The sequence below is a fragment of the Phocoena phocoena genome, chromosome 8, assembly GCF_963924675.1.
Source record: "Phocoena phocoena chromosome 8, mPhoPho1.1, whole genome shotgun sequence".
NCBI classification, from domain to species: Eukaryota; Metazoa; Chordata; class Mammalia; order Artiodactyla; family Phocoenidae; genus Phocoena; species Phocoena phocoena.
In genome coordinates, this window is record NC_089226.1 from 14,287,866 (window position 1) to 14,357,947 (window position 70,082).

Genomic DNA, 70,082 nt, shown 5'->3' on the forward strand with positions numbered 1-70,082 from the left:
GGTGAGGCACCATTCTTTCATCATAGCACAGAGGGCTGCTACCAGGGTGAACGTGTATTGTGAAATGGTTAATAGCCCAGCTGCTGGAGTGTCTGAGTTCAAATCCTGACTCTTCTAATTTTGGACTGTGTGCCTCAGGCAAATTACTCAACTTCCCTGGGCCTCGGTTTTCTTATCTGTAAAGTGGGGATAACAAGAGAACTTTCTTGTAGAGTACTAAATTAGAGGATTAAATTAAATAATGCATGTGAAGCCTTCAGGACAGCTTGATGTTACAGAGTAAATGCTCAATAAATATTAGAGAGCCTCCTCGTTATTATTAGTCACAGCTCTTCATAGGAACTCATGGTCCTCCCGGGGGCTTTAGCAGGGGAAGAATTGATGGGGGTGGGGAGAGTGTGGACGGTGGGGAAGAGACAGCCTTTCCAACACTTCAGACTCCTAGATTCTAATACCCATCCAGACTCACCTTCTTGCTGCCTCAGTTTCCCCACTGAGGGGAAACTAACATCTTGGTTGCAAGTTTGCTGAATAGCCATGCGCCTGGAGAGGGGTCTGAGGTCTTAGGGCCTGTCTCCCTCCACATCTCCCAGCACTTCTCAGGGCTGAGCCCTCCCTCCCCCATGCTATTAGCTCAGATCAGCTGCAACACCCCTCCCACCATCCCATCCCCTGATGCTCTGTTCCTTCACCAGGCTGACAGCCATTAAGACACTCTGTTCTTAAATGGCTTAGATGGCTGCCTCCTCTCTTTCCTGGCCTAAGGGGTCAGGGACCTTCTTTGGGGAGAAAAGTAGCAGCGTGGGGCTGTTACATGGATGGCAGCTGTTAGGCCTGCCTTGGGGCCCAGGGTCCACTGGATTCCCTGTACCCTGTCTGGGCATCTTCTCTGAGCGTGGCATGGCAGTGCCCAGGCCTGTGATACGTATAGAAGCCCAGATGGGCATGCCTGGCACCTGCTGCACACAGATGGGCAGAAGCCCATCCTGAAGCCCAGAGGAGGGGTGGGGTCATATCAGCATCCAGAGGACACCCCCAGAATCCTTTCCTCTGCGGCGTGGGTGAGTGTGGGCAGGGCTGGGTAAAGCTCTGTTTCAACCCTGTGTGCCCTGGGGCAGGCCAGGGGAGAATGCTGAGTGACTCTGGGTGAGCAAGGCTCCGAAAGGCCCCGGGATGAGAGTCGGATGATGGAGGGGCTAAGGCTTGGGAACTTCTGGGTGAGGAGCCCAGCACTGGGCAGCAGGGATGGTGTGCCCACAAAGAGGGAAGCTCTGCAGATAAGTGGTTTGGTCTTCTGGGAAGTGCGTGTCCAAATCTCTGGAGAAAGTGGATTCAGATGTGGCAGAGTGCCTGGGATACCAGGGCTCTTGGGTACCTTCTCTGGCCTGGTACCAAGGTGGGTGGGCTGGAGCCCCTGGGTCTACTGACCATCTCCTTCTGGGAACAGAGGGAACACCTCCCTTCCATGGGCCTGGGAATGAGGGCTCAGTGTTGGCCTGGGCCATGCCTCACTGCTGGGCTGGCCATGCCGCTTTTGCCCAGCCCCTGGGGCCTGTTCCTTGGGCAGGCTGGGGCTATTTTTGGGATCGGGCTGGGGCTCTGGGGCTGGTTTCAGATGTTCCAATGTGAACAGGAGAAAATGGGAACAGATGGCTGGAGGGTTCCAATCAGCAGGTCCTGCTGGGAGCAGGTTATTTTTAGGGCCTTGTTAACCCTTTGGGGGCTGTGGAGCCACCCTGAGAGGGACAGCCCTCTCTAGTTGAGAAGAGCACAGGTCTTCTCTCTGGACCTCTACTTTCAGAACTGCTTGTCCCAGTTGCTCTTCTTTTCCTCTCAGACCCTCCACTCTTTAAAGAGGCCCATGGCAAGAAAGTAGGCTCCAGCTTCTGCCCAGCCCAGACCCTGCATGGAGACTGCCAAGGAGTAGGTCGGGGAGAGGGGTGGCTGGTGGAGGGGATGGGACTTGGGCCACTGTTGAAAGGAAACTCCCCTTTGCTTTTCTCCTGGGCTTTTGAGACAGCCCTGAGGCTAAGAGAGTGGATAACTGCTCTCTGGGTTCATGCTCTGGGTTTGAGTGTATGTCGATAAACCCAGTGATGCCCAGGGGAGTGCTAGCTGAGGGAGCTGGCCTCTGTGACGACAGAGAAAAAGCCAAGTTTTTGTACTTGATACCACTGGGATGATGCCCATGGGCCCCGATCCCTTGGATACTCAAGAGCAAATATCTCGAGAGTGCCATCTTTAAAATGCCAAAAATCTCGAGATTTGGCATCTTTACCAAATGCCCACGGATTTGGGTGCCATGTAGGGTGTAAAGAAGGGGACATCATGGCCAGAGGTGGTTTGTTGAGGGCCAAGTATGTCACAGGCATTCTGTTGGATGGTTTCACTACTAGTATCTCACTCGATGTATTGATCCTCATTTTGCAGATGAGGAAACTGAGGCTCAGAGGGCTGAAGGGATGGACAAGGTCCCGTCGCTCAGAAGGGGTGGGATGTGATTGGCATCCTTGTTGGCCTGAGTGCAAACCCGGTTCTCATTCCACTGCATCACTCACACTGCCAGTGTCCCAGCCCCAGAGGGCGAGGCTGACAGGACTGGGCCTCCTCAGGGAGCAGGTCTATGGAATGAGTGTAGGAACGGAGGCCTGGGGTCCGGGGACCCTGCCTGGCACTGCTCTCACAATCCCTTAAGCCCTTCTTGCCTGAGGGTGCCAGGACTGACACCAGAAACCCCATTTGGCCTTCCTGTCTTCCCTGCGGGAGGATCACAGGCATACATCCTGTCTCATCAGCCCCCACCCCCACCCGTCCTGGCCCACATGCCCCTGCTTCCTGTAGGGTCACAGCAGTCTGGATGTCAATGTGGGCAGAGCCCGAGGGCCCTCCAGCTGCTGCTGGTGCCAAGAGTTTGGGCCAGGCCTGCGAAGTGAGGGCTGGGAGGATGCCTCTGACGCTGGCAGTACCTGGGGGAGAGAGCAGAGCGGGCAGGCGGGCTCTGGGTGAGGTCCCGCGCCCCATGGTGCACTGCCTGTGCCAGCAGTCTGCCCGCACTCGCAACTCCCACAATGGCCCCATTGTTCCCAGCCGCCAGGCAGTCAGGCAGTTTGGAGGAGGTTCCTGGGCCACCCCTAATCCCCCCCCCACAAAAAAAGGGCCAGATTAACCCCTTGGAGGATAGAGGCCAGGTGAGGGCCCACAGGGAGCTACCCTGCCCATTCCTCCCTTCTGGGAATCCAGGCTTGAGACGCCACCTGCCAACACGTGTACCCAGCGACAGGGCATCTGGGGAGATCGGGGTTTCCCACAGGGTGGGGAGTAGCACCTAGACCCTCTCCCACCCCCAGGGTGGTGTAGGTGCCAGGGGGCAGGAAGTGCCAGTGGGGTGGCAGGCGGAGACCAGATATATTTGGGCCGGTGGGGCTAATTCCAGCCACCGCTGCCTGCCCTACTGGCTCCTGAGCTCCTTTCCTTCCTGTGAAACCAGAGCTGGGTTGGGCCTAGCTCAGGATTTCGGTGGATTTAAAGAGGCAGCACCACCCCTGCCAGCCTGGCTTCCTCTCCCCTTCCCGAGGTAGGGTCTGGGGCAGAGAGAGGACTGGAGAGCTGCTTGCTCCTCCCTTGCCCCAGGCTAACCCCTAGCCCTTGCCCCTGCAGGGGTACCAGGCTTTGGGCACTCCCTTCTCCCAGAGCTTTGGGTGGGTGGGGTGGGCGGGAGTGGGCTGTGGTTTCCTGTGTTGGCTGTTTGTGCCTGGCCCAGAGTGCCCGCTGCCTGCCTGGGCTTCCTGCCCTGTCTTGTTTCCTTGTGCCCCCCCTCCCCCTCCCCCCGGGGAAGGCAGCAGCCAGAGATTGGGCAGTAGCATTTGGGGGCACCCTACTGCCAGGCCGTGACTGCTTCCCAAGGCCTGGCCACTTGGGCACTGGCTACGGGAGCCAAGTGAGGTGACCTCTGGCTTGTCTAGGCAATGCCACTTGGTCTGGTGGTTTCCAGAAGGGTAGAATCCCCACCAGAAGCACCCTGTTCCAGGACCCCAGACTGCAAGGTCTGGGGCCAGGAGTTCCCATGTCCCAGCAGGGTTAGGGTTGCCTTGACATCACCCTGGGGCTGCAGGTGGGGTAGGGCTGGAAACTCCCAGACAAAATGGTTGATTTGCATGGTCTCCTTTGGCAGGAGGTGGGCGGAAGTGGGGAGAGCTGCTAGGAACCAGGGTGAGGGGAAGGCCCCCCAAGCCTGGAAGTCCCCACACAGAGGGTCCCAGAGCAACACCTTGGTTCTTGAGCAGATTTCCTGCTGGGCTCTGAATCCTTGACCTCCCCACCCGGCTGAGTCACCACCTCAGGAAGAGGAAGTGACCTGGGTGGTAGAGGAGAGCTTCTAGGGACCAAGGAGTCCCGACACCCAAGAGAAAGGGGACTTGGGACCTTGTTGTCTTGAGTGCTGCCTCTCCCCGAGTCAGAGGCTGAGGATCCCACCACTAATACTCCCAGCAGGTTCCTGTTCTTTCAGCTACCACAGGGTCCTAGCAGCCCACTTCCTCTCCAGAGGTGTCTGCCCACTGCGTGTGGAAGCATGGACCCTCCAAGCGTGTTCTCACTGCCTCTTTGTGATGGTTCTGAGCTGGGCAATAAGACTGGTGGGCTGGCTGGTGAACCAAGGAGAGGCTCCCAAGGTGGGGGCAGCTGGAAGTAGGCAGGTTGCCCGTCGAAGCCTTCCTGGTCTCCCTCCCCCAGCTGAGGTCAGGCGCACTTTAACCCTTAGGTCACTGCCCTCCACCCCCAACCCCGCACCCCACGTTGCACCAGGAGGGCAATATCTCAGGCAGGCTTTGTCTCAGCAGCCTCCTGGGCTCCATTCTCATAGGTCTGCCCCTGGCCTCTTCACTCAGGTGACTGGCACCTGCTCCCTGTTTGTGAGCACATGTCACTGCTCTTCCGTACCCCCTAAGAGGCAACCACAGCGCTGTGTTCCCAGAGCTCCATCCCTGTCCTTTCACCCACCTCGGGGGCTCCTGGCCTGGTGCCAGGAAGCCCCTTTACTGTTTGTTTAAAAACTGCACCCACCAGGAATCAGTTTTCCTGCTTCCCATCCCCAAGGTTTTCCAGGTCTCTTCCGGGGACTGTGAGTGCTAGAGGAGGATGGGGATCTCTGGGATCTGGGGCAGACCCCTGAGGGGCAAAGGGGGGAGGTGTGAGATGGGAAAGTCCTGACTCATCTGTACTTGACTCAGCTCGTCCCGCCGCTGGGTGGGAGCGAGGGGGTGGAGTCCTAGAGGGGAGGGCAACTCCAAGATTCTTCTGGAGAAGAGGCTCACCTGACGGGGTACCCTGGAGAGGACTAATTTTCTAACAGCCCCTTCCCGAATTATTAGATGTCCCGATATTTGAAGCTGTAAACAGAGGAAAGTGGGTGGCCTTTGCCCTGCCCCAACCCCCCGGAGGCTGGGTCCGGTGACCTGCGGCGTGTGGGAAGCCCATCTGTCTGGTGCAGGCTCAGATGAGCTGTCATGACTTGAGGGGATGACACTGCAGTGTAGAGGAAACACCACGGGAATGAGGTCTTGGTGCTGCCATGTAACGGTCATGTGACCCAGAGGCCTGTCACTTCCTTTTCCCAGATCTCAGTTTCCTCACAGTGAAATGGGGATAATAATGCTGTCGTGGCAGATGACTGGTAGTTTTGAGGATCAGCAAGGTGGTGAAGGTGGAAGCCTGGGACCCATGTCAGCCCCATAGGCCTGCCCCTAAGCCCAGGTGCCCTCCAGCTCTCCCCACCTCAGTCCCCCCAACCGCCCCCCACCACCGCACCCGACCCCGCGTGATGCAGGAGATGGGGGCTGGCAGCAGGCTGCTTCCCAGCCAGGCCCTGGACTTTGGAATCTTCCCCTGAGGAGCCTCCCTCCCTAGAGACAGAGCTGGGGTGGGGGAAGGCCAATGTGCCCTGGGGTTAAATTAGGGTTAGACTCCCACAGGGTCACTGGTGTGCCCCCCACCCCCAGGTCCCAGCCCAGCCTCCGGCAGCTCGGCAGGGAATGTGGGCAGGGAATGTGGGCCGGTGTCTGGCTGGGCCTGTCACCGGGACAAAGCTTCTGGCCCAAGACTCCTCCTCTCCCCCCACCCCTTTCTGGGATCTGCGCGGGGAGGGGGGGAACAGGGCTGGGGGCGGTCGGGTGAGGCTTCTGTGTTTGTGTAAGTATGTTTGTTGGTGTATCTATGGCCCCGTGTGTGTGTTTCTTTGTGACTACCGGGCTCAACTTTCTATGGCTCCCTTGTGGCCGGGCCTCAGTCTTTTCATCTGTTCAGTGAGTCGATGCGCTCCCTCTCTGCCCTCTGGCCGCCTCTGGAAACATGCCCTAGGCTGCTTCTGTGCTCCTGCTTCGGCCAGCGCCTCCCTCGCCCTCCCGCACACCTCCGCGGGCCGGCGTGAGCGCGCCTCTAGTTTCCTGGGCTCCGTGCGTGTCTTTGTCTCCCCGTCCACGTGTGAGCTGCGAGGGTGTGTGAGTCAGAGTTTGGGTGCTGGTGGGTCCCAGCGCCCCTGCCTGGCGGCGCCTAGCCCTGGACCGAACCTCGGCCCCGCCGTGGCGCGCGCCAGGCCCCTCGCCGCACTTGGCCGTGGGTCTGTCCGGGCGGCGCGTGCGGGGCCGGGAGAGGCACGCTGCAGTCCTGCCCGTCGCCCGCTCCCCGGCTCGCTGGCTCGCTGGCTCTCTCGCTCGCTCGCTCGCTCGCTCGGCCTCTCCGCTCTGGCTCTGCCGAAGGGGGCGGGGTGGGGTGCTGGGGCGGGGGGAGGGGAGGCTCCTGCATTCTTGCGGTCGGGGAGGAATCTGAGCCAGCGTTACTGGTCTCCAGAAGAGCCCAGCTGCAGCCCCGGGGCCCCGCCAGCCCTCTCGCTGCCCGCCCGGGCCTGCTGGGATGGGCACGGGCTAGGCCTCGAGCTGGGGGCGGGGCATCGCCCCTACCCGCGGCCCCCTTTCCGCCTGGGCGCCCAGGGGCAGGGCTCAGAGCTGGGGGCGGGGCGCCAGGGGGTCCCCCGCCCCCGGGTGAGGGGCGTGCCTGGGGGGCGGGAGTCCCCCCCACCCCCTGGGGCCTGACAGACCTCGCGGCCGCCCCAAGTGGGCACTTTTGCAACCCATCCTTTTAGTGAATTCTGCCCCTGTGGCCCGGGGGGGGGGGGGGGGGGGGGCCTTGCTAGAGACTGCAAGCTCCCTGAGGGTAAGGTGCGGGAGGAATGGGGATAGGAGCGGCCACTAGGATCCAGACCCCGACTAGTAATCCTTCCTTGCCATTCACACCCTACCCTACCCAGTTCCCTAGTCCCAGGGCTGTTGGGTCCTCCCGTCTCCCCTCCCCTTCTCACACCCCCTCCCCAAGTCACAAGTTTTCTCTTTGGGGCTTGTTGCTGCAGTCCCTGCTCCAGTACCGAGTACCTGGCTGGGCCCTGGGCACGCACAGGGGCCGTAGCCCCACTGTGTGTGGGAACCATGAGGATCCTGGCTAACAAGACAAGGTGTGTGGGTGTCGCGGAGGGCGGGATATGTGTGTGGAGTGAGGGGAAGGGAAGGGCCCAGTGGTGATGGGACTGAACTGTGCAGGCTTGGAGAGCGAGACCCCCTGAGTACCTGGCTTCCAGGCCACCGGCGGGCTAAAGGGGGGTCAGAATGGGAAGGCCTGCCCCGAGGCAGGAGCCCACAGCTTTAGTGCCTGGGCCCAGGGGACAGAGGGGAATGGCAACCAGCTAAGCCTGCTGTTCTAGTCCCTTCCAGCCCTTTCCTCTTAAAAACGGTTTGAGCAGACCCCTGCCCACCCCACTGTCGGGTCCGATGGCGCCCTCTGGCCTCAGTCTAGCTGGGGGTAGGAGCTGGAGGGAGGGGCGGTGCCTGCCTCCCTCCCCTTCTCCAGGAGAAGCCGGCAGACAGGGCCAGGCGGCAGCAGCAGGACAGCAGAGCTGAAATAAATCTGAGCTGGTGTGGAATGAGGGGGGATAAATATCCTCTCCCGTGATGTGATCTTTCCAGCGGCTATTAATAGGTCTCCGGGGAGGGGGAGGCGGTGGGGGGAGCGGGCTGGAGCTTAAAGGGCCCGCAGCCTAGGCTGCAGGAATCCTTGGCTTCAGTCTGCTTTGCACACCAGTCCCCTCCCCATTTTTTTTCCTGCTCCTGCCTGCTGGCCAGGCATACTAGTAGACCCCCTTGAGGCATTCCCCTCCTGCTCTGGGGAGCTGTCTGGACCAGTGGGTACCACTCTCTGGTGTGCTTTTCCCCGCTTCCCCAGGGGAATGGGGCTGGGGCAGGAGCAGTGACCCTCAGGTCCTGTGCCCCTTCCATGCTGGTGTTGGGACACATGGCAGTTGAGGTTGGGGACCTTGGAAAGAGTCTGAAGACGGCAAACCCTTGACAAGAGGATGCTTAAGTGTTGGCCAGGTGCTAGTGGAGGGGGGTTGCCATGGAGGCTTGCAGTCTGTTGGATGCCGGGGGCTGGGGGTGGGTTGGATTCTGCCAATGTGAGGCCCTGGTTTTTGTTTGAATTGTGGGGATTGGAGGGTGGAGGAGGTTGTCCCATCTTCACTGCCCAAGGTGGAGAGGGGAATCAGCCCTTCTCTGAGGAGCCGTGGAGGGGGGTAGGGGATAGCTGGTGGTCTTAAGATGCCACTCAGCCCCCACCTCCCCTACCACTAGGTGAGGCAGGATGGGGCGATTAAAATCCAGGCATGCTACACCCCTAGCAGGATTAACTTTTCATGTCTCTTCCACCTTCTCCAGGTTACCCCACCCTAGGAGGAGAGAAGCTCCAGGGAGCCCGCCACTGTCCCCCCGCGGCCACTGCCCCCCTGCCCCAGCCAAGCCAATGCACCCAGAAAATAAGTTGACCAATCATGGCAAGACAGGGAATGGCGGGGCCCAATCCCAGCACCAGAATGTGAACCAAGGACCCACCTGCAACCTGGGCTCGAAGGGCGTGGGGGCGGGGAACCATGGGGCCAAGGCCAACCAGATCTCACCTAGCAACTCAAGTCTGAAGAACCCCCAGGCAGGGGTGCCCCCTTTCAGCTCGCTCAAGGGCAAAGTGAAGAGGGAGCGGAGCGTGTCTGTGGACTCCGGAGAGCAGCGAGAGGCTGGGACACCGTCCCTGGATTCGGAGGCCAAAGGTATCCCATTTCCTGATCCCCAAGACCCCAGCATCTTCCACAGCCCTAGACTCACACTGGGAGACCATCTTTCTAGCCCCCTTGCCTAATCCTCAACCCCCACTCCTCTCCAGCATTTATGCCTGGGACACGTTTCTCTTACCCCCATTATACCCACCCATCTGGTCATTCTCTCAGGATTGGATGGAGATGTCTCATCCTTAGGTGCCACCCATGGAGGGGCCACATAGAGTGATGGGGCCTCTGGTCGGTCAGTCTCATGCCTCTCCTGCTTTCCCACCAGAGACCCCAGAGCGGGAGAGGGAGGTGCTCTGGGGTGAGGAGCAGACCCTCACACTTCCCAGGAACCTCCTGGTATCCTGGCTGGTGGGAGCTATGGTGTAGGCACTGGGGCCTGGAAGAGGAGCAGCAGTTTCCCCCTCCCCCCCCAGCCCTAATTAGAACCAGTTGTGGTTGGGGATTATGCTGGGCTTGGTGCTGGGTGGGGGAGGGGAGGCAGGCAGCAGGGCTGTAGAGAGAAATCAGAAACAAATGGTGTCGTGGTGGGGGCCAAGGGCTGGCAAAGGGCCCACCATGGCCGGGGCAGTGCCCCCTGGGGTGGGGCATCTGGGAGACGGGGCTTGGGAAGGATCCCGGGGTCTCTGGGTGCTCAGGCTGACCCCTGCCTGCCTGGGCAGAAGTGGCACCCCGCAGCAAGCGTCGCTGTGTGCTGGAGCGGAAGCAGCCATACAGCGGGGACGAATGGTGCTCAGGACCGGACAGCGAGGAGGATGACAAGCCCGTTGGGGCCACCCACAGTGAGTGCCCATCACTGCCACGGTGCTGTGGCCTATGGTGCCCCCAGAGGATAGCTGCCCTGAGGGAACTTCCCTCTCCTCATCTAGGGCTTTAGAAGGCCCAGCCTGGGAAGAGGGAGCAAAGGGTCAGGAGCCCAGGCTCCTCCTCTCCCATCTCACATCTCTGACTCAGTCCCTCCCTGCACTGTGACAGCTCCGTTGCTGCCTTCCAGGTGCTCAGTGGCCCCCTCTCCCTGGGGACCAGGGTGGGGTAGGTTGAACCTCAGGTGGCCTCTCCTGGCCACATCTACACCTCCTCCCGTGAATTCCTGGCCTATGCTGCCACCTACTGGTTATTAGAGGGAGGGCGGTGAGGGTCCAGCATCACTGGGAGCTGGACAGCTGGCTCGGCTGCGCAAAGCTGTGCTAAGCCTGGGTGTGAGCTGACATTGCCTGTGTCTCTGGTGCCATTCCCTACCCTCTAATTGACTCCTGGCAAGTGCCCGGAGCGCATCACCAGGACAAGGAGTGGGTGTGGGTGGATGCCCACCCCTCTCATTCTTGCATTGATCAGCATTTATTTGGGCCTGGCACTAGTGATGGGGGAGAAACGGACATACTCCTGCCCTTGGGAAGCCCATACACATTGATTTGATGCTTTCCCTCCAAGCTTATGTCTGTGTGTGGGGGGAAACAACTTAATGCGTAAGAAACTAACCAGAGAATGTTAAATTGTGAACTTGTCGAAAACCAGACTGTAGAAAGAAGGAAGAAAAAATATGCAGGATACTTTTTGCTACTTTGTTTTATTTAATCCTTATAACAGCCTTGTGAGGTAGGTGTTACTATGAGGCAGAGGAGGAAACAGACTCAGCAGATGTTTGTGGAAAGAGCAGATCATGTCCGTGGAGGTGGTGTATGGGATCAAATACTGAAGCCTCTGTAGCTGGCTGGCACTTTCAAGGTCATCTGGTCCCAGCCACCCCCCACCCCCACCCCAGGGGACTCACTGGTGGTCCACAAGCCCCTGGCCAAACCCTTCAGTGATAGATGGGGGTGGTCACTGCTTCCCAGGACAGACCCTCCTCAATTCACTTTTATAACGCTAGACTGTACCATTGTAGAAACATGAAAACACAGGGAAATCAAAGAAGTTGTTAACGTCCCATACCTGATACCAAGGCAAGCACTTACTGTTTTAGTTATATTGCCATTAGATTCTCGAAGGGTTCTTAATGGTAGGGCAGTATAATATAGAAGTTAAGAGCACAGACTCTGCAATCAAACTGCCTTGGTTTATATCCTGGGTCTTCCACTTACTATCTGTGTAAATTTGGGAAAGGGCCTCAGTTTCCTCATCTGTAAAAATAACCTTTTCCTCTTAGCATTGTTGTGAGGAGTCAATGAGTTGAGACATGTAGCACACTTAGAACAGTGTTAGCTTTTTTTTTTTTTCTGGCTGCAGTGGGTCTTTGTTGCTGCACGTGAGCTTTCTCTAGTTGAGGTGAGCAGGGGCTACTGTTCGCTGCGGTGCGCGGGCTTCTCATTGTGGTGGCTTCTCTTGTTGCGGAGCATGGGCTCTAGGCTCATGGGCTTCAGTAGTTGTGGCACGTGGGCTCAGTAGTTGTGGCTTGCGGGCTCTAGAGCACAGGCTCGGTAGTTGTGGTGCACGGGCTCAGTTGCTCCGCGGCATGTGGGATCTTCCCGACGAGGGCTCGAACCCGTGTCCCCTGCATTGGCAGGCAGATTCTTAACCACTGCGCCACCAGGGAAGTCCCCAGTGTTTAGCTTTTATTGTTATCATTGTACTAGAAGTTATTTTATTGAAATAAAGCCTGCCTCTCTCCCCATAACTCATCCCCAGGAGTCCTAGTTCTGTGTATTGAATGTGTACCTTCCTCTTCCCCAGGGCAGCCCTCACACACTGAGGTCAGCTCTCAAGTTCCCCTCCCCCGCCAAACTTCTGGCTTTGTTATTCTATGTAAAACTGGAGAGACTGGGTCCAGAGCAGGGCCGTTAAGGAGGTAGGAGTGTCAGAGAAGATTTCTTCAAGAAGAGGAGCCTGCCAGTGGGCCTGCGGGAAGGTGGCTGCTGCCCCAGCTCAAGGAAGACAACTTGGGGCAGTAGGTGCTCGCACTTACTGTCTGCAGGCCAGGCACTTGATGGTGGCAAAGTTCCACCCACTCACTAGACCTACGAATGACCAAGCGTAGATCTTCTGTAGGCGAGGACTTACAGTCAGGGCTGTGTGACCATGGAACAAAACCTCGCTCAGTGCCGAGGATGGCCAGTCTACCCTGGCAGTGAACCCAGTATGTCAGGCTTTTGTAACTCTCTCTTTTCTAAACAGTTTTTTAGTTTGTGACATGGTTGTGAACTTGCTGTAAAAATAGATTTCTTTGACCAGCCCCTCCCTCTCCTGCAGGGCTGGAGTTAGTGTTTCCATTTTACAGATGAAGGAACTGAGGCTTAGAGAGAGGAAGCATCTTGTTCATAAGGTTGCAGAACAGTTAGTGGTAGGGCTAGAATGAAAACGATTCAGCGTTTGAATCATCAGCTGTACAAGCTCTTTGCCTTCTCCCCTCACCTGGCCAACGTGCATACACATGCCCAGACCATGGCGAGGGGTCGGAGCAGGGCCACGCTCGGGGCTCTGCAGCCCCTGCCTGGTGCAGACCCTGGCTCTGCACTGCCTGGCTGTGTCACCTTGGGTGAGTAACGCCATCCCTCTGAGGCTGTCAGGTGGAGTATACGACAAGTGGAGTGTACGACAGCTTCCTCCCAGGGATGTGACGATTAGATGGACTCACATCCGTAAGCATCCGTCAGGGTGCCAGGCATGCGGGAGCCTATTCATAAGGGTCCTGTTTTCCCTCTCCCTCCTCTCCACGTGGTCTGCACAATTTCCATCCTTTTCAAAGGTCTAGGGCAAGTATAGAAACTAGACTAGTGAAAACGCCCGATTGGGGCCCCAGATGACCCTGTGGGCACGAGCTATGAAGCAGTGAGCCTCTCTGTCCCTGGGCATCTCTGGGATCGTACGGTAGCGGCAGGGCGGTGGGCGGCTGTCCCCCCACTGGATCTCCTCTCTAAATCTGGGCCTCTTTCCCTCTCCTCTCCTGTGCAGATTGTAATGTAGCAGACCCAGCCATGGCGGCCCCACAGCTGGGTCCTGGCCAAGCCGCCCAACTGCCCCTCAGTGAGAGCAGCGCACCCGGCCCCCCGCATGGGCCTCCGCCAGGCCTCCGGCCCGACGCCCCCGGGGGTGGAGGCGGGGGTGTCCCGGGAAAGCCTCCCTCACAGTTTGTGTATGTCTTCACCACCCACCTGGCCAACACGTAAGTGCCTCAGCCCTTGTTTGCCTAGCACCCCTCAGCCTGGGGTCCTGAGTGAGTGCCTGCAGGGGGCCAGGGTTGGCTTGGGTTGGGCTGGGTGAGGTTGAGGGCTCCCTCCTGCCCGCCTCTCTGAGCTGTCTGTGCCCGACCCTCCTGTGTAGGGCTGCGGAGGCAGTGCTGCAGGGCCGGGCCGACTCCATCCTCGCCTACCACCAGCAGAACGTGCCCCGTGCCAAGCTGGACCAGGTGAGTGTGTCACCTGGCCTGGGCATGGTGCTCTGTGAGCAGCGGATTGGCCAGTGCATCCCCTTACCTGTCACGTGCTCTGCCTTTGTCCTCTTGCAGGCCCCCAAAGTGCCACCCACCCCAGAACCGCTACCCCTGAGCACGCCATCAACAGGCACCCCTCAGTCCCAGCCTCCTCCACTGCCGCCACCGCCACCCCCAGCCCCAGGCAGCGCCCCCCCTGCTCTGCCTTCCGAGGGGCCTCCTGAGGACACCAGTCAGGACCTGACACCCAACTCGGTGGGAGCTGCCAGCACGGGTGGTGGCACTGGGGGTACCCACCCTAATACCCCTACAGCTTCCACCGCCAACAACCCGCTGCCTCCTGGAGGAGAGCCCAGCAGCGCTCCCGGCCCTGCCCTGCTTGGGGAGGCCCCCACTGGCAATGGGCAGCGGAGCCTGGTGGGCTCAGAGGGCCTGTCCAAGGAGCAGCTGGAGCATCGGGAGCGTTCCCTCCAGACGCTTCGAGACATTGAACGGCTGCTGCTCCGCAGCGGGGAGACTGAGCCCTTCCTCAAGGGGCCCCCTGGAGGAGCAGGCGAGGGGGGACCACCAGCACAAGCCCCTCCTGCCCCCCAGCAGCCACCCACGGCCCCGGCCAGCGGGCTGAAGAAGTACGAGGAGCCCCTGCAGTCCATGATTTCGCAGACACAGAGCCTCGGGGGCCCCCCGCTGGAGCATGACGTGCCTGGGCACCCCCCGGGTGGGGACATGGGGCAGCAGATGAGCATGGTGATGCAGAGGCTGGGCCAGGACAGCTTGACACCTGAGCAGGTGGCGTGGCGCAAGCTGCAGGAAGAGTACTACGAGGAGAAACGGCGGAAGGAGGAGCAGATCGGGCTGCATGGGGGCCGCCCACTGCAGGACATGATGGGCATGGGGGGCATGATGGTGAGGGGACCACCGCCTCCCTACCACAGCAAGCCTGGCGATCAGTGGCCCCCCGGGATGGGAGCCCAGCTGCGGGGGCCCATGGATGTCCAAGATCCCATGCAGCTCCGGGGTGGACCACCCTTCCCCGGTCCCCGTTTCCCAGGCAACCAGATGCAACGGGTGTCTGGGTTTGGGGGCATACAGGGTATGCCCATGGAGGTGCCCATGAATGCCATGCAGAGGCCTGTGAGGCCGGGTATGGGCTGGACTGAAGACTTGCCCCCTATGGGGGGGCCTGGCAATTTTGCCCAGAACGCGGTGCCCTACCCAGGCGGGCAGGGTGAAGCCGAGCGATTTATGACCCCTCGGGTGCGTGAGGAGCTGCTGCGGCACCAGCTGCTGGAGAAGCGGTCGATGGGCATGCAGCGCCCCCTGGGCATGGCCGGCAGCGGCATGGGGCAGGGCATGGAGGTGGAACGGATGATGCAGGCGCACCGGCAGATGGATCCGGCCATGTTTCCCGGGCAGATAGCTGGCGGCGAGGGCCTGGCGGGCACTGCCATGGGCATGGAGTTTGGTGGAGGTCGGGGCCTCCTGAGTCCCCCCGTGGGGCAGTCTGGGCTGCGGGAGGTGGACCCGCCCGTGGGGCCAGGCAACCTCAACATGAACATGAACGTGAACATGAACATGAACATGAACCTGAACGTGCAGATGACCCCACAGCAGCAGATGTTGATGTCGCAGAAGATGCGGGGCCCCGGGGACGCGATGGGGCCGCAGGGCCTGAGTCCCGAGGAGGTGGCCCGGGTGCGGGCCCAGGGCGGCGGCGGCATGATGGGCGGCCCGCAGATGCCCTCGCAGTTTCCCAGCCAGGGCCAGCAGGGCTTCTCGGGGGGCCAGGGACCCTACCAAGCCATGCCCCAGGAAATGGGCAATGCTCAAGACATGTTCAGCCCCGACCAGAGCTCAATGCCCATGGCAAACGTGGGTACCACCCGGCTCAGCCACATGCCCCTGCCTCCTGCGTCCAATCCTCCCGGCGCTGTGCACTCAGCCCCAAACCGGGGGCTGGGCAGACGGCCTTCAGACCTCACCATCAGTATTAATCAGATGGGCTCGCCGGGCATGGGGCATCTGAAGTCGCCCACCCTTAGCCAGGTACACTCACCCCTGGTCACCTCGCCCTCCGCCAACCTCAAGTCACCCCAGACTCCCTCACAGATGGTGCCCTTGCCTTCGGCCAACCCACCAGGACCTCTCAAGTCACCCCAGGTCCTCAGCTCCTCTCTCAGCGTCCGTTCGCCTACCGGCTCGCCCAGCAGGCTTAAGTCTCCCTCCATGGCGGTGCCTTCTCCAGGCTGGGTCGCCTCGCCCAAGACAGCCATGCCCAGCCCCGGCGTCCCCCAGAACAAGCAGCCGCCCCTGAACATGAACTCCTCCGGCACCCTGGGCAACGTGGAACAGAGTGAGTCAACGGGGCCGGGCAAGTGGGCCCTGGCCTCTGGCGCAGGGAGCCTCCCCGGTGGGGGTGTTCTTGCTGGGCCAGGGGAGTGAGTTAAGGCACCTGTGCCAGGGCCCAGAGGTAGACGGCTCTGCCCGAGGGGCAGACGCTGGCAGCTGTGTGTGCGCTTTCACAGGGAGCACCGCGTTCATCTCCCAGGCATTTCAAGGGGGTCATATTTGGGATCTCCCCACTGCCTGGGGCCATGAGGCTGCAGGAACTTCTTGGAGACCGGTGGGCTGTAGTGACAGTGGGGGGCCTGTGTTGAGTGGGACATCTGTGCCTGGAGGGGTCAGGTGGAGATTTGGCAGCTGACCTCTTCCTAAGTCCCCAGTGTGAGCAGCCAAATTGATCTTCCCCTCCCGTCACCCCCTGCTCTTTCTGTCTCCCCACTTCTGTAGGTGCCCTCCCACCTAGCGGCCCCCGGAGCAGCTCCTCAGCGCCTCCCGCCAACCCTCCCAGCGGCCTCATGAACCCCAGCCTGCCATTCACTTCCTCCCCAGACCCCACGCCTTCCCAGAACCCCCTGTCACTGATGATGTCCCAGATGTCCAAGTACGCCATGCCCAGCTCCACCCCGCTCTACCACAATGCCATCAAGACCATCGCCACCTCAGACGACGAGCTGCTGCCCGACCGGCCCCTGCTCCCCCCGCCACCACCACCGCAGGGCTCTGGGCCAGGTGCGGGTACAGGGAGGGGCCGCGGGGAGAAGAGCTGATGCAGGCACTGGGAGTGGGAAGAGTTGCCACGGCCAGCGGCTGCCCCTGTGGTCCTGCTGGCTTTTTTGTGCTTCCAAAGAGCTCTGGGCGGCGGGGTGGGGGGGGGTGTCCCAGGACACAGTTCGCATTCGTTGTCGCTCAGTGAAGCCAAGCCCGGAAAGCTGGAGTGGTCTTTCCACCTACTGATGTGTCCCTGGCCGGATAGGCCAGAGCTTGGGCCTCTTGGCTTCTCACCTAAGTGCCTGGAGTCCCTTCCCTCGCAGCTAGGGCAGGCCAACGGTGAAAGCCCTCAGCCCTGGTACCAGCCTGGCTGGGGAGTGGGGAAGGACTGAGTTCTGCACCCTTCCCCAGCTGGGTGCACACGGTTCCTGACCCCCGTTTCTCTTCCCCTGCAGGGATCAGCAATAACCAGCCCACCCAGATGCACCTGAACTCGGCTGCTGCCCAGAGCCCCATGGGCATGAACCTGCCAGGCCAGCAGCCCCTGTCCCATGACCCCCCACCTACCATGTTGCCCTCCCCCACCCCTCTGGGCTCCAACATTCCACTGCACCCCAATGCACAGGGGACAGGAGGGCCCCCTCAGAACTCGATGATGATGGCTCCAGGGGGCCCAGACTCCCTGAATGCCCCCTGCGGCCCTGTGCCCAACTCCTCCCAGATGCTGCCCTTCCCCCCTCGGCTGCAGCAGCCCCACGGTGCCATGGCCCCTAGTGGGGGCGGGGGCGGGGGACCCAGCCTGCAGCAGCACTACCCTTCAGGCATGGCCCTGCCCCCAGAGGACCTGCCCAGCCAGCCGCCAGGCCCCCTGCCCCCCCAGCAGCACCTGATGGGCAAAAGCATGGCCGGCCGCATGGGCGACGCATACCCCCCGGGCGTGCTCCCGGGGGTGGCGTCAGTGCTGAACGACCCTGAGCTGAGCGAGGTGATCCGGCCCACCCCGACGGGGATCCCCGAGTTCGACTTGTCCAGGATCATCCCCTCGGAGAAGCCAAGCAGCACCCTCCAGTACTTCCCCAAGAGCGAGAACCAGCCCCCCAAGGCCCAGCCCCCCAATCTGCATCTCATGAACCTGCAGAACATGATGGCGGAGCAGACCCCTTCCCGGCCCCCCAACCTCCCGGGCCAGCAGGGCGTCCAGCGGGGGCTCAACATGTCCATGTGCCACCCCGGACAGATGTCCTTGCTGGGCAGGACAGGTGTGCCCTCACAGCAGGGCATGGTGCCCCATGGCCTGCACCAGGGGGTCATGGCCCCTCCGCAAGGCCTCATGACGCAGCAGAATTTCATGCTGTTGAAGCAGCGGGGAGTGGGCGGTGAGGTCTACAGCCAGCCCCCCCACATGCTGCCCCCGCAGGGCTCTCTCATGGGTCCCCCGCCCCAGCAGAACCTCATGGTGTCCCACCCGCTGCGTCAGCGCAGTGCGTCTCTGGACGGCCCGATGGGCTACCTCCCGGCGCCGGGCGGCATGGCCCACCTGCCCTTCTAGCAGTCCCCGCGGGGGGCTGGAGCTGGGGCGGCACTGCAAATAGGATAACCTTAAGAAAGTTTCTTCCCCTTCGGTGTTGGGATGGCCTGGGTCAAGGGGTGGGGTGGAGGGGGTGGGAGGGGGCTTGTGTGGGGAGTGGCATTTGTGGAAACCAGATGTGCTGGCAGCTTAGGGGGAAGTGGCAGAGAGGGGTGGGGGATCTGGGATGGGGGTTGGTCCCATTTCGGCCGCCAGGACTGCCCCTCCCCCACCCCACCACCCCCAGTCCTACGGAGCCTCGATTTTCTCTCTTTCTCTGCTTCCGCCCTCTTCAGCTTTGCTTTCAGAGCCCTGTATCTAATCCTTGGCAGGGAGTGGAAGGAGAGGAGAGGTCTCTCCCTCTCCCTCCCCTTCCTGCTGCTGTCTCCTCCGGGAGCTTCACTTTCCTCCTCTTGGTTTCTCTGCCCCCACCCCCCCGTTTTTCCTTCTGTCTTCTCCTGCCTCAGTTCCTCTCCCTGATGATGTGGCTGACCCCCTCTCCCACCCCAACCTGCAGGCGGCTGGCCAGGTGGGCAGGCGCCAGCCGTAGCTGTAAATAGAGCGCTGCGCTTTTGTGCCGGTTTGTGCGTGTGCTGTATTTCTGTGTTTTGATAGAAGTCACACAAAAAAAAGGATAAAAGAAACCCTTCCCCCCTTTTTCAAGTGATTGCCCCTTCCATTCCCCTGGACCCAGGGGCACGCAGTCTGACACACCTACCCGCTGTGGCAGTGTCTCTGGGTCAATAAAGGATACCATTCCGGTCCCGTCCCCCAATGGTGAAATGACGTAGCTACACCCACACCTAAACTGAGGTCAGACCACCTAGGCGTCCACCTGGTGAGCCCCAGCAGGGCTGAGACCCCCCAGGGCAGCAGCCTGTCTGCTGCTGAGTGATTCAGGAGAACGCGTGCATGTGCATGTGTGTTTGCCCCACAGAGGTGACACGGGGCCCTGGCTTCCTAGCTGTGGATGTCTGCTGTCCCCTGCTGCTACATCTTAGCCAGAACTTGAAGTCCTTGGTCCCCAGTCTGGGATGAAGGCAAGGAGGACGAGGCGGAGACTGTGTGGCCCCCTCGTGTGGAGCCGTGGAGGGGTGGCCTGGGGGGCCGGATGGTCCTTTGCCCGCTGCAGTGGCTCTGGGCCAGGTAGCCCCCAGGGCCATGACTCTTCCAGAGGCTACCACTTACTTCCTATCACCAAAGGAGGAAAGGAAAAGGGTTTGGCGGAGTCTGTCTGTCTCCCTCCAGCCTCCACCCGCTGAGGATGGAATAGATAGAGTGTTGGATTCCGAGCAGGAGGGCGTCTTCCCGCTTCTCTCTGCCTGGCCGATCACTGGCAAGGTCCCTCTGCCCAGAGCTCAGGGCTCTGTGCCCACCCAGGTGCAGCCACTGCCTTCCCCTCAGCCCCTGGCTCTTTCCCATACGAGCTCCCCACCCGCCTCTGGTCAGAGCTGAAGCCATACACGATTGGGTGTTTTGCCCCCCTCAGCCCCAGGAGTAAAACACTTCTCCTTTTCTCACTTCCTTTCCTGCCTTGTGAGGTGGCAGGGCAGCTACCTGGCTGAGGCCTTTTGTACCCCACCTCCAGGGCCCAGGGCCATTTCTAGACAAGGTGTCTTCTGCCGTGGCCCCGTCCCCAGCCTTCCTGACCTGAGGGCCTGGTCTCCCATTGGCAGCTGTGATACAAAGGGAATTTGTCCCCAGTTCTCCCCGTCTGGTGCTGTCCTCAGTACCCTGTCAGCCAGGTCAAGTGCTTCCTCTGGGGCTGGCTGCGAGCTCCTGCCTCCCCCAGCCCCTCCCAGGGGCCAGGGCCTGGTCCCCTGTGTTCAGGGGCCACCTGTCCTCAGTCCCGCCAGACACGTTCCCACCCTGTCTCAACCCGGGCCTCGTGCCCTTGAGTCCCCCACCCATGACCCAATACTCCCAAACCGACTCTTAAGTGTTTCCTGCGCAGAGGAGAGACGGGTCAGACTGAAAAGGGCCCGATGCCCTCCCCCTTCCCCGCTCCTCCCACCTCTGCCACCAGACTAGCTTTCCAAGGTGAATTCCACAGGCCAGCTACTTCCCTCCATCCATGGCCACACCCCCAGCCATTTTGTACCATTATATAAATATATATATAAATATAAATATATAAATACAATATGTGAAGACATCTTCTTGGTTTTTATTTTGAAACAATTTTTAGGCTTGTTCCGGGGGTCTCTGTGCTGCCTGTACTGTATTGACCTGTTTTATAGGTGCCTTTTTATTAAAAAGAGAAAATTAAAAATCCAGTTTCTTGCTGTCTTGCTTCCGTGTCTGGCTCCTCCGCTGCCCAGCTTACTATTGGATGCTGGGAGGAAAAAGGGGCCCCGGGGGTTCCCTGGTGTTCCACGGTGAAGACCTAGTCCCCTGGGTCACAGCTCTGATCTCCCCTGTGGCGGCCTCTTAGGGACCGGGGCTGACTGGCTTGAGTGGGCCTGGGCAACCGATGTGTGCCCTCAGCAGCTACAGGGGTCCCTGATGTCCCATTCTAGGCAGACCAGAGGCTGGGGAGGAGGCAGGGAGAGCCCTCCCCGGGCAGGGGGCAGGCAGGCGCGGAGCAGCTTCCTCTGGTTCCATCTGAGTAGTATCCTCTCGGGGCAGGGCCCAGCTTCCTGGAGCCTGGGGACTTCCCTGCCTAGGCCTGCTTGTCACAGTGCCCAGCCCAAGGGGATGCCTCGCGGCTCTTGCTGAGGCCCAGAGAGATGGCCTGGCCTGCAGGCAGGGGGCTGGATGAGATGACCCCCAGGGACCCCTTAGGTCTCTTTCCTCGGGAGGTCTCCATCTCTGCTCCGTGGTCAGATTCTCTCTGTGGCTCCAGGAGTTTCCCCTGGCTGTGTAGTTTGCGGGGAGAGGGACAGGGAAGAACGCAGGGAAGACATCTGGCTTTGGTTAATACTTGTTCATCCCTGGAGCTGGGGAAGGAGAATCTTTCCTTTCCTTGGTTGGGCTCCTCTCTGCTGACCTTAGTCCTTCTCTAGGATGCTGGCTGGTCTCTGAGGGCACCTGGAGTCTGCCTCAGGCTGCAGACCTCCCAGGGCCCAGTGACATGGGGCTGGCCTGGCACCATTTTGGTCAGAGCCAGGGGCAGCCACCTGGACCGGGTCATCCTGAACTTCCTGCTTGGTCAAGATGCTGCAGGCCTGGTGACCTGAAAGAATGTCTGTGCTTAGTAGGCACTGAGACACGTTAAGGCCCCGCTCTGTTGCCAGCTGGCCTTTCCTCAGCCTTAACGTCCATCCATGCCCTGGTGCTCAGCTGCTTGTTACTTTTGGCAGGTGAGTTGGGAGGAGAGGTGGGTGGTTGTGGAGGTCGGTGGTCCATAAGATGATGGAGTACGTTCTGGAAGGGGAATGACTTTCCCTCTCGACAGGGGCAGAAGGAAAATTTCTTTCTTGAGCTTTGGATGGTTAGGATGAGAGAAGGTAAGTGTGGTCCTCTCAGCCCAAAGTGACGCAGACGAGCACAGGTATCCTTTGCTTTGCCCTTGGGCTGCTTTCCCCTCCCTGGACCCCAGCCTAGACCCGGGGCTGGGAGAAGAGCTGGCGGGGTTGTCCTGGAAAGAGGGGTTGGTTCCTCCAGCTGCCCCATATGAGGACACTGGCCAAGGCGAGCTCTTAGGATCCCAGATCTTGTTGGAAGGAGTTCGAGCATCTCTGCCTGCCCCAAGGAAAGCAGAAACAAGGGGGGGCTGGGACCTAGAAGGTGGTGAGGGAGGTGGCATTCTCTGACTCCGAGAGGCTACTCTTGTGCCAACTAGGGAGGAACTGGCAAAGAGAGGCGGGGCCGGCACAGCCCAGCTTGGTCAGAAGCCGCGACAGGTCACTGCGGAACTTCACGCCGGCAAACGTGTAGAGCATGGGATTGAGGCAGCAGTGGGCCAGGCCCAGGAACTCACTCATGGTGATGGCCACGGAGAGATAGCCATTGAACTCACAGCTACTGCCCAGGGCCTTCAGCCTCGTCAGGGTGTCCAGGAAGATAACAACGTGGTAGGGTGACCAGCAGAGAAAGAAGACACTTGTCACAAGGATGGCCACCCTGACCGCCTTCTGCCGCTGAGGACGCCGCTGGGCCTGGCACAGCCTGTGCACCACCCCGACATAGCACCAGGTCATCACCAGCATCGGCAGCAGGAATCCTCCGATGTGATAGAGGAAGCGGGAGGTGAACCAGGCATTGGTTTCGGCCTGGTTCTCCTGGGGGAAGGTGCAGTGTGGTAGAGAGTCGTTGTAATGGGGTTGACTGACCTTGGCGAAGAGGATCTCTGGCAAGGCAAAGAAGACGCCCGCCAGCCAGATGGTTGCACAGGTGATGTGGATGGAGAGGAGGCGGCGGTGGCGGTAGGCGTGGACGGCGTGGACGATGGCCAGGTAGCGGTCCACGGCGATGCAGGCCAGGAGCAGGCTGCTGCAGTAGAAGTTGACCTTGTGCAGAGAAATCACGGTTTTGCAGAGGAAGCTGCCCAGGACCCAGCCCACGGAGCCCTCGGCCACAGCGAAGGGCAGGATGAAGACCAGCAGGAGGTCGGCCACCGCCAGGTGGAACAGGAAGGTCTCGGTTGAGCTGCGTGTTTGCCGGTGCCGCTCCAGGATGACCAACACCAGGATGTTGCCCATCATACCCAGGAGGAAGATGAGGCCATAGGCCACGGGCACGAACACGGCCTTGAAGGAGGTCAGCAGGGGCCCCTCAGCTGTGGAGCAGAGGTGATTTTCCATTGTGTGGGTCTCCGTACTGTCATTGTAGCTGCCTAATTCCTTGTACTGCAAGGGCAAGGAGACAGGAGGGTGGGAACTGAGAACCAGTCTTTCCTCTCAGAGAGGGACCCAGACCCCCTGGTAGAGTAATCCTATCCCCCCAGGCTAACTGCTTTTGTCCCTGCACTCCCAGTCTGCCCACGGACCAAATCCCAGTTTCCCTTCGTGTTCCTCAAACAAATCACGTTGTCTTTTCCAACTTCAGTTTTGGTCTGTAAACATCCCTCACTGGGTAGTGACAAAGATGAAAGGAGATATGTGGTGTGGATGTGCTTCATAAACTCTGAAGGGCTGGGCACCTGTAAGTCGTTTCTCATTTGCGAGGCCTCAGGTGTGGAAGGATGCAGCTGCAGGGGCTGGAATCAGGGCTTCCATTTGGGGGAATGGATCTGGTTAGGACAAAGAGCCATCTCTTCCGATTCTGAACAGAACAGAGGGCACTCAGACCTAGGATCCTGCTGAAGGGGTGGATGCTGGTATGGCCTGCTGGCTTGCTCTCAGTTTGTCCCCTCGTTCCTTCAGTATATCTGAAATTGTAGTAAGAGCCTCTTTTTTGTTTAATCGGCACAGCAAGCCCAAGGCCTGTGATATTCCGGTTTCACCCACGTCTCGCCAGAGATCAGGTCTGCTTGAATCCACGCTGATGTAACTCCCACCACGACACAGCACTGCCTGGCTGCCCTGCCTGCTACTCCCTGTCACCAGCAAACGCCTCACTCTGCTCCCTTCTCCGCGAGGGGAGGGGGAGGGGGGAGGGAGGAGGCTTCCAAGTGAAGGGGATGTGCCCACTCTGTCTCCGGAAGCTCACTCCTCCCTTGCCTCCCCCTCCCCCCCCAGCCCTCCCCACCCCAGCACTCAGGTTGTTTACCCAGCTAACCGCAAAGGAAGGCAGGGCGCCTGTTTTCATACCTTTCACTCACAGCTGCCCCCCTGCACCTGCTCCTCACCTCCCAGCTCTGTTCTTCCCACCCCCTCCCCTAACCATACACCTCTCCACAGCGTTTCAAAACCATTTATAACCAGCTTATGTGGCTTCAAAAAGGCACTTCTGTAAACCATGAGCCCCAGGGAGAGAGAGGATGGGAGAGGGTACCGGGCACCCAGGCTCAGGGTGGTCCCACCCTGCCCTCCTTCCTGGAGAGCGAGGGTCCCACACAAGCAGGGGGTGGTTGTACTGTCACCCAGGGCCCCAGCTGTGGGTCATACACTTGTTCTCCATGGTGGGAAGACCCATTCCCCAACCTGGGCCTTTCCTTCTGGTTCCTGAGAGAAGCGGGTGGGAGGATACATTAGTGCAGTGGCAGAGTCATAGGCTGGCCCGACCCCAGCATCCCTCTGCCATAGCCCAAGTCTAGCCCTTCTTCACCCTAATGCTCAGGACTACTGTCTCCCCATGGGTCCCATTCTCACCGACTTCTCCACTCTTATCCATCTCCTGCACAGAGGACAGGATGAGTTTTTCAACCCACGAATACCATCACATCAGTGTCCTGCTTAAAATCTTTTGCTGGTTCCCTGTTACCTCTAAGCAGTGGTTTTCTTTTCTTTTTGTCTTTATCTTCTTTTTTTCAATTTCATAGAATTAAAAAAAAATTATCGCAGTAGAGTTGATTTAAAATGTTGTGTTAGTCATATTTAAAAGCAAAGCCAGGGCTTCCCTGGTGGCGCAGTGGTTGAGAGTCCGCCTGCCGATGCAGGAGACACGGGTTCGTGCCCCGGTCCGGGAAGATCCCATGTGCCGCGGAGCGGCTGGGCCTGTGAGCCATGGCCGCTGAGCCTCTGCGTCCGGAGCCTGTGCTCCGCAATGGGAGAGGCCACAACAGTGAGAGGCCCCCGTACCGCAAAAAAAAAAAAAAAAAAGCAAAGCCAGTTATAAGGAAAAGTCATGTTTGGGATCAAGTTCATCAATAGAAGATTTGAGGAAGCCAACCTCAGGGCATTCACACAGCAGAATACAACGCAGCGCTCAAAAAGAAGTGAGGTTTACCTGCGCGTTCTCTTAGGAAGAGATGTTTCCCATACATTACTAAATTTCAGAACTGATTGTGAGGCCTCCCATACAGCATAAGTCCATGGACTTTCTTTGCAGGTTTTACTGGGGTTGGGGGGCGGCGGTGGGAAGGGAGGGAGACTCTGGTCCTCCCGTCTTTAAACCAGACACCCTTGTCTCATGTGGTGTTTCACACATAGGCTTTTGTTTATGAAAATGGTTCTGCTTTCACTGGAAGACCATGGACTTGCAGGGTGAGGTGTAAACTCCTCTACTGGGCCTTTACATGTTTGCAAACTGTATATTCCCCTGACCTTTCAAACCTTCTCTTCCACTTTATCGCTTTATCCCTCTCCTTCAGGTTCATCATCCTCCTGGCTGCCTGCCCCCGTCACGCTGACACAATCCTGTCTCTAAAACTCTTCCTTTCGCCCAGCAGTCCTTTCTTCCCAAGTCTGCCTATTGCTGTGCTTCCTTCAAGGCCCCACTCAATCCCACCTTCCTATGTCCTTCCTAACTCTTCTGCTTGGAATTACATTCTCTCTTCTTCCATCACGTGTGCCTTTATTACCTCACTCAGGGTTGGGATGTCGGTGGCCTCATTGGATGGTGAGCTCCCGGGGGCAGGTCCCCTGTGTCTCCCTTACAAGGCCATGTGTTTTACACATGCCAGACACGATGCAGATGTGTGCTGTACCGCTTGGAGAGCAGTTTCCCAGATAAGGCCAGGGGACCTCGTATTCTGGGACTCTGGGGAAGTTCCTCCCTACGCCTCAGCAGACTCAGACACTCCTTCCCACCCTTCTTCAGTTTTTGCCTCTTCCCAATGCTCTTGACAGCCTAGAGCCTATCTTGGGTTCTCTAACCATATTGGGAGTTATTTCCAACATCGTCATTGAATACAACCATTTGATTCATCCTGGAACTCAGCAGGAGTTAAACGGGAAGGCAGTGAGACGAGCTGTTTTCACGCAGAGCAAAGCAATTGAGACAGAAGGAGAAGAGATGCAGGCTTTGGTGCAGTCAGCGGGGCTGGACTCCATGTACCTTGTGGTGGGAGCCTGGCCCTCCCACTGCCCAGCGGAGGGCTTAGGTGCAGCCAGCCTGTCTGGTCCAGAACCACTCAAGACCTGCCCCCTAAAGCATTCCGGTTGATTGGTTTGCTGCTCATTTAAAGTCAACACAGTGAGACAAGTCCCTAGGAGCCCAGAGCCCCCGTCTCCTGAGAACCAGGCTTAGAGGAGGGTTGCGAGTGGGGGACTGTCTTTCCCTTCTTGCCAAGAGGTCAGGTTCGGCAGAGCGCTCAGGCAGAGAGGAGAAGACAGAGGAAGCTGGTTTGAGGAGTGCGGAGAGATGGCGATGCCTCTCAGCAGGAGGTGTCAAACAGACATCCTGGGGCCTCGGGAGTGGGAGTGGCACGTGTTAAAGCCACTTCCCACAGCCAGGGGATCCCGCACACCCGCCCTTCCTCAAATCATGGAGATAGGTAATGGAGCAAGGTCAGCTCTGGCCCAGCGGGAAGTTAGGGATCAGGAATCCTGAATGCTGTGGGGAGTGGGCGCGGAAGGGAGCCCCCCAAGACTCACACCCAGAGGGAGCTCAGGGTGGGCCATCTGGCCGAGCGCTCACTCATCCTTTGCTAGGAGAAGCTGCAGGAAGCCACGGTCACTCTGACGGCAGCGTGACCCTGTATAGACTCAGACATGTGACTGCTGGGGCCACAACAGCATGTGGCATAAGCAGGTACCCAGTGGACAGTAGCCTGACAGAGGCCAGGGACCCAGGCCTCAAAGAAGGCAAGAAAACACGATGACTGGGATGAAGCTGTGCAGAGGGCAGGAGTGGGGACTAGAACATTCTGTGTCCTGGTATTGAGGTGCCAGGAGAAGGGACGATGGGGGGAGAGATCAAAGTGCTTGGAATTACAAATATTTCTCTTCCTACCCCCACTCCACCCCTCTGCCCCTCCCTTCTTTCCTTCCTCAGGAGCCTCTGTAGGACCCAGGCCCCTCCCTGGATAATTAAGTCCTCCAAGCCCCATCTGACTTCAAATAATGAGGCTGTCTCACTGCCCTGCAGTGGCCGGTGTAGAGCTCAGCAAACGTTTGCTGATGGGGGTCTGTGTCAGCAGGTGGGCAGCGGGTGTCTAGGACCTTCCTCAGGGGTCTGTCCTGGATCCTCTCCTCTTTTTCACTCTCTACCCTGTCTTGGGTGATACGGCTGGGGGAGGCTTTCAGACAGTGCAGAGTTCTCTACAACCTGGAACTACAGGCCCAAACTGACCAGATGGAACTGGTAAAGAAAAATGTAGAGACCTAGATGGGGTTTAAAACTTCAACTCTTCAGGGACAGGTTGGAGAAGACCTGACTTAACAACTGTTTGTGAGAAAAAGACCTGAGAGCTTGTTGACTGCAAGCTTCAAATGAGTCAACAGGGTGGCGTGGCTGCCAGCAGGGCTTTGTTGCCTCATCTAGGTGAACAGAAACCTGTAGGTGGGCACCTGCCACCAACCCAGTTTGTTTGGGCTGGACAAGGGTGACCAGTTCTTAAGGGGTCTGGAAATCCCCACCCTGGGGGGAAGTTTCCAGGTCCCGGGCTGTGGTGTCCAGGAAAGAGAAGACTTGAGTCCAGGAGAGCTGGCTCCTTCAAGGACTGGAAAGAGCTCCCATGGCGAGAAGGCAGGATGGGCTTATTGTGTGAGGTCCTAGCAGGTAGAGCAGGAGAAATGGGCAGAGGTTGGGATTGGGGGTGTTTCAGTCAAAGGACAAAGAACCTTCTAACAGGCAGAACTGTCGAACCATGGGTTGGGGCCCTTGGGAGGAAGAGGAATGTTTGAGACCAAGTGTGTGTGGGAAGGGATTCCTGCTCTGGAAAGGAAGCTGGGCCCTGCCCTCAGATGCCCCTTGCTCACAGCTCCCAGGTGCTCCGAGTCTCTGGCTGTCATGCCCTGCCCTGCGCTGTTCTGGTTCTCAGTGTCACCTTCATCTAGCTTAGCACCTGGGTGGGAGCCGTTGCTTCTCCAGCCTGTCTGTCCTGCACTGAGTGAATGGCCCAGCCTGACTTGCTTCTCAGCCCCCAGGAGGGAGGCAGGGCTGCTGAGTGCTTGGCTCATCCAGGCCCAACTCCGGGGCTCCAGGGGCCTGAGTCATACTAGCTGCAAGAGGCATCTACACACAGATGCGGTTCATCACTCCGGCTATAGGGGACACACACAGGCTCCGTCTCCTTTTATGTCTCTGGCTGGATATTCCCAACCCAGAGTCAGGAGTCGTGAGTAGGACCAGCCAGGGCATCTCTCATTCCAGCTTTCTGTGGCTTGAGGGGTGCGGGGGTCTGGAAGAAGGAGGCTGGGCTGAGGGGCGAGGGCGGAGGACTTTGTCCCTTCCCCACGCTTCCTTTAGAGGGCCCACACCCCCTAAAGACCATCTGAGACTCTGGCTGGCCAGATTTGTCACATCTCCTCCGTCTCCCCGCCCCCACCCCTCAGGAGCGAGCCCGCCAGGCTCCTCTTCCATCTCCAACCCAAGGGTTTTGGCCATTAGGAACATGGCACTACTCTGGGTGTGGTTCTGGAGGGAGACTTTAAGCTACCCCTACCTCTGCACTGAGTCTTTAGGTTTCAAGGGGTCCCCCTTGGCACCCCAGATCAATTTGCACTTTGGGGACAGAGCCACACAGTCCGAGGGACAGGTAGACAGGTCTCTTAGGTGTGTATGGCAACCTCTTGAAGCCATCTCCCGGGTCAGTACTGATTTGAAATATTTTGTCCCATCGTTCCTGAAAGACCTTGTGTCCTGATTCTCAGTCCTAAATTCACGGGCACTTTTTCTGCCATTGTGCCAGAGGAGTGGTTCAGCCACAGTCTGTGTCCTCACTGAAGGCAAGAATTCCTGATGGAGACTGTGGTCTCTGTGCCTGAGCCCAGACTTGCCCCAACACTGACCCCTCCCCAGGCTAGCCCTGGGTCTCTCCCTCATCTCTGACCCTTCCAATCCCCCCCCAGTTGGGGCTTCTTCCACTGGGGTTCCTCTGGGACTTTTGACCTGGTTTGGGAGGGGGTGAGCCTCCCTTCCCCCAAGGTAAACCCCAGAAACAGCCTGAGCTGGTTTTGGTTCCTCTTCCTTGATGAAATGGGACAGTGCATATGAATGGCCTTCCCGTCCTGTGATGCGCTGATCACGCTGAAGTCATAGTCGGTGGGGGGTCATCCCTGGGGAGGGGTCAGGGGAAGCCAGGCCCTGGGGCTGGACCACCTTCACCCTGCTCTATAGCAGCTTCTCCTCCTGGCTGGTGTGCAGGGTGGGGCCGGAGGTGCAGGTTATGACCGACCCCTGTAGGTACCCCAGGTCCTAGGTCTGTCAAGAGGAGGCGGCGTGCTTTCAGATCCAGGTTCCTATGGACAGAGGCTTTTCTAGGTCTGCCTTCCCAGCAGGATGGGTCCCTGGCATGCCCACCCCAGGGACCTGGCTCCTAGTTTCTGGTACTTAGCCATCTAGAGTTTTTCTGTTTGGATCCTCCGTTCATGGGAATTAGCAACCCATCTCAAGAAAAGGGACATTTTAAACAGTTGATCTCAGAATGCAAGAGGAGGGAGGGAAGATAGGATGCCCAACACTTGGTTTATGGCCAAGAGCCCCCAGTTCTTAACCCAGCACTGGAGTCTAGAACCCAGTGTTCTAGGACACTGAACTCATACTTGCTTTGGACCAGGAGAGGGAGAGGAATAGGAAGCAAAATAGTAGAACTGAGACTAACTCCAGAGAGAAATGGGGAGTTGAGACACTTAGCGGAGCAGCACAAATCAGTACATACTCATTGCGAAGCTACTGCATACAAGACTCTTCTGCCGCCCCGCCGCGCCAGGGCCCCTGTGCTGGGAGATACCGTCAGGGAGACTGTCAAAACTGCTCGAGGTCCTGCTGTGAGTGGCAGGGGGGTGGTGGAGAGAGAGGGTCTGGACTTCTGAGGGGGCAACAGCCCTGGAGAGAGAGTGTATGGGAGGTGAGTGCAGGCGGGATGAGGTGCCGGGGGCTGGCTTGAAGAAAGGTCCAGGGCCCGGATGGTCCTAGGACTCCTGGCTCCTGGCCCGACCCTGTTGGAGGGGGTTCAGGCCTGCAGGGATGCCTGGGCTGAGACCACTCATTTGAGGTGTGACATGAAGTGAGTCACCGCTCTCTCTCCCCGGGCTGCAGGTTTTCTTTGGTATGTGGGACATGCCCGGCTGTCCCCCTGCCGCCACCTGTCTCTAGTAGGTCACGCAGTGGAGTGAGGCGTGCAGTTAGGGGAACTCTTGAGGTTTCTCAGAAGCCAGAACTGGCCGGGTCTCGAGTTGGTTACTGTGATATCCAACTGGGTCAGGGCTCGTGGTCAGCTTGAAGCTTCGGGTAGAGGAAGATGCCCGGTAACCTAGTCAGGTGAGGCCAGGGGCCAGGGCTGGGGGCCAGGGTGGGAGCACATTGCCTCGTCAGGGTTGTGGGGTTTTAGTCTGATTGGACTCAGGGCCAGCTTTATGGGTGTGAGTCCCGTACAGTCACGCAGGGCCCAGCACTTAGAAGAGCCCTGTGCTTGGTTTAGTGCTCTGCCGTCTCTATCTTGAAATTCTTAACAGAGGCCCTGCACGTTCATTTTGCATTGGGTCCCACAAATTAAGCAGCAGGTCTGATTAGACTGATGGTTGCGGCTCTGCTTTTATCGGAGGGTTGGATCTGAGAAGACAGACTTTGGGTACTTATCCCTTCCCCCACCTCCCCATGCTCTGCTTATGCTTCCAAGTCTTGGGATCTGGGCAAGTGAGAGGCAGACTTTTCCGAGCAAGTCTGGGAACACAGCTGGTGGAGTTACAGTATAGACTCCAGCCAGGGGAGCTAGAGGGAGTCGGAGACCATCTCAGGGTGAGTTTAGGGCCAGGAGAGCTGGCAGGTATAGGAGAAAAGGTTTGGACCTTTAGAAAAGGATCCAGCCCAGAATTTAGCTCAGAGAGAAGTTCTTTTCCCAGCAGTGCCCTTGGCCATGGGGGAAAGGGAGTGAAGACTACAAGAAAGTTTCCCTAAGATCCCTACAAGCAGCCCTCTGCTGCCCTCACACAGGAGCCTTGGGTCTCTGGTTGAGCTGCTCCTTACATACACCTTCTGGGGACCCAGTAACAGCCAAGCCAACTGGGTTACTCTGCTTCACGGGACAGTCTTGGGTGGGTGGCAGACAGTGACGCTGGGGACTATTTTCTTAGCCCACCGAAAAATACCTAATCTCTAGAGAGCCCAGTCCTCTGAGGGAGGCCACAATGTGCTCAGAGACGCTTCTAGGATTAACACCGAGTTCTTCCACTAACTTGATACCAGCTTGGCACCCCCTACCTCCTGACCCCAGCCCACTGGGGTCCTCTCCCCTGCTGACCATCTCCTTGGGTTTAGCACGTAATCATTGTCTACGAGCTTCTGGTGAGTAATTTTTTTTTCTTCTTGGCTAGCCCGTAAGCTATTTAAGTGCCAAGAACAGGCTCTCACCTTCTCTATCCAAGAGAGAATGTCGTACCCCGATGACAGAATCGTAGAGCGAGAGATGAATAAACATACACTGATTGGCCAACTAGCAATGCCAGCCTCCTGATATGAAGAAAACCTCCAAAGTACTTTCCCATCTACCCCGTATTCCAGCCGTACGAGATGAGGAGAGGACCCTCTACTGAAGAATGGAGAGGCAAAGTGACTCGTTCTAGGTCCTAGAGCGCGTCAGGGAGGATGCAGGACCTGAACCCATACTTCCAATCCCCTCTAAATAAAGGATGTCTATTTAAGGCAGCAGCTCTATTTTCCGTGGAATGAGAAATCAAACCTTAAAAGGCAGGCGCCGATGGGCCTGTCTAGATCCTGCCTATCCGCAGTGGGAGAGGACTGCATGTCTCCCCGCTTCCTTGGGCCCCGGGTGCAGGATATTTAGAATTCCTGGGCGACCGTAAGCCACCTATCCCTACTCACCAGGTCCTCCAGGTTGTAGTTCATGAGGTCCATGTCCAGGGTTAGGGGGTAGTTCATGGTTGTAGCCGTATGTCACCAGACTGGCCACAGCCTGATGTTGAGAACTTCTCCGCCTGCTGACTATAGAGAGGTGGCAGCCGTCAGCTGCAAATTTAAACAAATGAACTGCGTGCTGTCTCCTGGGGCTGCGTAGGACCCGAGGCCTGTCTCACAACTCATCATTTTTTTTTTTTTTCCACTGGGTCTTTTGTGTTTTTTTGAAGAAAAAGGGAAAATCCCCACAGCATCAGTGCCAGTCAAGCATTTCGGCTTCTTTCCCAGCAATAGTTGTCTCAGTTGGGGCTTGTAACTGGTTTAAAGGCTGCCGCTTGCTTCTCCTCCCTGTATCTCCACCAGCCTCCCAACAGGGAGTTGTGCCTTGTAATGAAAACCACCACATTGGTCGGGGGGGCTCTGAGGGAAACTCCACATAGAAGGGGAGCAGGAGGTGAGCTCTTCCAGGCCCTCTCCTCCAAGCCGCCTCCAAACCCTCATCTGTCTCTCCACTAGGGCAACCCAGTCCCCAGTGTGCCCAGGGCTGAAAGTCCCTTGTCCTGGGAAACCCCTCGGTCCGAGGCAGACTGGGATACCCTACTTGCATTATCCTTTTGCCCAGGCAGGGGCAAAACCCCTTCCCTTTCTAGCTCAAGTTCAGAAGAGATAGGTTAGAAGTTTTCAAAGGGAGCACACTAAAACATTGCTGGAAGACAAAAACAAAATTACCCAAATCACCAAGCACAAAAATATAGTCACAGAAGAGTCATCTTCTGGCTCAGAAATAATGATGTTCTAGCTATAAATGAACTCGGTTGGCACATAAATGGTTTACGTCATAGACTACCCAGCTAGAGTAGATTTTTACATGGGAGGACCCTGAGGCCCAGAGAGGCAGAGTGACGTCCTCAGGACCCACAGCTAGCCAGTGGCAGAGCCAGGACTGAACCCAGGCTTCCTGACTCCATATTCAGTGTCTCCCCTATCCCACCAGGCTGCTACTCTTACAGGCTCAACGGAACCCTTTTCCTTTCCCTCACCTCTGCCCTGTCTGTGGACCCCTACCTTTAAGAAGCTCAATGTAGACACCGATCGACTTCCCCTCCAAGTCTCATCTTCGTGCTTTTCCTTCCAGGAGAGGTCCACAATGATACAAAAACAGCGAGTGCACAAACAGAGGCGCCCACACGTGATGGGCTCTTTCCCTGCCCCACCTCATCCTCCCCTGCCTGCCAAATGACCATTGGCTGGGATTCTCCCCTTTCTAGTGCCCTCCGTCTCCTTCTCCTCCATGTTCATCTTCCCCTTTTCTCCCCCCCACTTCACCCCAACAGGTACATCTTTCTTGGGTTTCCACAGCTTGAGGAGTTTTCAGCCTGTATTTGTACTGTTGAGGTCTTTCTTTCCTCAATCTCCATTCACTGCCTTCAGCAACAGCTTTCAAGGAGGAAGAATTTCAGGAAAAGGGGCCAGAGGTCCCTTCTGCACTTCCAGTCTGGAAACCTGCAGGAGGAAGCTGCCCCGGTGTTTCTTGTGTAATCCCCATTCTTCCAGCCCCACCCACCCCAACATCCCTGCCCTTCCAATCGACTGATATACTCAATTTAGCTTTTGCTACTCTAAGGACATTGATCAGGAAAGAATATAGTACGGAGAATCACGTAGGAATTGGAAGGGAATTTGAAAGAGCAACCATTCTTTCCTCATTCCCCCCTTCCCCTACCCCCAGCAAATTCAAGATTCCTGTCACTACGTCCTCATCAGATGGTCACCCAGTATTAGTCAAACATCACCAAGGGTGAGAAATTTGTTTCTTTCAAGAGGTCGTGTTTTAATGCAGTTTGATTTAATCAACCCATTCTTTGACCTCTGGGTGATTTCTGATTAATGGTCTAGATATAATCTGACTAGGACAAAATATAGGAAGGGAAGATTTTCCCTGTTCAAGGTTCCATACTTATATAACTGTAATTAAAGTGGTCTTTCCTGTGGGCTCCCATTCCCCTTGACAACATACTTAACAAATTTCATTTTGATGGTTTGAATCCATCATCTCAGCTTCTAAGGGGAAACTTTTGAAATCCTGATTCAGTCCTCTGTTCCTGTGATACCAACTTAGATAAGCCTGCTATCCTTGGGTCTATCCAAGTCTTGATGGAAAATATTGACAGAACAACGCTAGAAACAGAACCCTACTTCATGCCATTAGAAACCTACTTTTCTCAAAGGTCAGAGAAGACTTCATGGAAGAAGGAGGACATGAGCTGGACATTGAAGGTTTGGATAGAGTGACCTGATATGCCTGGAGGGGAAGGTGCAAGGTAGGGGGCGTGGGAGATGATGAAGACTGCATGAAAAGGTGTGTGGAAAGAATTACTCAAGATGTGATGGGTATGGTGACGGTGTTGTTGTTGATGATGATGATGGGGGGCGTGGGCAGCAGCAAGAAGATGGAGGAGGTTGGAGTGTACACTGGACAAGGTAGGAATTGCTCTCGTGGCCTTCTCCTCTCTTACTCGTCCTGTGGGTGTCCATTCACCTTGATGCGTGGCAGGTCCAGAAGAGGGGTTTGGGAGGAGGCGCAGGACTGCCCCTCGGGTGCCGCAGAGGCTTTGGCTGTGGTTGCAGCTATGACGCTGGGGGCAGCAAGGCATCTGTTGGCTTCTCAGTGGCTGACCTGGGTCTTATGGAGAAGAGAAACCTGCGATGTCACCTGAACTCCTCTCTAGTCCCTTAACTTCCTGGTGCTTCTTGCATCGTGGGCCCATTCAGATGCCCCTTCCTGTCTCTCCAGACGCTGGGACATACTGCAGGTTCCCAGGGCCCACTTGTCCCAGCCACTGACCTTTGATGGTCAACTGGGTTTGCCCTAAATGGGTAAATACCACCCGACTATGAGTTCTAATGTTGCCTTAGAAGGTTCAGAGAGTAACTGCCTCTGGTAGAAAAGATGATCTTAAGGTCTTCAAAGCCATAAAGCCAGACTAGCCCCGCAGAATAGAGAGGGAAATGCCCAGCCTGTGACCCCTTGACTTTAAGGATGAGATGGCAGGGGTTCCACCTGTGTGTGAGGGGGACATTTCCAGAGAAGGCAGCCCACATTTTTTTTTTTTTTTTTGCGATACATGGGCCTCTCACTGCTGTGGCCTCTCCCGTTGCGGAGCACAGGCTCTGGACGCTCAGGCTCAGCGGCCATGGGTCACGGGCCTAGCCGCTCCGCGGCATGTGGGATCTTCCCGGACCGGGGCACGAACCCGCGTCCCCTGCATCGGCAGGCGGACTCTCAACAACTGCGCCACCAGGGAAGTCCGGCAGCCCACATTTTATTTCAACTTGTTTATATTTCTTCCGTGTGGGATCCCAATCCCCACCCCATGGGCAGCCTACCCGAGGCAGAGCTGTTTGAGAACATCAAAAGCCCGACCACCGGTGGTTCTGACGAGGGTAGATTTATGTCTGCCTCAGGCAAGATGGTGGCTTAGTATCAGCCCAGGTGGATGTTTCTCAGTAATTGTGCTTCACAGTTCACGCGTTAAGTTTCTCTTTATTTCAGATACTAGATACAGTCACTTGTCTTGGAGTTCATTTCCTACATTCCACAGAAAAGTTCAGTTGTTCTGCAGAGTGTTCGGGGTGCAGGGAAAGGGCTGGGGTTTCCCCCCTATTCTCTCACTACCCTGAGATGTTCACTCTCTCTGACCTGGACAGAGATCTTGTTCCCTTCTTCCTCTGGGTCTTCCTCAGCTGTTCAGAACAGCGCTCCACAGGTCCCCACCTAGCGAGTCAGCCCAAGGAAGTGTTGGGTATCTTTCTAGGATGAGAATAACAACGTTCGTATAGCATTTACCAATCTACAAAGTCGCACACTTTTTATATTTAATTTTTCTTAATCTTTGTACTTAATTTCACATTTAACTCTCTTTAATCCTCAAAACTCGTTATGCAGGAGGTATTGGCATCACCCATGGCCAAATTTGCAGGGGGTGGGGCTGGAGGATGAGGAAACAGAGGCTCAGTTGCTCCCTCATGAGTACAGGGAGAGTGATGGCAGAGTCAGGGTCTGAAGCCAAACCCGGGGGTCTCTCTACCAGACCACGTGACCTTCTCTCAGAGATTCAGTTTCGCAAAGGACGGGCACTTACTTGGCTATCTGAGGGGAAAACTGCCTAAACCCTTTATGGGCTTTTTATCCGACACTTACTATGTGCCGTGAGCCGCTAAGCTCTTCACACACATCACTTCCTATGGTCCTCTGAACAGTCTTTATGTGCTAGGTATTTTTATCACGTTATCACACATGTGGAAACTGAGCTTCAGGCAGTAGTGGGAAGTAGCTGTAAGTGTTAACAGCTCTCTCAGTCACCAGTGACCCAAAAGCACAATAAAAATGAACACAGGAAGTGGGGTGGTAAAGGTTCTCAGTGTTGGAGCCAGCACCCACGCATAGCTCCTCTCTCATTAGGTAACAGGTAGGAGTCCTGCGGGGAGGAAATGAGCTGCAGGTGCATCAAGGTTGCCTCAAGGTTCTAGGGGCCATGAGCGTGTCTGGGAACCTCCGGCCTGTGGCGGGTTGTGTGGTCAGGATTAGAGAGTGAGTGAGGTTCCTGGATCCGGTGCTTGAATGTTGAGTACGGCTGAGCCCCAGCCAGAGGGGTGATGTGAAGATCGAGGGAGGTGGGATTCAGGCTCTGCCCTGGGAGGACTTGGTCCAGCAGAGAAGGCAGAACAGACCCATGTACCCAAGTCTGCACACTCATATACACATGTAACTTGAGAACATTTTCAAAGCAACACGCACGCATGTATTTGAACCCAGTGCGGGCCGAGTCCAGCAGTGTGGAAGACACACAGAGTAGGAAGGATATACCCAGCGTTCCTTTACACATAATCCTGTGCGTGAATGTACCGTATAGACAGTGGAAAGTAAGCCAGGTTTTATAGCAAAAGGCCTGGACTGGAGGCCCAGCATTTCTGCTTTTCAACAAGCCTGCTTTTAGACCAGACCTGCCTAGATATTCCGAGACACATCAAACACAGAATGCCGAACAGGGCATCCTTAGGAAAGCGGTTCTCAAATGTTAGGCCTCAGAATCGCCTGGAGGGCTTGTTAAACAGATGACTGGGCCCCCCCTCAGGTTTTCTGACCAAGGTCTGGGGTGGGACCTGAGAATCTGAACTCCTAACAAGTGACCAGGTGATGGTGATATTGCTGGCCTTGCAGCCACACTTTGAGAACCACTGCCCTGGGCAACACAGCACTGGTACGCGGAGAGCACTGACCCTGACCCAGCCCAAGCCAGCCAGCAAACTCTCAGCCTCTCCACACAAACCCTGCCACAGCTGAGGCTTCTCTACAGCAACTCACCTCACACAACCGGCACCACAACCCACAGCTGCTTTCCCTCAGAACACCGGCTTCCCTGGGCCCCAAGGTGACCCAGCTGAAATTCAGATCATGGCTTCCATCTCTGGCCCTTCTCTTGTCCATCTCGGCCTCCATGATAACTGGTGAAGCTTAAGTTCTGCTGGCTAACCTTCAGCACACCGTGTAACCCAGTCACTTTGACCGTGGCCCATAGTATGAAATAGGTCTTACATCACAGCCTCGTTGGCGTGTGTACACACACACACACACGTTCCCCACATAATACTTATTCTTTACTTATTCTTAGTATGTGTGACGTACTCATATTTTCTACCCTTCCTTTCTTCCTCCCCTGCTCCCTCTGGGTCTCTGCCTCTGTCTCTGCCTTTGTCCCTGTCTGTCTGTCTCTCTTTCTTTTTTTCTTCAGTGGAAGTCACTCCACCAAATTGCTTTCGTGCATCCACAAGTAAGTCCAATCCCTGGGTATATAAATTACAAATAAAACTTCTCTGAGCCTTAGCTTCCTAATCTGTACACTTGTAAAATGCCTGTACTGCCAACGCTGCTACTGTTTGTCTTGAATAACATCATGTATGTAAAAGTCTTTTTTTCCAAATAGAAATACTCCAATAGGCACAGAGTGCTATTAAACACACACACATACACAAACCCACACCCATACACACCACACTTTTAAAAGGGGCTTGGAAAGGAAGGAAGTTCAGACAGGACTCTGAGGGAAGGGAACAGGGAATGACTGAGCCCCAGCAGAGGTCTGCAGGTGGTACAAGCATATCTTGGGGAGAGGATGGTGGGCAGTTTTTCTGGACTGGAGCAGAGGAAGATGTGGGACAAGGACAAGAGGCTGGGAAGGTGGATTCTGAGGGGCACAGAGAGCCTCTCTGGGCATTTGGATCACAGATGGGGCAACTGGGAAACGCGATAGATCCTTTAGCAACAGAACTTCACAATGAAGATAGAATTAAAGGAAGTTTCAAAAAAACACTTATTAATTGCCTACTCCATGCCAGGGTGTAGCAGTGAACAAGACAGACTAGCCTTGCAGATGTCTCTGGTGAGGATGGGCAATGGGTCCTCATATAACTTAATTATTCCTTAAGCCTCCATTACATTCCAAGCACTGAACCAGATGCTGGGAAAAATAATAAGCAACAATCCTACACATGACTCCCGCCCTATCATAGCTTACACTCTGGAGAGGAGGTAGGCAGTAAACCAATCAACTATTTGCTTAGCAGTAATGATAACTTATAAAAATCTGTAAGTTCTATGAAGAAAAGGAACAGGATTCCCAGAGAGAAAACAATAATATGAAATCAATCTCCACAAACTAATAACCACAATCATAATACTCCCAGATTAATTTACAGTTTATAAAGTTCTTTCCCATGCTTTGTCTCAGCAGGACCTCATCTCAAGCCTGTGGAAAAAGCCAGCCAGGAGTTCTTCACCTCTTTTTTTTTTTTTTTTTGATGTTCTGCTCTTTTCAATCATTTTATTCCTTATCTTTTTCTTTTATAAATTTATTTATTTTACCTATTTATTTTTCTTATTTATCTTTGGCTGCGTTGGGTCTTCATTGCTGCGCGCAGGCTTTAGCTGCAGCGAGTGGGGGCTACTCTTCGTTGCCGTGCACGGGCTTCTCATTGTGGTGGCTTCTCTTGTTGCGGAGCATGGGCTCTAGGTGCGCAGGCTTCAGTAGTTGCGGCACGTGGGCTCAGTAGTTGTGGCTCGCAGGCTCAGTAGTTGTGGCACAGGGGCTTAGTTGCTCTGTGGCATGCGGGATCTTCCCGGACCAGGGCTCGAACCCGTGTCCCCTGCATTGGCAGGCAGATTCTTAACACTGTGCCACCAGGGAAGCCCCTCTTCACCTCTTTTATTTGTGAGAAAACCAAGGCTCAGCCGATCTCATGAGTTGCATGAGTCTTTCCAGTAGAAAAGGAAGTTCAGTCAGTTCTTCTGACTCCGGACCCAGTGCTCTGCCCTCCAAGGAGGAAGAGATGAACTGGCCCCCAGTGGGGCAGTTAGCCTGCTTGTTCTAGAGCAGATGTAAAGTGGCAAAATGTTCATCTCCAGGTGTAAAGAACAAATTTATGATTACCAAAGGGGGAAGGGTGGATGGGATGAATTGGGAGATTGGGATTGACATATATACACTATTGATACTAAGGAGAACCTACTGTACAGCACAGGGAACTCTACTCAATGCTCTGTGGTGACCTCAATGGGAAGGAAATCTAAAGAAGAGTGGATATATGTATACATACAGCTGATTCACTTTGCTGTACAGCAGAAACTAACACAACATTGTAAAGCGACTATACTCCGATAAAAGTTTTTTAAAAAGTTCATCTCCCCTACGTCCACGGCCTCAGAGCCTCTACGTGAGGCTAGAGAGAAGAACTATGGTCGGCGAGGGGGTGGGTTAGGGGCCTGGCCTTGGATGAGTCAGAGCGGGGCGGGCAGGACAGAGCAAACTTGAAGGCCAAAGGCAGGAAATGCGAAGCAGGACTGTGAGATGGCATTGTCAAATCATCTGCACCATCTCCATCTCTGTCTCCGTCTCCGGCAGTGAAAGTGAGCCGGGCCCAGGGCGGAGGTGAAGGGCCAACGAAACTCACCACCGCGTTCACCTCCGTGACTGGGGACACAGTGAGGCAGGCCCACCTGCCGTATCAGCACCTTGATCACAGAACTCATCAGAGCGAGGTTTCCAAATGACTCGGCCCTGCTGCCCCAGGAAGGAAGCCTTCTGGGCTGCTGCGTGGGGGCCGCTGGTTGTGGGCCAGGCACTTGAAAGAGAGTAAACGATGACACAGCAGTGGAGGACAGGGCTGCTGACACTGTGGTTCCAGCTCTGGAGAGGAGGCCGGGAGAGGCTGAGATAGAGCAGCCACCTGGCCTTACCCACCAAAGGGGGATGCTGGGGAAACCCCATAATGGCTCCCTGTGAGCGAGGAAACAAGCACCAGATTCTGTAACTTGGCAGTTTCGGTCCCTGTAATCTGGCCCAAATGTACCGTTTTTCAGGTAATAACTACTTATCGAATGGCCACTCTCTATTTCTAAACCTCTGTCCTCCTGCTTCCCCTCAGGTGCACCATCCTCCAGCCACCCAGATTCCTATAGTTTCCCCGCTTCCTCTTCCCGCCCCTTCCTGCCTTTACCTTTTGCTTACGGTGTTTCCTGAAATCTCAGCAGCCCTTCCCCCATATCTCCGCTGGACCAAAACTTGAATCTCCTCAAGGCCCATCTCAGTGCCCCTCCTCCACAAAGATTCTCCTAAATCAGAGTAATTTTTTCCTCCCTTGAACTCGATCTAGCGCTTTACCTACATTTCTTACCTTTCATCTGGCATTGTAGTTATTTATGTACTATATACTCTCCTATTAGGCTACGAGAGCCTTTGGTGACCAAGTCCTTGATGATTCATTTCCCGCCTCTCCCCGAGAGCTTTGTACCTAGTAGGTGCTCAGTAATTGTCTTTGACTGACTCACTGAATGAAGGAATGAAGAGGGAATGGGAGAGGGGCCAGTGGAGGAGAGGTAGGAAGTCTGGGTAGGGCCCAGGGGAGGTTGGCTTGCCCTGAGGCTTTCTGTGGGCTGAGCCTGCAGAGCTTAACCTGGGTCTGCCAGCCAGGTCAGGAGAAAGAACTCCGGCTTTTGAATCTCAGTCATCAGTAGCCGTATGACCTTGGGAAAGCCTCTGTCTTCTTCCTCATGTGTAAGTGATCTAATACCTATATCAAAAGTTTATTGTGAGGACAGATATGTGATCAATACAGGAAAACCCCCAATGCCTAGTAGTGTTCGATAAATTTGCTGACCAGTTAGCCAAGCGAGAGGGGTTTGTTTTAGCTGCTTGTTTTAGGTGGGGTGGGTGGGTGCGGCCTTTGCCCTACTCCTCTTTGTAGCAGAGACATCTGCACACTGATCCTGCGAGATTATAACCCAGCACAGTGCCAGGCACACCGCATGGAGTCAGCAGTCCACAGAGGTTTGATGAATGATGGGTGAACACTGCATGATAACTGAGTCAATAGCCTCTGGAATCTAAAATCCTCCTGGGGCTTCCCTGGTGGCGCAGTGGTTAAGAATCCACCTGCCAATGCAGGAGACACGGGTTCGAGCCCTGGTCTGGGAATATCCCACATGCCACGGAGCAGCTAAGCCCGTGTACCACAACTACTGAGCCTGTGCTCTCCAGCCTGCAAGCCACAACTACTGAGCCCACGTGCCACAACTACTGAAGCCAGCGTGCCTAGAGCCCGTGCTCTGCAACAAGAGAAGCCGCAGCAATGAGAAGCCCGCACACCACAACGAAGAGTAGCCCCTGCTCGACGCAACTAGAGAAAAACCCTCGCGCAGCAACGAAGACCCAACGCAGCCATAAATAAATAAATAAAATAAATAAATTTTAAAACTACCTAAATAAATAAAATCCTCCTTCTGGAAACTAAAGGAGCATAAGCTGTGGCTGTTACTGTTGTTCTGCTTCAGGCAGAGGAATTCTTATCCTCCGGGTGGTTGATCCAGCCCTGTGATCCTCCAGGGCCCCTGGCTAGATGCCGAGGAGAGGCTGTAGAGGCAGAGGTGGGAGAGAGGCTCAGCTTGTGCGCGACGGAAATCACCCTTGCTCGACAGCAGACCCAGAAACGCAACGGCGCTTTTTTGTCCTTGTCAGGCCTGGGGTGGGGAAGAGAAAGCCACAAGGCACTGAGCCTTACAAATCAGCCCAGTGCCCAGATAATGGACCCTGGCCAAGGCTGCATAGCTGTGGAACTCACTGTCCTGGAGATTGGCCCGGGAGGCTGAGCCCTGGTCAGCAGCAAAGAGACGGCTCCTTGCGCTGGGCAGTGGGCAAAGAGGGTGGCTGGGGAGGTGCCTGGGGATAGGGTAGAATGAGCCCAAACTGGCCTTGACAACTTCCATTGCACTCATTTCCTCCTGTGAGATGAGCAGAGTTTGGAACACATCATAGAAGGTTCTCGGACCAGGGGCACAGAAGGCTGATGAGGGGCTCCTCTCCATAATCTGAGGCTAGTGCACCGGGATGTGTCATGTGTGGATGCACCCTGGAGAGAAACCGGCCTCACTGACGTCTAGAGGTTGCTGAGCTGCAGGAATTCGCGGTCAGAGGACCATTGTGGAACCGCACAACCCAGACTGGGGCTGGAACCCAATTGCACCTCAGCTGTGACTCGAACCCAGCCAAATCTCAGACTGGGAGTTGAACCCACTGTCTTTTTTTTTTTTTTTTTTTTTTTAATTGTGGTACGCGGGTCTCTCACTGTTGCGGCCCCTCCCGCTGCGGAGCACAGGCTCCGGACGCGCAGGCTCAGCGGCCATGGCTCACGGGCCCAGCCGCTCCGCGGCACGGGGGATCCTCCCAGACCGGGGCGTGAGCCCGTGTCCCCTGCATCGGCAGGCGGACTCTCAACCACTGCGCCACCAGGGGAGCCCCCCACTGTCTTTTAATTGAAATCACACACCTGGTCTCGGACTTAATGAAACTCAGGTTCTTTACGTCTCAGCGCAGAAGGAATTCAGCGAGAAGCAAAGTGATAGGTAAGAAGCAGATTTATTGAAAGAGAGACACACTCCATAGACAGAGCATGTGCCATCTCAGAAGGTGAGAGGCCTTTTAGATACACATGCCTTAGGCATAACGTGGTCTGTCTCAGGAGGTGAGAGTGGTCCTGAAATATGGGGTGGTTAGCTTTAATGGGCTGGGTAATTTCACAGGCTAACGAGCGGGAGGATTATTCCAATTATTTTGAGAAGGGGTGGGGATTTCCAGGAATTGGGCTACTGCCCACTTTTTGGCCTTTTATGGTCAGCCTCAGAACTGTTATGGCGCCTCTGGGCGTGTCACTTAGCATATGCTAATGTATTACAATGAGCATATGTATAATGACACTCAAGGTGTACTGGGAGTGGAATCTTCCGCCATCTTGGGCCTAATCAGTTCTTACCAGTTTTTGTCGTATCCTCAACAGCTAGCCATTCTTTTTTTTTTTTTTTTTTTTTGCGGTGCGCGGGCCTCTCACTGTTGTGGCCCCCTCCCATTGCGGAGCACAGGCTCCGGACGCGCAGGCTCAGTGGCCATGGCCCACGGGCCCAGCCGCTCCGCTCCCAGACCGGGGCACAAACCCCAGTCCCCTGCATCGGCAGGCGGACTCTCAACCACTGCGCCACCAGGGAAGCCCCTAGCCATTCTTTTAAACGTTGAGCCCTGTCCCCTTCCCTACTGTCTCACTTGGGAGGCCACAGTCTCTCCCCAGTTTTTTTTTCTCTGGGTGGACTAAATCTGTGTGGATCCCGCTTTCAGAGGGCCCATGTACTCTTCCCCCCCCGCCCCACTCTGGGGGTCTCTGAGGGGAGGTTTTAGAGCCCTGCTGGAGACAGGGAGAAGGGAAGAGGGTGTCCTCACCCAGCCACCCCAAAACTGGCTGAGGACTTTGGGAGTGTGTCCCTGGGGCCATATCCTCAGGGGCAGGGGCTCTCCAGGTCTCTCTCCAGCCCCCCCACAACTGTGTTTAGGGGAAGCCCCCTGGAGCCTGGCAGGGGGAAGAAGCGGAGATTTGTTGCTTTGTGAAGCCTCTCCTTATGGACCAGACTGTTTTTTTCTAAAGAGGCTTCTTCTAGACTTATTATTTTTTTTCAATCTAATTACACAGTATAAGAACATGTTATTTTTGTAAATTATTTACAGAAAAAGCCCTTTGGTAGAGACCAACAATGTGCTCCTCCTTCTCCCCACGGATAACCACAGTGGCAAGGTCAGTGTCCTCTCCAGACCTATTCCAGGCACCGTCAAAAAGGTAAGGTATTGCTTTGCTTCACTTTTCTGTAAAGGATGTCATGTTGTTCCTACTTCAGTACTGTAAGTCAAAGTCTTGTTTTAGAGGCAATATTACATGTAATTGGAAAATAGCAGGAAAAATCCGTCATAATGTTACAGTGAGAACTAATGCAAATTTTGTGCACCATCTTTTTTCTTACACACAAATTGCAAATTTGTAATCGTAGTATCCATGTGATTTTGTAGCCTGCCTTTTCATTGAGCATGCTCTCATAAACATTGTTTGGAGGCTTTTTTTTTTCCCACCACTCCACATGGCTTGTCAGATCTTAGTTCCCTGACCGGGGGTTAAACCTGGGCTCACTGCAGTGGAAGCGCCGACTCTTAACCACTGGACTGCCAGGGAATTCCCTGTTTGGAGGTTTTTAGCATGAAATGTGAATGCTTAAAATTGTTCTTTTCCTGACTCTTACTGTTTCCAAAATGATAAAAGAATAGCCAGAGCTATTAGTTAAATGTATTCACAATTATTGTCAGGAGTGTACTATATGCCAGGTTTTGTTCTAGGCTCCAAGGATGTAGCAGTGAGCAAAATAGACAAAGATCCCTGTCCTCCAGTCTACATAGAGCTTACTTTCTAAAGGTAAAAGACAGATAATAGGCAAAATAAATTAGAAAATTAGATAGCGTGTTAGATAAATATGTATATGAGAAGGGCATATGTGCTATTAAAAATGGTGAAGCAGGAAAGGAGGACAGGGAGGGCTGAAGCTGTCGGGAAATACCTAACATTTAGAAGGCGACTTTTGGGTGAAGATTTGAAGGTTACAGGAGTAAGCCAAGAGCATAACTTGGGGTAAAAATGTTCCAAGCCTCAGTTAGCAAGCACAAAGATTCTGAAGTGTGGGAACGTGCAAGGAGGCCAGTCTGACTGCAGCAAAGCGAGCAAAGTGCTGTGTAAAGAAGATGACAGCAGAGATGGTGGGACCAGATTACATAAGGTCTCAGAGGTCCTGTAAGGACTTTGGCTTTTACTGTAAAGCAGGAAGTACTGGAGGCAGAAGAGTGTCATAATATGACATTGGTTAAAGTCGGCTCACTTTGGATGCTGCATTAAGAATAGACTCGAGGGGGGACTTCCCTAGCGGCACAGTGGTTAAGAATCCGCCTGTCAATGCAGGGGACACGGGTTCGATCCCTAGCCCGGGAAGATCCCACACGCCGCGGAGCAGCTAAGTCCGTGTGCCACAACTACTGAAGCCCATGCACTCTAGGGCCCGCGTGCCGCGACTACTGATCCTGCATGCCACAACTACTGAAGCCCGCGCACCTAGAGCCGGTGCTCCGCAACAAGAGAAGCCACCGCAGCGAGAAGCCCGCGCATCACAACGAAGAGTAGCCCCCACTCACTGCAACTAGAGAAGAGCCCGCACGCAGCAACGAAGACCCAACACAGCCAAAGGGGAAAAAAAAAAAAAGTTCAAACATCAAAATAAATAACATTAAAAAAAAAAAAGAATAGACTCAAGGGGAATAAAAATGGAAGCAGGGAAACCAAGAAGCTATTTCATCAGTCCAGGTAAGGATGACGGTGACATGAACCAGTGTGGTTACAATGAAGGTGGAGAAGTGAGCAGATTCCAGGTGTATTCTGAAGGAAGCCCTGACATAATTTGCTAATGGACAACACCAAGAACTTTGGCCTGAGCAGCTAGCAGGATGCAGTTGCCAGTAACTGAGATAGAGAAAACCTGGGAAAAGGCAGGTTTAGGGAGGGAGATGAAGAGTTTAGTTTAGGGCATGTGAGGCTTAAAATAACTATTAGATGTCCAAGGAGAGTTGTCCATCAGGCAGTTAGATATTCAAATATAGATATCAGAGGAGAGAAAGGAGCTCGAGATGTAAATTTGGAACAAACCAGGTAGAAGTGAGAGTAGGCAGAGACGAGATGAAGGATTGTGGCCTAAGGCACAAGGTTCAGAGATGAGGGAAATGCATTCATTCATTTATTTCTCACAACAACGCTCTGAGGAAATTACTGTTATTGTCATCATTTTATAAGTGATGAAATTCAGGCTTAAAGTGGTTAAACAACTTGCCAAAAGTCACATAGCCAGTAAGCAGCAGGACTGAGATTTGAACCAGCCAGTCTGGTTCCAGTTACCATACACTTAACCTCTAGTTTATATGGGTGGGTTCTATTCATGATCACAATTTACAGGTGGTGAAACTGAGTCTTAGGCTAAGTAATTTGCTAATACTGGTGGCAGAGCTGGGATAGGAACTCTCTCATTGACTCTCTGCTTTGAGAGATCTCTGCTTTTTTAATCAGTCTGCCATATGACCTGAACAACTTTCTGGAGGTGGGGAGAAAGCCTTCTGCATCTCTCAAGTTATAGCCCTTAAACAACTGCCTTTCCTCCTCACACACAAGAATTTTCTTTTTTCTTTTTTTTAAAATAAATTTATTTATTTTTGGCTGCATTGGGTCTTCGTTGCTGTGCTCAGGCTTTCTCTAGTTGCAGCGAGTGGGGGCTACTCTTTGTTGCGGTGTGCAGGCTTCTCATTTCAGGGACTTCTCTTGTTGCAGAGCACAGGCTCTAGGCGCGCAGGCTTCAGTAGTTGTGGCACACGGGCTTAGTTGCTCCGCGGCATGTGGGATCTTCCCAGACCAGGGCTCGAACCTGTGTCCCCTGCATTGGCAGGCAGATTCTTTTTTTTTGCAGTACGTGGGCCTCTCACTGTTGCGGCCTCTCCCGTTGCGGAGCACAGGCTCCGGACGCACAGGCTCAGCAGCCATGGCTCATGGGCCCAGCTGCTCCGCGGCATGTGGGATCTTCCCGGACCGGGGCACAAACCCGTGTCCCCTGCATAGGCAGGCGGACTCTCAACCACTGCGCCACCAGGGAAGCCCGGCAGGCAGATTCTTAACCACTGCTCCACCAAGGAAGTCCCCAGAAGAATTTTTTGACTTGTCACCGTGCTTGGAAAAATGGGATGCTAGGTCTAGCTGCCAAGGCAGCCTCAGCCTCTCTGACCCTTCCCCTCCCCCTTCTCCTGGTCAGGAAGCCCGTGGTTGGATGTGATTCCTGACTTCCTAAAGCTTAGGTCTTAAGGTGGTCCTATGGAATGGTTCTGTGTGGCCATCAGCAAGTTGCTTCCCTTCCCAGCCTCAGTTTCCTCTTCAGTAAAACAAGGGGATTAGGTCAGGACAGTGGTTCCCAAGCTGGCTGTGTACCTGATTCACCCATCTCAGGATTGTTTAGAGCCTGTAGTGCCCACAACAGACCTATTGAATCAGACTCTTCAGGAGTGAGGCCCAGGCATGTGTGTGGTACTTCCAACGTACCCCTGATTAGGACACCCTGGGTGAGACGATCTTGAAGGCCTCCTCTCAGTTGTGTGTGCTGTGGTTCTGGAGCCTCTTTCATCTTGGACTGTGCTTCTCTGATGTCTCTCAGGGCCCAGAGCAAGGTGCAACTCTGAGTAGAGGGCAGGGAACTTTTTTTTTTTTAACATTAATTTATTTGGCTGTGCCAGGTCTTAGTTGCAGCACGTGGGATCTTCCTTGCAGCATGCGGGATCTTATTTGCAGCATGTGGGATCTAGTTCCCCGACCAGGGATTGAACCTGGGCCCCCTGCATTGGGAGCACAGTCTTAGCCACTGGACCATCAGAGAAGTCCTAGAGGGCAGGCAACTTGAGTTCTCATTGCAGCCAGACCAGTAACTGAGCTCTAACAGGTTGCTTCCCCTCTCTGGACCTCAGTTTCCCCATCAGCAAGGAGAGTTTATGGGGGTGGGGTAGAGTTGCCCTAGATTCGTTCACCCAGCAAGTGTTCACTGAGCACCTACTTGACTCTTTGCCAAGCTCTACGATTCACTGGGTCTGAGTCTAAATCACACAGAAAGGGAGTATCAGAGCGGGTGAGGGTGGGAGGAGGGCTGCTGCCAGGCAAATTGTCCCAGTTGCCTAGACTTCCAGGCATGGATGCCATAGGTTCCCTTTTAGCAGGGTGAAGGTCCCCTCTTCCTAAACCCTCTTCCTGGCCCTGGCAGCTCCAGCTGGTCTCCACAGCAACAAGCAAGCCTGCTGGGCTCAGGAAGGGAGAGTATGCAAAACTGGTCAAATGAAAATCATTAGCTTTTCTAGATAATCTCAGTAACAAGCTCTAAAATATTAAACAATCCCACTTAAAATAGCATAACTACAACCTAGTAAGATCAACGTGTGGGCCCCAGCCCCATAGCAGCATCACCTGAGAGCTTGCTAGAAATCCAGAATCCTAGCCTCTGCCTGGGGCCTGCTGACTCAGACTCTGCTTTTTAAGAAGATTCCCAGGTGATGGTGCGCACGTCAAAGTTTGAGAAGCACTAAACTAAAAAGAAAATCGCCTCAGAAAACCCCTTGATGAGAAATGTGTGTGAGACCAGCATGAGGACAAGCACATGAATTCCCTGAGAGACAGCACATAGCACGCCATGTTCCTGGATGGGGCGACTCAGTGGTGTGAAGATGTCTATTCCTATGAGCGCAGAATGTGTAAAAGTGATTTGTGAAGTTCATCTGAAAGAATGGCCAAGAATAGCTTTTTTTATTTTTTAAGTAAATAAAAATAATGAGATGGGATTTGCCCTATCAGAGAGAAATGGTAGTAAGTAAGAATTCAGGTTCTGGAGGAAGTAGACCTGGGTTTGAATGTGACTCCACCACTTCCTGGACATGTCACTGTTGTAGAATGAATTGTGGTTCCCCCCCGCCCCATTCACATGTTGAAGCTTTCACCCCCAAATGTGACTGTACTTGGAAAGAGATCTGTCGCTCTCTCTTTGACTGAGAACAAAGGAAAGGTCATGAGAGAACACAGCAAGAAGGAGGTCATCAGCAAGCTAGGGAGAGAGCCCTCACCAGAAACCGAGCCCTCACCAGAAACCAAGCCCTGCCAGAACCTTGATCTTGAACTTTCCAGCCTCCAGAACTGTGAGAAAATAAATTTCTGTAGCTTAGGCCACACAGTCTGCAGTGTTTTGTTGCGGCAGCCTGAATGGACAAATATAGTCACCTTGGGAAATATTCCTAACGTCTAGTAGCCTCAGTTTCCTCATCCAGGAGAGTGGGAACAAGAATACCATTTATAGCATCATTTTGAGTATTAAATGGAATAATACTCAATAATAAATGGATTCAAAGCACTTAGCCCAATGCTTAGCCCTTAACTAACTTCAAGAAATAAAAAGTACAATGATAACAACTGTGCCACTGGGGCAGAAATTCAGAGAAAGACTGTTGGAACCGAGTAGACAACACAAAAACATACTTCAGCATTTATATAAGCTCCAGGAGAGAGGAGAGGGACTGTATTTTTATTCACCATTGTTTCATTCCCCCCATGCAGCACAAGTATAGCACATAGTAGATGCTTTAAAATATTTGTTGACTGCCTGAATTAGAATTTAATATTATACATGCTGAAGGAAGACTCATAAATCATTGGTGACAGAAAAGACTATTCTTTGAATGATGCTGGGAAAATTGCTGATTTGTAATAAAATAGATTTTATCATTAAATTTTGTAAAGGGGATTTCAAACCATGACCCACGGTAAGAAATATGTGAGACATCTCAGCCCAGTAAATACACTCAAATATAAATTCATAATTAAAGCAAAAGATCATAAAACAGTATTTATCCTTATTATGTCAGATGGACTCTGATCTAATCTATTCTACTCTATTCCACTCCTATCTTATCCTATTAGAAAGGAAATTCTTGTCCCTACCCAGTAGACTGATCTCACAATACTAATGGTAGCGATCGGCAGTTTGAAAAGTACTACCTTATGAAAGTAATTTCCAATTTGAAAAAGGAAAAGAAATTATAGATAAATAATATGAAGTCTTGAAGTGAGAAAGGACTTGAGATTAAAAAACAATGGGAAAAAAAAAAACAATGGGAAAAAGCTCGCAGAGGCAAATGTCAACAGGTTTGACTATTTAAATATTTATTTATTTATTTGGCTGTGTCGGGTCTTAGCTGCGGCACCTGGGATCTTTTGTTGTGACGTGTGAGCTCTCCATTGGGCGCTTGGGCTTCTCTCTAGTTGTGGTGCACGGGCTCCAGAGTGCATGGACTTAGTTGCCCCATGGCATGTGGGATCTCAGTTCCCTGACCAGGAATCAAACCCGGGTCCCCTGCATTGGAAGGTGGATTCTAAACACTGGACCACCAGGGAAGTCCCGGTTTGACTATTTACGCCTTTGGAACATCTGTTGGAGGGATTGCGTGTGGAAGAGGCAGCCGTGACTGAAACAGGACATGGCCATGACGCGAGGGGAAGAGGCCATTCATCCCTGACACTTCTTTCTTCCTCACACTCGACTGCCTCTGAGCATCAGCAAGAACTGAGGATGCAGCCTTCATCTGTGCCCTTTTCTCCCTCCTACAGCCCCAACTTAGTCCAGCCACCATTATCTCGCACCTGAACTGCCGCCACCACCTCCTAACTGGTCTCCCCACTTCCACTCGGCACCCCACCATCCTATCTCCTCACAGCAGCGAGAGTGAGATATTTAAAGTATAAATTAAATCACTCCCTTCTTAACACTCTTCACGTACGTACAATCCAAACGCCTGGATGTGGCCTCAAAGCTCGATGGAGCCTGGCCCCTGCCCACCTCCACCTCATCCTTGGCTTCTTCTCATTCCTCATAACTCAGCCTCGGTTACCTTCACACAAACCAAAGTAGGCCCCTCCTCAGCGATTTTTTCCCCAAATGTGTAAATATTTGCTATTTTTTTGCTCCTTTCTTTATTGTCCAACTCCCCTTATAGTCTAAGTTCCTTGAGGGCACAGACCACTCAGTCTTCTTGACTGCATCATCCTCGACACCCAGCACAGGGTCTGGCCTATAGTAAGTGCTCAATAAATATTCACTGAATGGAGTACATGCTAAGACCAGAGCAAGAGGGGCTCCAACTTTGGGCCTGTGCTTTAGAGGGCCCTGTTCTGGCCCTCCTGTAGTTCTGCCCTTCCCTGTAGGGAGGAGAGAAAATGTGCCCACTGGGTGGTTTCTCCCCACAAATACATATAGTACCTGGGATCCTAGAATTCCTTTCCCATCTCCCTTCAGCCCTCTTCCAGGGCCTGCGTGGGCCTCTTTCCTGGGCCCATCATCCCAAGGACAGGTTGGGTTGTTTATGTGTGCATCCCTAGGCCTGAAAGGTGGCCAAAAGTGACTGAAATTTCGGTGTGTAGTGGAACTTGAGGTGTTGGTTGAGGTAGCCGCAGGCACGCCCGCAAGGCCCTGTGCGGGATGGGCTGGAGGGGTAGGGTTAAAAGAGGGAGATGCCAGCTCTGCCTGCACCCCGACATTCTGGAGAGAAACTCTAAGGAGTCCAGGAATTCTAAATTAGAGTTAGGCCTTCCTGGTTGTTCTGAAGGTATATTTGTCAAGGTAGGAGGATAGACTATATATATATATATATATATATTTTTTTAAATTTCTTTTATTGAAGTACAGTTGATTTACAATGCTGTGTTTATTACTGCTGTACAGCAAAGTGATTCAGTTATACATATATATTCTTTTCCATGTGGTTTATCACAGGATATTGAATCTAGTTCCCTGTGCTATACAGTAGGACCTTGTTGTTTATTCATTCTATATATAATACTTTGCATCTACTAATCCCAAACTCTCAATCCATACCTCCCCTACCCTCCCTCCCCTTGACAATCACAAGTCTGTTCTCTGCCTGTGAGTCTGTTTCTGTTGTGTAGATAAGTTCATTTGTGTCGTATTTTAGATTCTACATATAAGTGATATCATATGGTACTTGTCTTTTTCTTTCTGACTTCCTTCACTTAGTATGATAATCTCTAGGTCCAGAAAATAGACTATATTTTATCTAATAATCTCTTAGCTGGGCTTATAACTTTTATTTATTTATTTTTCTTTTCAAATTATTCCTATGAGAATTTTATTCTTTTAAATTGAAGTATAGTTAATTTACAATGTTGTGTTAGTTTCAAGTGTACAGCAAAGTGATTCAGTTTTACATATATATATTCTTTTACAGATTCTTTTCCATTATAGGTTATTACAAGATAGAGTATAGTTCCCTGTGTTGACTTATAACTTTTAAATATTAGATATATGGTCTATGAGCTCTCCCTCCCATGGATAGGGAGTGGGGACACACACAGACTCTGAGAGTTGGAGCTCCCACGGGAAACTTGACCCTAAAATCTCTGAAGCCTTGATAGGAAAGGTGGAGGGGAATGAAAATCTGTCATTTCAAAGCTGATGTTAGTCCATTTTCATTCTAGGGAAACCGCTTAAGAGGACTTTTACTTATGCAAATGTAGAGCAAAGCTACTCTTTTGAAAAGGAGATGCCTGTGGCCCAATGGCCCAGGAGCATCACTTCTGGTCAAACAATGGCAGTAAGCCTTTGTTGTAGCCAGAAGGGCATCTCTTCAGATTCTGTTTCCAAAAAAAAAAAAAAAAAATTGTATAAAATATACTTTATACAGTAATATTAAATGAATGCTCAGCATGTGTCAGATACTGTGATAAACACTTTACACGATTATCTCATTCAGTCTTCATAATACCCAATATTATCATCTTCATTCTATAAATAGGGAAGCTGAGGTTCATAGAAGTTGTACAGTTAGCAAGCAGCAAAGCTGGGATTTGAACCTTCATCTGACTCTAGAGATGGCACCACCTCTGTCAACCTCTGGAATCATTAATGATCCTCTAATGTGGAACGCCCAGACTAGAAGGGCATCCTCAAGACGGACTCAGACTGGAGCAGAACAGAAGCCATCAGTTTGTGTGAAGTGTGTGCCAATCAGAGTCATCTTTTCAGTTCTGACTGATGGCAGTCAGAACTGCCATCAGTTCCGACTTCTGAACTGTTTCTTGACCAAAGAGGGAGAGGGAGGAACCACTTTACAACGAGGGCACAAAGATACAGCAGGCAGGAAGGAGCCAAGGCCCTTTCTCCCTCTGGGCCAGGCCAGGAAGAGTTGAGCTCCACCCAGGTGATCAAGCCACGTTCAGAAGGGTGATGTTGAGAATAGCCCCAAGGTGATGCTGAGATAGCTAGAGTGTCTCACAGAAACTTAGGGCCCACTAGACAGGGGCCAGTGGCCAGAGTGAATTGCTGGGGTGAGCCACTTTGGAGAGCCAGAGGAAATCTGAAAACAGCTCCCACTAGCAGCCTGGACAGGGCTGCCCCCTTGATGCAGACTGGGGGCTGGACACTGTATTGGAGACCTGTGGGTCCAACATGGAAGGATGTCCTTGTCCTTGACTGTGGAGGCCTGTAGGACTCAAGAGAACTTTTGCTTGTAGATTTAGCTTTTTTTAAATTTAAACGTTTCAAACCACATGGTTAGCAGAGTGCAAATGCTGCCTGCCTCCTATCCAATCCCCTTGCACTTTCTGGGAGTCCAGGTGAGGGCTTGAGCAGAGAAAGTGTAAGAACTCCGTCCTCTCCCACCCCTCCTCCAGGGAAGGAGCCCTGCCTATTTGCTGCAGCTCAGTGGTTACACTTTTATCGATGCTTCTTAACATTGTGTTGTAAGCTGCTTGTTCATATTTAGCTTGTGGTTGACCTAAACAGCCAGATCTTTTTCATACAAACTGCCGTCAGGCCAGCTTTTCCCAGCCTGTGCTTCTAGTATTTGTGCAACTGATCAAAAAAAAAAAAAAGCAAAATGTAAATGCAGGCCATTTCACTTTTAATTTTGTTTGAATCTGGTCTCCTGAAATAACGTAAATATTTTATTCTGTCACCTTTTATAGTAATATCTTGGCAGCTTTGTATCATCTGCGAAACTGATGAGCACCGATTACTTTGTAGTTAATGAAAATTAACTACAAAAAGTTCATTAGTAATTAATGAAACTGCAAAATAGGACAAAACAGAATCTTGTGGCATAGCATGACAGTGGGGGTTCCCAAAGTGTGGTCTGCGAACGCTGAGACCCTTTCAGAGGGTCTGTGAGATCAAAACTATTTTCATAAAAATGCTAAAATGTCTTTATCCCTCTCATTCTATTGTGAACAGACTGTGGAATTTTTCAGAGGCTACATGACATATGATACTATGCAGAAGTAGTTATGAGAATTCAGCTGTTCTCTATGAGCCAGACATTACAGAGGTTTGCAAAACTGTAGAACGAAACGACTCTTTTCTCACTATTATTTTTTCTTTTTGGAAGATATACTCATTGTTAATAAAATGGTTATATAATATAAAATAGAGAAACAACAAGAACCTATAGGGAATTATATTCAATATTTTGTAATAACCTATAATGGAAAAGAATCTGAAAAAGAATAAATATATACATATATATAACTGCATCACTTTACTGTACACCTGAAACTAACACAACATTGTAAATCAACTATACTTCAATAAAACAAAACTAAAAATCTAAAAAAAATTTTTAAAAACTTTACATAGCATACAACAGGTTTATTTTATTTTAAAAGCAGTTAAAACATTTAACATGTTTTATTAATTTTAATTTCCAATACAATAATGTTAACAGATATAATCCACATAAACAAAAGTTCTGAGGATCCTCAATAATTTTTTTAAAATTTATTTATTTATTTTTGGCTGTGTTGGGTCTTTGTTGCTGTGCCCGGGCTTTCTCTAGTTGCGGCGAGCAGGGGCTACTCTTCGTTGCAGTGCACGGGCTTCTCATTGCAGTGGTTTCTCTTGTTGTGGAGCATAGGCTCTAGGTGCGCCGGCTTCAGCAGTTGTGGTGCGCGGGCTCAGTAGTTGTGGCTCGCAGGGTCTGGAGCGCAGGCTCAGTTGTGGCACATGGGCTTCGTTGCTCCGCGGCATGTGGGATCTTCCCCGACCAGGGGTCGAACCCATGTTCCCTGCATTGGCAGGCGGATTCTTAACCACTGTGCCACCAGGGAAGCTCCCCCCACCCCCACCCCCAATAATTTTAACTGTAAAGATCCTGAGACTACAAAGTTCAAAACCACAATGGTAGAGATATTCCTCTAGGCTGATAGCTAGCCCTTACTCTATGAGTTGTCACAATAATGTGAAGATTCTCAGAATTTCTCTAGCACTTTTCTTCTAAGACAGAGGCAGTATAGTCAGGCCGGCACTGGAGATTAAAGAGACTGGAGCTCTAATACTGGCTCTGTCACTAACCAGCTGTATGATCCTGGGTAAAACCCTTCACTTCTCTAGAGAATAGTTTCCACATCTGTAAAATTAGGAGCTGTATGGGATCGACCTCTAGGGTCAATTTTTTAAAAATTAAAGCACTTTTATCAACCTCTTTGTGGGAGGGAGGAAGGGGCAGGTAGGTATTTGTTCCTCATTTTACAACAAATACCTACAACAGGGAAGTTAAGATCCAAAGATGTTAAAGAGAAAGACACGTCCTAAGCTGGTATCAGATTCAGGATTGAATCCGAGGTCCTTGTCTTCTGGACTAAGACTTGATCCACTCAATTGGTAATATTAAGAATAATAGTATTTGCATGTATACAGCATTAAAAAATAAATTTTTTTTTTTTTTTTTGCGGTACGCGGGCCTCTCACTGTTGTGGCCTCTCCTGTTGCGGAGCACAGGCTCTGGACGCGCAGGCTCAGCGGCCATGGCTCACGGGCCCAGCCGCTCCGCGGCATGTGGGATCTTCCCGGACCAGGGCACGAATCCGCGTCCCCTGCATCGGCAGGCGGACTCTCAACCACTGCGCCACCAGGGAAGCCCTAAATTCATATTTTGAAACAACTCCAAATTTCAAAAAGTTGGACAGGGGGAAAGAAGAACTTTATAATTTTCATGACTATGGGAGCCAGCCTCCGTCGTGATCCCCAGTAATCCTTACCTCATGGTATTTGCAGCCTTGGGTAGTCTCCACCCACATTCAATAGTGCTGACCTGTGTGACACATAGGATATTGGTCAGTAAGTTGAAGTATAGGGTATGACTTTGAGACTATGTCATAAAAGACAATGCAGCTTCCACCTTGCTCTTTCTTAGATTGCTCTAGGGAAAGCCCACCACAATGTTTTGAGGACACGTGCGTCCCTGTGGAGGGTCACATGTGATGAGGAACTGAGTCTTCCTGCCAACAAGCAGCACCAACTTGCATTCATGTGGAATGCAAAGGAGGTCAGAGGTCTTTGCAGACTAGACTATGACGGAGGTTGGAGAGTTGGTAGAGCCCTTGGGTAGAGCAGTAAAGGTGTGCTGCTGGCCCTGCGAACTAAAAGAAAACTGCATCGGGTGATCTCTTCTAAAAGGTATAGGGTAAAAAGCTCTAGCCAAATCAATAGCAAACCAAGTGCCATGGGATATGTTGATTTGCTTTAGCAAAGAAATCATACCTGGAACAGCAGATGTCATTGGGTCACACAGTTTGGATCATCCATTGTCATTCTCCAAGTTCCATTGGGCTTCGGACAGACAAATAGATGATTTGAGTGGGGAATATGGTAGGAATAACTACCTCTGTACCTCTCAAGACCACGTTGGTGGTACTAATCTCTTCAATCCTTCCAGAAATGCGATATGTTTTTGGTTTCCTATTTCAGTAAGTGCACACAGTTCTAGTGACTGCCATGTGGCCTTTTCTATAATGAGAACCTTTCCTCCCTGGGTCAGGGAAATATCTAACAGTTGCTGAATATATCTACCCAGACACCTATCTAAGCTGCAATATGTATCCTTCTATGTGTTCTGGGACTGAGGAAATAATAATGGGATGGGTTCTGGGAACCACTGGGCATGCCATGAGATAGAGCCAAGCCAAAACTCCGAAGATCATCTGACTTCCCTAAGCCCCTACTTTGACAGTGGACCACAGTGACATTTTGAGTCTCCAGGGATTAGCATCGGTTCAGAGCCAATATTCCATAATCCCCTAAAAATCTGGTTATCTCCTCTTCCTAATGCACAGTCGCCCTGGTAAATGGCTGCAGGTCCCTTCAGGGGAAAGGGTTGGCAGAAGATTTACAGTATGACTTTTTGGCAATAGAACAGGTTCCTTCCTCAAGTGGTCCCAGTCTTCCCTTCATTCCAGCGAGTCAGGGTTTATGAACTGGCTCCAATTTAAGAACTAGTTGAAGGGCTCTTGCTCTGTTGTCAGAAGTCAGACTTCTGTTCACTACAAGTAGAACTTTCCCACTCACACAAACCAAGTAAGACTTCAGTAGGCTGCCTGTCCATTTCTGTCCCAGGGACACTCTGATCAGTTAGCTGGTGCCAAAGCTCTGTTATCCAAATCACTGTGATGCCTGCTTTGGCTCTGCTGCCCATTAAAGTAACTACACTAACCTGTCTTGGTTACTAAATGCCTTCACTTTGCTCCTGACACCCTGATATCCCATCATTTCCATTGCATTAATTCAGGGAGCCCATTTTGATAACTGCATTTCCACCACCATGCCCTGCCTTTAGAGAATAGCCACTATAGAGCTCTTCAAGGTGCTGGTGCTCTTCTCACCAATGCATGTCTCAAAATCCTGGTGAAGGAAGTATCCTCTGGATCCTACCAAGGAATAGTGTTCATTGGTTTTACATTTTAAATCTACTCTAGTATTCTGAATACCTTCCTCTTCTGTACTAGAAGTTCCGACATCTCAGCTTCATTCAGTGCAAAGCCCTTTTTGGGTTTAATCAAACTGTTAGAGCCATTCCCAGCCGACACGAGCAAATACATTAAATCCAGAATCTCTGCTTAGTGCACCCATGTTAACACATTCAGCCCAGTCCCAATTATATTCCTTCCATCCTGATCCAACACCTTTGGGATCCATCCTCATGCATATTCTCTGGGTTTCCGTCAACATACATTGGCATTGGGGGGGGTCTTGATGAAAGGTAAAGAGTATTGTTTGTACTATTGTTATAACTTTCAGTAAGGGTGAAATTATGTCAAAACAGAAAAGCGAAACAATATATAAACTGACAGACTTTCAATATGCTTTTGATGTGTGTGGTGCTTCCTCGTGGGTCACACTAGCCCCTGCTATCACTTGAATCAGGTCACAGATCTAATAGAGGTGGGTGGGGTTAGGTTCCTAGGAGGAAGAGCAGTCCCCTGTGAGGCAAATACTTCAGGGGAGATCATTACAGGTTCTTCAGGTAAGGGAAGAGTAACTTCATTTTTATTGCTGAAGGAGGGTCAGCAGAATTTAGAGTTTAAGGACTTCAGTTTCATCAGAATCTGTCCATATGTCCCTATCCTAAGATTCAGGGTCTCACTCCTTCCCAATCAATGTCTTATGTTAACATGAGACCCTGCTTGGTTATGAATTCAATTTGTATTGAAATTCAGTTCCCTGCAAGTAAAAATTGAGGGTTTGGTTATCAGAAATCTTGACTCTGAGGCTACAAGAGATAAAAGTTTCTTCTAGGGCAGTCAGAGAAGTTTTTTTGGTCCCTTTCCCAGATTTAGGGCTAGGAATTTAAAGGCCTAAACTTATTATTTTCTTTCTCCAAACTCTCCAGCATACTTAGAAGCAACCAACAGAGCTCACTGTTTGTACTAAAATGTTCTAGGGCTACAAATATTTGTTTACTCAAAGGCCTGCCTTCTGTAGGCATTTATCACAGTGAACATTATCTACAAGTGAGAATTCGACTGTTTTGCCACTGAATGCCATGGAATACCCATGGCCCCCTTTGCCACTGGCAATAATCATTAATGCATTTAAATTTAATCAGATCAGAAAACCGATTCCAGATTCCCTTCCTTAAGAGTCTACTTCCCTGAGATCACAGCCAGAACCAGTAAGCGTATCCATCAGGAAAGCTTAACCACCGTGAATTATGAGATGAGGAGTTTACTGTGGAAATCAGAGATTACACAGTTTTGGAAGGAGCTGGAGAAGTGAAGGGCCAACAGAGAAGTCAGAGGATCCGGAAAGGAGTCACCAATATGGGAAGCCAAGCATATCCAGCTGACATGGGACTGTGATGGGAAAGCTCGTGAAACTGCCACCTCTGTGGGCCCACCAGCAAGTGTCTGGAGGTGGGCCCGGGGCCACTGTTGGTCAGCAGGGTCAACAATTGGGAAGCGTCTCTGGACACTAAGGAGAGCAAAGCAAGGACAAACTTGAGGTCATTAACACTTCTGTTTCCAACAGTTACCACATCTAACCACAAGGACCTTCAGAGAGTCGTATTTGCTGCTTTTATTTCTGCTTTCCAGATCGCATGCACATTCCTTCATTTGACTAATTCTAGCCTGAAACCATCCGGGGAACAGGATTCTGGCAAACATAGCTCCAGCTGAACCAAGTTTTCACAGTGCAGAACCACTATAGTAACGTGCAATGTGTGAGCCTGGACTGGATCCTGGACTGGAGAAAACCAACCCATAAAAGACATTTTGGGGACATTGGGATTTTTTTTTTAAGGAAGACTGCTGTTTTATAAATGTATTGTTTGTTTATTTATTCATTTATGTATGGCTGCACTGGGTCTTCATTGCTGCATGCAGGCTTTCTCCAGTTGCGGCGAGCAGGGGCTACTCTTCGTTACGGTGCGCACCTTCTCATTGCGGTGAATTCTCTTGTTGCAGAGCACGGGCTCTAGGCGCTCGGGCTTCAGTAGTTGTAGCTTGCGGGCTCAGTAGTTGTGGCTAACGGGCTCTAGAGTGCAGGCTCAGTAGTTGTGGTGCATGGGCTTAGTTTCTCCACGGCATGTGGAATCTTCCCAGACCAGGGCTTGAACCCTTGTCCCCTGCATTGGCAGGCAGATTCTTAACCAGTGTGCCACCAGGGAAGCCCTGGGATGATTTTTATATGGAACAGCTATTAGATGATTAAAAGGGATTAATGGGGTTTTTTTTGGCTGTGCCGTGTGGTTTGAGGGGATCTTAGTTCCCCAACCAGGAATTGAACCTGGGGCTGTGGCAGTGAAAGCCCGGAATCCTAACCACTAGGCCACCAGGGAACTCCAATAAAAGGGATTATTGTTAATTTTTGTGCTTGATCATGACACTGTGGTTGTGTAAGAGAATGTTATTCTTAGGAGTTAAGTGCTTAAATATTTAGGGGTGAAGTTCCCAATGTTCTAGCATTTATTTTTTTTATTACTTATTAAGTGAATATGGTAAAATATAGGTGGTGGATCTGCAGATGTTTCAACTCTTCTGTGTATCTGAAATTTTTAAGAATAAAGTAATAGGGAAGAGACAAGACTGCTATGGTGATTACTTCCTCTAGAAGCCTTTCCTGCCCACCTCCCCCTTCTCCTCCAAGCTGGTTATGTTCATTCTTTTACTCTGCAACACCCAAGATGTAGCTCTGAGGCATTTATCACACTGTATGTTAATTTCTTGTTTTCTCTTCTCTCTCCCCCTCTAAACTCTGAAGTCTTTAGAGGACACCAGTGTCTCTCGTCTCTAACTCTAACCCTTCTTCCTGTACCTGGCACAGAGTAGGTGCTCCATTAATCCTTGTTCAGTCAAGAACAGAAGAAAGTCTATTTTATACATATTAATACAATTAAAAAAAAAAAGAACAGAAGAAAGTCTAGTTGAGGAATTTCCTTCAGGGATACCACCAAATTAGGGTTCAAGTGAATTTAAGGAAAGCAAGGTTTTTAGTTTTAAAATTTTTTGTTTCAAATTACAAAAGTAATACATGCAAATAAAAATAATAGAGAATTAAAGTGAAAATGAAATTATTGTTTTATTCCTGTCATATATATATACTCCAACCCGGGAGTCAAGAGTTTAGAATGTATCCTTCCAGAACTATTTCTATGCAATTATAAACACACACACACACACACACACACACACACACACCAAAACAAATGTTTGGTGACTTTTTTCTTTTCTTTTTTAAAAAAATAATTAATTAATTAACTTTTATTTTTGGCTGCATTGGGTCTTCGTTGCTGCACACAGGCTTTCTCTAGTTGCGGCGAGCGGGGGCTACTGTTCCTTGCGGTGCGCGGGATTCTCGTTGTGGTGGATTCTCTTGTTGCGGCTCACGGGCTTCAGTAGTTGTGACACACGGGCCGAACCGTGTCCCCTGCATTGGCCAGCGGATTCTCAACCACTGTGCCACCAGGGAAGTCCCTACTTTTTTCTTTTAACCTAATAATCCACATCAGTGTATAACAGATCTACATCATTCTTTACACAGGCTACAAGTAATTTATTGTACGTATGTGCATTTATTTATGTAACAGCAACATTTGGATGAGCATGTAGATAGAGGAACAGTTTCTACAGGAAACCAGTAGCCTAGACAAAAAGGGATTTGGTAACTCCAGTAATCAAAGGAGTAAGAATAGCTCAGCCTTAGACTGTGGGTATAAAGTCAGGGTAAACTGGCAAGGAAGGGACTTTACCAAAGCCTCCACTTACAGAAAAATTTGGCCTTTTCAAGGAATGAAATAGAGAGTATAGAAGAGAATGATCCAAGAGTGAAACTGAATTGAGCCAGCTGACAAATGTGAGACCATGTAAGCACCTAATCTGGATACACTGACACCTTCCCACGAAATTAATTAACGAAATTAACGAAATTATGGCAAGCTGGAGGACTGTGAAGCAGCCAATTGCAGACTGCAAATAGCCACCAGGGAACAAGCGAAAGTGGCAAGTGTGTTGGGCCTGGTTCATCTTGGAGGAGAAAGTCTCACAGGTTTCCCATTGACAACAGAAAGTTACCCAAACAAGTGCTGATGAAATCCTGCCAGAAGGCTGTTTCGGGGGCCATCTGATCTCATCAACTGGGACCCCCACTGTTTTCGCTTTCCCTGCTCATTCCTCATGCACAAAAACAAGCTTGTTTTGTCCTGTAGCTCTCCCTCCTTTTTGAGCATCCTCACCCTCCCTAATTATCCAATCTTTTTTCCCTCTAAATTTCTTTTTTAATAATTAATTAATTAATTTGGTCACACCGGGTCTTCATTGCAGCAGGTGGGCTCCTAAGTTGTGGCTCATGGGCTCCTTGGGTGCGGCATGCAAACTCTTAGTTGGGGCATCTGTGTGGGATTTAGTTCCCTGACCAGAGATAGAACCCAGGCCCCCTGCACTGGGAGCACAGAGTCTTAACCACTGCACCACCAGGGAAGTCCCTCTCCCTAAATTTCTAGTGCCCACCTTGTGTTCCACTCAGACTATTACTGTGTCAACAGAAAGATGCTAGACTCTACTGAGACTGTTAAAATGATGGTGTTTACCTATTCCAAAGCCTAGTGTGAACACATCCATGTCAATTTACCTTCACTGCCATGTCATAAGTGTGTGTTGGGGGTTCTGGCTGCTGCTAATGGCAAGTATTCCTGCAAATAAAAAAATATTAATAAGTTTAGATGCATAATTTACTTTATACAAATCTAATGAGTGGTGATCCAAGAAATAACAAGTTTTGGAGGCAAAGTAAGTCCTTAAATTGGCAATTTCGAACTGGGATTCTGTGTAGTGCCGGGAAATCTGAATGTTCCACTATTCAAACACATACTACTCCATAGTGTTCGAGGTTGGTGTTTCTTTAGCATTTGAATATTCACTGTGAATTACAGTCATTTGTATATACTTCAACAGAAGAAATGCAAAGAGAAGAGATGTGAATGTTGTAGAATGCACTGACATGAAATCAGAAACTGATCTAAGGGACTTCCCTGGTGACTCAGTGGTTAAGAATCTGCCTGCCAATGCAGGGGACATGGGTTCAATCCCTGGTCCAGGAAGATCCCACGTGCCGCGGAGCAGCTAAGCCCATGAGCCACAACTACTGAGCCCGCGCACCACAACTACTGAAGCCCGTGTGCCTAGAGCCCATGCTCCGCAACAAGAGAAACCACCGCAATGAGAAGCCCGCGAACTGCAACAGAGTGGTCCCTGCTCGCCACAACTAGAGAAAGCCCATGTGCAACAACAAAGACCCGACACAGCCAAAAATAAATAAATAAAAATAAATAAATTTATTAAAAATAAAGAAACTGATCTAGAATCTGGATTTGCAAAAGTAATACCAATTTTAACAGTAAAACCAAAATCAGGGCAGGCAGACAAAATATTTTCATTGTTAAAGGGGAAATGAACTTTTATGAACCAACATGTACTCTAATGCCTAACTTAAACGTGCTTTTAGATATTTTTTTAGCAATTCGACTGACATTAATGCAAATGAAAGAACTTTCTTTTATATCTAGAATATTGTCATGAAACAAAGATTAGACTACTAGACAGGCAATTAATTTTTTGTGTGTTTAAAATTTTCACTTTAAGAATGCTGACTTTTATTTTTTTTATTTTATTGAAGTATATTTGATTTACAATGTTGTGTTAATTTCCGCTGTTTAGCAAAGTGATTCAGTTATACATATATGCATTCTTTTTCATTATGGTTTATCACAGGATATTGAATATAGTTCTCTGCACTATACAGTAAGTAGGCTTTTGTTGCTTATCCATTCTATATATAATAGTTTGTATCTGCTAACCCCATACTCCCCATCCTTCCTTCTCCCACCCCCTTCCCACTTGACAGCCACAAGTCTGTTCTGTATGTCTGTGAGTCTGTTTCATAAATATGTTCATTTGTGTCGTATTTTAGATTCCCCGTATAAGTGATATCATATGGTATTTGTCTTTCTCTTTCTGACTTACTTCACTTAGTCCATCCATGGACTAAGTCCATCTCTAGGTCCATCCATGTTGCCGCAAATGGCATTATTTCATTCTTGTTTTTATAAATTTATTTATTTATTATTTATTTATTTTTGGCTGTGTTGGGTCTTTGTTGCTGCATGTGGGCTTTCTCTAGTTGCAGCGAGTGGAGGCTACTCTTCGTTTTGGTGCGCAGGCTTCTCACTGCACTGACTTCTCTTGTTGCAGAGCACAGGCTCCAGTGGGCAGACTCAGTAGTTGAGGCACACAGGCTTTGTTGCTCCGCGGCATGTGGGATCTTCCCAGACCAGGTATTGAACCTGTGTCCCCTGCATTGGCAGGCGGATTCTTAACCACTGTGCCACCAGGGAAGTCCCTATTTTGTTCTTTTTTATAGCTGAGTAATATTCCATTGTATGTATATACCCCATCTTCTTTATCCGTTCTTCTGTTGATGGACCTTTAGGTTGTTTCCATGTCTTGGCTATCATAAATAGTGCTCCTATGAACATAGGGTTGCATGGGGTTTTTTTGGTTGTTTTTAGAATTTTATTTAATTTATTGTTTTATACAGCAGATTCTTATTAGTTATCCATTTTATACATATTAGTGTATACATGTCAATCCCAATCGCCCAATTCATCACACCACCACCCCCCGCCACTTTACCCTCTTGGTGTCCATACGTTTGTTCTCTACATCTGTGTCTCTATCTCTGCCCTGAAAACCAGTTCATCTGTACCATTTAGGGTTGCATGTATGTATATATATATATATATATATATATATATATATATATATGTGTATATATATATATATATATATATATATATGTGTATATATATATATATACACACATATACACACATATATATATATATACATATATATATATATATATATATATATATATATATATACTTTTTTTTTTTTTTTTGTACGCGGGTCTCTCACTGTTGTGGCTTCTCCTATTGCAGAGCACAGGCTCCAGATGTGCAGGCTCAGCGGCCATGGCTCACGGGCCCAGCCGCTCCACAGCATGTGGGATCTTCCTGGACTGGGGCATGAACCTATGTCCCCTGAATCGGCAGGCGGACTCTCAACCACTGCGCCACCAGGGAAGCCTGCATGTATATTTTTGAATTATAGTTTTGTCTGAGTATATGCCTAGGAGTGGGATTCCTGGATCATATGGTAACTCTATTTTTACTTTTTTGAGAAACCTCCATACTGTTTTCCATAGTGACTGCAACAATTTACATACCCACCAACAGTGTAAGAGGGTTCCCTTTTCTCCACACCCTCTCCAGCAAGAATGCTGGCTTTTTTTTTTTTTTTTGGTACACAGGCCTCTCACTGTTGTGGCCTCTACTGTTGCGGAGCACAGGCTCCGGACACGCAGGCTCAGTGGCCATGGCTCACCAGCCTAGCTGCTCTGCGGCATGTGGGATCTTCCCAGACCGGGGCACGAAGCCGCGTCCCCTGCATCGGCAGGCGGACTCTCAACCACTGCGCCACCAGGGAAGCCCAAGAAAGCTGACTTTTATTTATTTATTTATTTTTAAGGCTGGAGACCAAACCCAGAGGATTTATTTATTTATTTATGGCTGCACTGGGTCTTCGTTGCTGCACGCAGGCTTCCTCTAGTTGCGGTGATCGGGGGCTACTCTTCGTTGTGGTGCACGAGCTTCTCATTGAGGTGGTTTCTCTTGTTGTGGAGCAGAGGCTCTAGGTGTGCAAGCTTCAGCAGTTGTGGCACGTGGGCTTCAGTAGTTGTGGCTCGTGGGCTCTAGAGCTCAGGCTCAGTATTTGTGGCACATGGGCTTAGTTGCTCCGTGACATGTGGGATCTTCCTGGACCAGGGCTTGAACCCGTGTCCTCTGCATTGGCAAGTGGATTCTTAACCACTGCACCACCAGTGGAGCCCCCATGCTGACTTCTTTTTTTAAACTAATTTATTTATTTTATTTATTTATTTTTTGGCTGCATTGTGTCTTTTTTGTTGTGTGTGGGCTTTCTCTAGTTGCGGCCAGCGGGGCTTGTTATTTGTTGCCGTGCACGGGCTTCTCACTGCAGTGGCTTCTCTTGTTGTGGAGCATGGGCTCTAGGTGCACGGGCTTCGGTAGTTGTGGCACACGGACTCAGTAGTTGTGGCTCAAGGGCTCTAGAGCACAGGGTCAGTAGTTGTGGCACATGGGCTTATTTGCTCCGCAGCATGTGGGATTCCTGGATCAGGGCTTGAACCCGTGTCCCCTGCATTGGCAGGCGGATTCTCAATCGCTGTGCCACCAGGGAAGCCCCATGCTGACTTTTAAATGCTAAATATTGGTAGCATTATCTCTCAATTTTTTTTTTTTTTTTTTTTTTTTTTTGGCAGTACATGGGCCTCTCACCGTTGTGGCCTCTCCCATTGCGGAGCACAGGCTCCGGCCACGCAGGCTCAGCGGCCATGGCTCACGGGTCCAGCCGCTCCGCGGCATGTGGGATCCTCCCGGACCGGGGCACGAACCCGTGTCCCCTGCATCGGCAGGCGGACTCTCAACCACTGCGCCACCAGGGAAGCCCTATCTCTCAATTTTTAAAATGGTTTTTGTTTGGCATTAATTTGTGTTAACTTTTTAGATTGTCCTTTAGCGTTTTCCATTATAAAATGTTGTATCAGGTTACATGTTATTGAAATTAATCGTGTCACAATATGTTGGGTTATAATAATAATAACTGTACATTTATTATTACGTTGCTTTTTTATAGCAAGCCTCTGAAATTTTTAATATAAGCTTATCACAGAAAACTGATTCACTGTTTATAATTATGATCACTTATTATTACCTAAAACATGTAAATAAAGTGTTACGAAAAGTACAGAATAATTTATAACATCAAGAATTCCTGGTGATTTCTGGTTATTATTCCTGAATCCAGAAGATTGTAAATTGTTAATTTTTGAAGCTGATCGTAGGCACATGAGAAGGTTCATAATACTATCGTATATGTTTTCATATATGTTTAAATTTTTTGTAATAAAGAGTAAAACAAAACTGGATCATGCTACATTCCTGCCTAAACTTCAATGGCTTTCTAGTGCCTGTAAGATGAAGGCCAACTGCTTTGAAACCTTGCATAATTTTGACCCTTTTGGCTCTCCAGCCCCAACTCATCTCACTCTCCCGCTACTTTCCAGCAACACTAGCCTTCTTTCAGTTCCTCAGACTCACCACTCAAGATCTTTGCCTGTGCTGTTCACTCTGCTTAGAACACTCTTACTGTCCATATTTCCCTGGCTAACTCCTACTCATCTTTAAATATGAGTTCCTCTTGGAGGCTTTGCTTGGACCAATCTCCCTCACCTCCTACCACTAAATCTAAATGAGGTATCCCTGTGATAATCTCACACAATTTCTTCATAGCACTCAACACACTTTGTAGTTATATATTTATTCATTACTTTTTGTTTTAATGACAATATCCCTCATTACATAGTAAGCACAGAGAGTGTGTCTGTTTTTCTCACCCCTGTCTTGCCTGCACCTAGCACAATGCTTGGTACAAAATAGGCCCACAGTAAATATGAGTTTAAACAATCCCAACTGTGCAACATAACAATTAGAAAATAAAGCAAAATTGTTCTTAGTGAATATAAGACAGCTCTCAGTGTTCACCAAGTTTTTTGCATTGCTCACAAACATATTCTAGAATCTCACCCAAGATCAACATTCAGCTTGCTATTTGTTGTTTCTGGAGCCTACCTTTCTTCCTAACAGCTTTAATTAAATCTAAAACTGATCCTCCAAGGTTGGCAGTGAAAGGAAAGTAAGAATAGGAGACCTAAGAAACATAGCAACCAATTGCAATTCTATTTGCCTAGAATTTGAAGTCTGACTCCTGTCCCAAGATTTAGTTTTTGGTGCAAAAAAAGATGACTTAGAGCCTATAGATCTATAGATCACTATAGATCCTACAGATTTTAAAAAGACAGCAATGGAATTATGAAAAACTTTACCCCAATAAAAATTTGACAACTTAGATGAGATGGATAAATTACTTGAAAGAGACAAATTGTAACAACCGACTCAAGAAGAAATAAAATACCTGAATTGTCCTATATCAATCAAATAATTGAATTTGGAATGAAAAATCTTCCCCTAGGCCCAGATGGCTTCCTTGTTAAACAAAATATTAGCAAATTGAATTCAGCAATAGGTAAAAAGGATAATACAACATTCCCAAGCGGATTTATCCTAGGAACCCCAGATTGGTTTGAAAGCAATTAATGTAACTTACCATGTTAATAGAACAATGGAGAAAAGCCATATGATTACCTCAGTAGATGCAGACAAAGCATTTGAATAAATTCAAAACCAATTTGTAACAACAATCACACACACTCACCAAGTTTTTTTATCCAAGATTCACTTTGTATGTAGCCTAACTTCCTAAGTTAAGCATCTCCCTCTACAGCCAATCCTGAGGGAGTCAACACTCAACCTTGAACAAATATTTGTGAGACAGGAGAGAAGCGGGTAGGGTACAACTTTTCAAAGAAAGACATAGCTATTAAGGATACAATATAAACTGGTTAGAACCAACTAGGCCCAAGATGACAGAAGATTCGACTTCCAGTAGACCTTGAGCCTCATTGTACATACGCTCATTGTAATATATTAGCATATGCTAAATGACATAACCCCAGGTGCTGTGACAGTTCCAAGGTCGACCATAAAAGCCAAAAAGTGGACGGTGGCCCAATTCCTGGAAACCCCTGCCCTTTCCCCAAATAGTTGAAATTATCATACCACTTTTTAGCCTATGAAATTACCCAGCCCATTAAAACTAACCACTCTGGCACCCCGAGGCCTCTCACCTTCTGAGTCGGCTGACACTCGGTCTATGGAGTGTGTATCCCTGAATAAACTTGCTTTCACTTTACTATGGCTTGCTCTTAAATTCTTTCCTGTGTGAAGCCAAAGACCCTCACTTGGCGGCCTGTCCCAGGGACTCACCCGAGACCTGGGACATGACCATCCTCTTGCGCCCCATTCTTCTGCAACATTTGAGTGCCTATAACAGGTTATGGAATGTTCTAGGAGCTGAGGGTACGGCCGTGAACCAGCTGATGAAGTCTCTGACTTATAGAGTTTGGAAATAGCTTTGATTTTGTTAAGGGTTCTGGAAGAATTCCTTTCACTTTCATCCTACCCATGCCACTTCTGAAAATTCTGTATGTGTGCCTGTCTTCTCTTCCCTCCCCCAATTCTCCATAATTTCTCTCAGATTATGGGGTAAATAGTGACTACACCTACAAGTTCTTTCAGTGCCCTAGGAGGTAATTTATTTGGGCTCTGGAGTCTTTTTTTTTTTTTTTTGTAGCAAATAATTCTAAGTATATTTATTTATTGATTTTTAAATTGGGGTATAGTTGCTTTACAATGTTGTGCTAGTTTCTGCTGTACAGTGAAGTGAATCAGCTATATGTGTACATATATCCTCTCTCTTTCAGATTTCCCTCCCATGTAGGTCACCACAGAGCATTGAGTAGAGTTCCCTGCTACACAGCAGGTTTTCATCAGTTATCTTTTTTATACATAATAGTGAATATATGTCAATCCCAACCTCCCAATTCATCCCACCCCCACTTTTCCCCCTTGGTGTCCATATGTTTGTTCTCTACGTCTGTGTCTCTATTTCTGCTTTGCAGATAGGTTCACCTGTACCATTTCTCTAGATTCCACATATATGCATTAATATACACAGAGGCTCACTTATTATCTTTCCCACATCTTGCACTTCAATTCACATTTAACTCCATTCTCCTTAGAGGAGCACTAAATAGGAGAGGCATGGTTTTCTGTCTGTCGCTTGCAAATCTGGAGCTTTATGCCTGAGCGATAGTTAATAATTATCTTCTTCTAAACACTTTTTAAAAAGCAGTTTTATTGAAATATGCTTCATATACAATTTAAGGTGTTTTCCTACTTAAAGTATATAACTCAGCACTTTTCAGTATATTCACAGGTTTGTGCAACCATCATGGCGATCTAATTTTAGAACATTTTCATCCCCCCTTAAAAAAGTCCCATACCTATTAGCAGTCAATCCTAAGCACTTTTAAAGTGTTTTATGACTGTCCTTAGCTGTTTTATGACTGTCCTTAGCAGGTTTTCTCAAGCCTCAGTCTAGGGAGGGTCTTCCTTCTTGGTTTCAGTCTCCCTAGAACTGCTGCTGTAACTGGTGCACACATTCTCTCATATGTTATATTTGAGCTTGCCCTTCTTCTGTTTTCTTCTCTTAGGATCATAGCGGATGTTGTCTTCACAATATCCAGCCCACCTCTC

The 70,082-nt window shown here is 51.3% G+C and overlaps 2 protein-coding genes and 1 long non-coding RNA gene across 4 annotated transcripts; 1 reads left to right on the top strand and 2 right to left on the bottom strand.

Moving 5' to 3' along the window:
- The first annotated feature begins 7,475 nt into the window (after positions 1-7,475).
- Positions 7,476-18,212, top strand: BCL9L (BCL9 like). 2 transcript variants are annotated; one of them, XM_065882295.1, is made up of 8 exons: positions 7,476-7,501; positions 8,754-9,139; positions 9,817-9,936; positions 13,043-13,253; positions 13,412-13,496; positions 13,596-15,873; positions 16,311-16,592; positions 17,027-18,212. In XM_065882295.1, the coding sequence occupies exons 1-8, from the start codon at positions 7,476-7,478 to the stop codon at positions 18,118-18,120; spliced, it is 4,482 nt and encodes a 1,493-aa protein (XP_065738367.1). In that variant the 3' UTR covers positions 18,121-18,212. The 2 variants fall into 2 exon arrangements, with proteins under 2 accessions (XP_065738367.1, XP_065738368.1); XM_065882296.1 differs by having other exon boundaries at positions 8,769-9,139; positions 17,027-18,120.
- A 2,073-nt stretch (positions 18,213-20,285) lies between these two features.
- LOC136127638 (uncharacterized) lies at positions 20,286-20,955 on the bottom strand. The gene is made up of 2 exons (XR_010656126.1): positions 20,587-20,955; positions 20,286-20,524 (listed from the first exon to the last, which is right to left on the bottom strand). It is a non-coding gene; the product is annotated as an uncharacterized lncRNA (long non-coding RNA).
- A 503-nt stretch (positions 20,956-21,458) lies between these two features.
- CXCR5 (C-X-C motif chemokine receptor 5) lies at positions 21,459-31,955 on the bottom strand. The gene is made up of 2 exons (XM_065882570.1): positions 31,888-31,955; positions 21,459-22,928 (listed from the first exon to the last, which is right to left on the bottom strand). Exons 1-2 carry the CDS (start codon positions 31,942-31,944, stop codon positions 21,861-21,863), a joined length of 1,125 nt encoding a protein of 374 aa, XP_065738642.1. The 5' UTR covers positions 31,945-31,955; the 3' UTR covers positions 21,459-21,860.
- Between the last annotated feature and the right edge of the window lie 38,127 nt (positions 31,956-70,082).

Excerpts from the sequence above, each read along its gene's own strand:
- CXCR5 (XM_065882570.1), bottom strand. The coding sequence starts at position 31,944 with ATGAACTACCCCCTAACCCTGGACATGGACCTCATGAACTACAACCTG. Across the intron at positions 22,929-31,887 it reads ACTACAACCTGGAGGACCTG|TACAAGGAATTAGGCAGCTA; the intron begins GTGAGTAGGGAT and ends TTGCCCTTGCAG.
- BCL9L (XM_065882295.1), top strand. The coding sequence starts at position 7,476 with ATGAGGATCCTGGCTAACAAGACAAG. Across the intron at positions 13,254-13,411 it reads ACCACCCACCTGGCCAACAC|GGCTGCGGAGGCAGTGCTGC; the intron begins GTAAGTGCCTCA and ends CCTCCTGTGTAG. Across the intron at positions 15,874-16,310 it reads CCTGGGCAACGTGGAACAGA|GTGCCCTCCCACCTAGCGGC; the intron begins GTGAGTCAACGG and ends CCACTTCTGTAG.